The sequence below is a fragment of the Schistocerca piceifrons genome, chromosome 5 (genome assembly GCF_021461385.2).
Source record: "Schistocerca piceifrons isolate TAMUIC-IGC-003096 chromosome 5, iqSchPice1.1, whole genome shotgun sequence".
Classification (NCBI taxonomy): domain Eukaryota; kingdom Metazoa; phylum Arthropoda; class Insecta; order Orthoptera; family Acrididae; genus Schistocerca; species Schistocerca piceifrons.
The window spans coordinates 384,620,543-384,692,631 of NC_060142.1; the positions used below are offsets into that span (position 1 = coordinate 384,620,543).

Genomic DNA, 72,089 nt, shown 5'->3' on the forward strand with positions numbered 1-72,089 from the left:
GAGCGTAAAACATATTTTGTAATTCTACAAAAGTTTGATGCCAGTGAAACAGGCAATGTTCCTCTATCCTACGAAATAGAAATGACCTGCAGTTTTCTTCCAATCCTTTGGTATCCTTCATGGCTCCAGCAACCTACAGTAAACTGCTGCTATAAGGGGAGCAAGTTCTTTCACACATTCTCTGTAGAATCTCACACGTATCTCATCAAGTCCAGATGTGTTTTCGTTGTTTTGCTGATCATTACTGCTTTCACCTGCTATCACTTATCTCAATAGCTGCTATTTCATCTTTGTGCAGTGATTGAAACCAGAAACAGTATTACAATCATTCACCGTGAAACAATTTCAGAAGACTCAATTTATTTTTTCAGCTTTCTCACTGTTGTATTCTGTTTTCGTGCCACTGTGGTTACTGAGTGACTGCATAGAGGACTTAGATCTGCATAGTGATTTTACATACGACTAACAATTCTTAGGAGATTTGATCACATTGGTTAAAAAAATTTTATATTCAGTTTAATTGAAATTTTTTGTTCTGGTCTTTTTGAGTTCATTTTACCATCATTCGGATTTTGTTTGTCAAGATGGCTTTTAATTCGCTCGAATCTATGATGAAGCTCTTGTTGCTTTCATAACAAATTTTCTGAAATGTTCTGACATGACTACTGAACCATAATGCATCTTTCCCAACCCTCACAACCTTGCCCATATTTGTCCAAGGCATATTGAACAATCCATCTGAATGACATACATGAAGCCTCTAATTGAAAATTTGTTGTGATAGTCTCTCCACTGGAAAAAGATTCCAAATTAACCCCCAATTCCACGTATTCCTACATTTACATTCAGATTTACATTTACACCCTATTAACCACTGTAAAGTGTGTCTCAAAGATTCCTTCCCAATGTATCAATTATTAGGCCTCTTCCCCATTCCATTCAGGTATCCAGCACAGGAAGAATTGATTTTTAAGCGCCTCTCTGTGCGTTCTAATTAGTTTAATCTTATCCTCGCGGTTCCTATGGTAGTGATATACATGCTCTTGTAGCATATTCGTAGATTCATGAGGTCAATCTGATTCTTGGTAAGTTGTAAGTAGACTTTCTCAGGATATCTTCAAGTATCCGCCCATTCAGATTCTTCATCACCTCCACAGCATTCTTCATGGGCAACACAACCTGTCAGCAATTGTTCCAGCCTTATTTCAATATGTTCAGTATCATCTGTTGGTCCTATTTTTTACAGATCCTACACACTTGAACAATGTTCTAACATGATTCATATTAGTGTATATCTCTTCGTAAACAGAGTTGTGAAAACTTTTAAAAGAAGTTTATTTAATGAAAGTTGCTTCATCAACATTTATGTTTTTATTTATGCACAGAGCAGGCTTTTTCTCTGTCCAGGTAAAGTAAATCTTAAATGATTTTTCGCTTTTAAACGTCTGGCCTCTCTTGCTGAAGAATAGTTATGGCAAAATATGGAAATCAGTGGGGAAAATTTTCAATATGTTGAAGCAAAATAATTAAAAAAAAGTCTAGAAAGATGCAACAGAATAAAACCCACTGTTATAACACTGGTGAGTTAGCCGAAAGTAGATTATCTTTCAGTATTAGTAGACAATGGCATTGTCTCTCCCCAACATCAACATCAAAATTTTCTTTCAGTGAAACCTTTACATTGACATCCCATTCTGTTAACAGCATGTGTGAATGCCGCCATTTGAAAAATATTGTAGAATGTTTCAAGGTTGCATTCCATCCATTTCCGTTAAGTGTGAATCAACCTCACAATCGTTGATCTACATCAGTCATTTCTCAAATAGTCTGCTCTACCCAGAGAATGGAAATTATTAAAAAATTAATTTTTACCCTCCTGAAACTAACACATGTTCACTCTAAAAATTAAATTTATTAACTCTTTAATCTATGGTTAACTCTAAGGGCTGAGTCATGTAGCAATTAACAGAAGGGAATGAAGTGGCATGCAACATCACTGTCAAATAATGGTGTGTTCACACTTGATGGATCGTCAACACAATATCACTTTGATTAGCCCCGTAACGAATTGTGAAAGTGTGGTTATGAGTCACCTTCCATGATGCTAAAGTCGGAATATAATATCAGAATTGTGGAATGAGCAATAATAAAATTTGTTAATGACAGAGGCGAACTTCATAAGGGCAGTTCTTGATTAAGTTTTTGTGTTAAAGTGCTGAGAAGTGAAACAAGAAGAAAAATGTCGTCCAACATTTCCAAACATAGACATTTATTTGCTAACGAAAATATATACATTCAAACACATCACACTGTATTTTTAAGACTATACATTGTGTTTTTTTCTATGTACCGAATAATGACAAAAATAACCACATTTTTCCATCAATAACCTGAATTCTTCATTGCTGTAAAGAGGTTGTTCAATGAAAATTGCTATATCGATTTTTGTTCTCATTTAAACACAGTGTGTGCTTTTCTGCATCCAGTTATTATAAAACCTAAATCATTTTTCGCTTTCAGATATGTGGCCTCTGTTATGGAAGAAGACTCAATGGAAAAAAGTCCAAGTTGTTATGGAACATTTGCAGTGTGTCACGAAAACAAAGCAGAAAAGTAAAATAAAGACTTACAAGGCGCAATAGCGCAAAAGCCACTACTATTACATGTGCGAGTACGATGAAAACAGGTTAACTTCCGATGTTAACATGCGACGGCACCGCTCATTTCATCAACGTCATCATAAAACTCTCTCAGCAAGAACCATTACCGCTGATGACCCGTTCCATCCCGTTGACGGGCTGTGTGAATATAGCCATTTGAAATATATTTTGGAATTTTTTGAAGTTCCATTCCTTCCCTTTCGTCAAGTTTGAAACAACTTATATTATAAAGCATATTGAAATTGTATGTTGTATATTCGATGCATCTAGAAGCAAAGGTAAAAATTACTTTCAGCGGCAATACAATAAACAAAATAAATTGGAAACCCTCAGTAACACATCCGAGCTAATGCTCTACAGTGGGCTACCTTCTTTCCCCCGAGGGAGGTGGGATTTTGTAAGTGGTCGAATAAAGCTCATCAGCAAAAAAAATGACATTAAAAAAATCTGACACCTCAGTAGCTTCAGAACTCCTATTAATGGCGATGAGATACATCATCCAAATGTTGTGTTAGCACGTGGCTGCGTCCCCTTGAATTTATTTTGCAGACAGTATACTGGATGATCAATAAAGAAACGAAATTATTTTAAACACTTTATAAAGATTTTAACATTAATTCATAGCGGCCCAGCAACGCCACACAGTAGCAAATGGAACAGTGCCTCATTCTTGTTGGTATTGCTGTTATTGTGATCACATTTGAATTTTTTAAATTTTATTTCCTGATAATCTTTAGCGTAAAATTTAGCTTCATGAGTATGGGCTATAATAATGTCCTCTCATATGGAAGTAATACGAAAATACTTGAAAAATAAACACAATGCTGTGTAGTACCTGTTTGTTACCACGATAAGATCTTTGGTTTGCTGTCAACAACTGTAGTAGTGTCTTTGAGTTTGAGGTGAAAACAATTAGAAAGCATGTGTTGACAGATACGTGGTACAGGAGAAAGGTGTGGTTTTACGGTGGATGTGAGGATGGGGCAGGGGAAAAGCCAGTTCACAGAAGAAGAATTGCAAGATTATCAGGTAAAAAATTCAGTATGGGACAAAAAAAAAGTTCAGATACGCTGAGCGGTGTGGTGATAAATGTGCACAGTTTTAAGTAACTCATTCCTTTCTTTCATTCATCTACTATAAATCCCGTCGCGAAGAAGGGCTTACACGAATGTGGAACGAATAAAGTTATGCATTAACATGGGGAAACAATGATTGTTGAATTACATAAGACATGCTAACAACAAAATATGACGAGCGCTAATGTGTTCAGATTGGTGACTGTATGGTAATTCTAAATTACTTAGTAATTATATGTTAGGAAAAAAAACTACTTTGGAAAAAAAACACGACTACCACTCCTGTCCTACACGGCTGCTGTTTTTTTTCCATCAGCTATTAATTATCAGCTGTTTATATTGTGTAGGCCCTACTGGATATGCCAAGAGCTTTTGTCATGGCGTTAACGCGGAATGTACTTTTCCGAGTCAACGTACACTTAGAAATTGTGAAAGGAGTGCATAACGCAGTATTCTTTCATTTGAAAATTTTTATTGTGGATGTGAACACTGTGACTGTGACGACAGAAGGTTCCCGCAAATTACTGCAACCAGTCGCCTTTTGTTTCCTTCTTCAATTTTTTTATTTTCTATTGCCAGTTTCGAATCGGTTAGCAATGTATCATATAATGATAAATCGCCAGGTTATTCGAAATCGGCAGTGGAAAATAAATGTAAAAGAATAAAACAAACTAAACCAAATAATGGTACTTTTATAATTGTAACTGTGTGTAGGTCCCTATTGGGAAATATTCAGTTGTTTTTGAAAAGCTTGGATTCTTTGTTATACTAACTGTAGACAGATGGAAGCAGATTATAGTTTGCAGGGATTTCAATGTAGATTTTCTAGAACATTCCAATAGAAAGTATGATAAATATTACTAAGTTCTTTCAGTTTGATATCTGTACTTGGGTGGTACAGGAAAGCAGAACACGATTTAGATAATGTTTTTATAGTCCAGGATTAATTTAATCAAATAAAAGCTTTTCCTATTAAGAATGGTCTGTCTAATCATGATGCACAGGCTCTAGTTACAGTGTATGACATAACTCCATACAATAACACAAAGCAGTCCTCCAAAATAGTGTTAAATTAATGATTTAACAATTTCAAATTTTAGGGAAAACTTGCAACATTTAGACTGGGATGAGATGTACAAGGAACACAATGCCAATTTAAAATTTACCCTATTTCTTGATACCTTTGTAAGTATATTTGAAAAGGTTCCCTAAGAAAACAGTGAAACATAATTCTAAGAAAACATCTAAAATGCCATGACTTACTAAAGGGATAAAAAATATAGTAAACAGAAAGGGGAAATATAACTAGGAGTAATCATCCAGAAACAAACCTTATGGAAACTACTACACCGTATGAAGAAAAGTTATGCAAAAGTCCAGAAGTATGTGTATTATGTCTGTGATTAGCACCTCTGATCATAAAATTAAAACAATTTGAAATATTGTTAAAAGGGAAACTGGGTGACTGAGAGCGCAGGAAGACTGTATTTCTATCAGACTCAATGAAAAGTTAGTGAACAAAAAGTCAGAAGTAGAAATATATTTTTAATAATCATTTTTAAGTGTTGTAAAGGAAGTAGGATCCAGCTACTCATTATAAAATGCAAGACTGTATACGGAAGAGGCAGTGCCTATGCAATTTGATAAAATTGAAATTCAACCCACCTCTTCTACTGAAATTAGGAAAGTAATGCATTCACTCAAAAGTAAAAGTTTGCATGAAATTGATGGCATTTCCAACAGAGTACTGAAAGCTTGTTCTCAACCAGTAGGATTCTCAGCCATATGTGTACTAGCTCACTGAAACAGGGCATTTTTTCAGACAAACTAAAATATGCTATTGTTGAACTATTACTTAAAAAAGGGGATAGGTCTGATGCTAAAACTACCACCCACTATCATGTCTGAAAATTTTTTCCAAAATTCTTGAAAAAGTAATGTATTCAAGAATAGCTTCACATATTTGTAAAAATGAAGTACTGACAAAATGTCAGTTTGCTTTTCAAAATGGCTTTTCAACAGAAAATGCTATAGGACAAAAAACAAAGATGCTGTAACTTACCAAACGAGAAAGCACTGATATGTTGATAGACACAATAAAAAACACACACACAAATATTCAAGCTTTCGCAACCCAAGGTTGCTTCATTCGTCTTTCCCTCTCCTTCCCTCTTTCCTAATAAAGCAAGCTTGGGTTGATTGATATCAGTATATACAATTCTGTACAGTAAATGGCATAACACAATTGGCAAATGTACTTCGAACAGAAGTCTGTTGCTAATGCAAAATATTTCAACTTTCTGGGTTTGTGCACAGATGAGAAATTGAATTGGAAGAAACACATTGATGATCTGCTGAAACAATTAGGTTCAGATACATATGCTATTAGGGCTGTTGCAAATTTTGGTCTTAAATATAACAGTAAATTAGCCTGCTATGCCTATTTTCATACATTGTTTTCATATGCCGTCATATTTTGGGACGATTCATCATTAAGAGAAAAAGTATTCATTGCATGAAAGCATGTAATCTGAATAATAGCTGGAGCCTACCCAAGATTACCCTTTCTTCGGTAGCGCTACAGCCTTTGGTGAGCCTTGGCTTCTTCAACAATCTTCCTTCACACTTCTCAGTTATTTGCAGCTCTTTTCCACTCCCGGGCTCCCATACTGATGATATCCATTATTACCTCGTTGATCCATCTTCTTCTAGGTCTCCCTTTATGCCTAACTGAATGGATCACACCTTTCATCATCTTCTTTGGAATTCTATCCTCTGCCATTCTCTCAAAATGTCCTAGCCATCGTATTCGCTGTGCTTTCACAAATTTTACTATGTCCCTGCGTTGTATTAACTTGGCATTGTAGCATATTCCCCAGCCTTCTTCCTCCCTTATTGGCCCATAGATTTTCCATAGTATTTTCCGCTCAATGGTTCTTAGTGCATTTTTATCGTGTCCTGTCAATGTCCATACCTCTGACCTGTATGTGATAACTGGGCGGACTAGGGAATTATATATTAGCAGTTTAGTTTTTCTTTTAACAAGGCTATTTTTGAAAAGTTGCATATTTGCAAAGTAAGCTCTGTTTCCTGTTTGTATTCTTTCCCTTATAGCCTTTCCCATACTGTTATCATTTGTTATTTGGGCTCCCAAGTAGTTAAAAGAGGACACTCCTTTGAAGCATTTCCCATTGATGTTTAGGTTTTTAGGGGTTCTTCTGGCCTCAGGTTGTTACATTACCATATATTTTGTTTTGTTTTCATTTATTATGGGGCCAATTTTTAAGGCTTCTGTTTCCAGCGGCCAGTATGTTTCTAGGAGTGTATTGGTATTTCTTCGTACTATAGCAATGTCATCAGTGGATGCACATATCTGGCTAGTTTTCATAAATATGGTGCCTCTTTTGTTGATTTTATTTACTACACTATGGAGGGCTATATTTAATAGGACAGTGGAGACACTGTCACCTTGCTTCACTCCTTTATTAAAGTCAAAGCTTTCACTTGTTCTGCTAAAGACCTTTACTTTTGCTCTTGTCATTGTCATTCTGATTAGTCTTATTAGTTCAGTACATGTACCAACTTCTTTCAGTACTCTGTATAGTTCTTGCCGATTTATGCTGTCAAAGGCTTGTTTGAAGTTGATGAATATGAAATGCAGATCTATATCATATTCATAGAACTTTTCCATCATTTGTCTTATCACAGATATCTGATCAGTTGTTCATTCCTCTGTCTGGTCAAAAGCCACACTGATATTCCCCTAGTATGCCTTCTGCACACTTCTGTATCCTTTCATTTAATATACTTGTGAAGATCTTATAAGCTGTGCTAAGGAGTGTTATACCTCAATAGTTTTCACATGCTGTTCTGTCCCCTTTCTTATAAATGGGGATTATTATTCCAATTATCTGGCATAATTTCTGTTTCCCATATATCTGATATTAATGTGTGCAGTTCCTTTATTACAACCTCACCACCAGTTTTTATAAATTCAGCAATTATGCTGTCTTCCCCAGGGGCTCAATTGTTTTCTGACTTGTGCAGAGCCTGGGAGACCTCTTGTAGCATTGGCTTTCTTGCCTCATTGGTTTCATTGTCTACTTCCAGCTCCACTCTTTCCTCCTATGCATCTGTCTCTTCATCTTATAACTGGTGCTTAGTCTCTCTTTGAAATACTCTGCCCACTATCTGTTCTTCCTCCCTTATCATTTTCCCATCTTTACTGGAACAGGCCATTGTTTTTAGTTGGAATCTATTCTTCATTTTCCCTATGGCATGATAGAACTTTCTTATTTTGCTCTGCTCCTTTAATTCTTCTAGTTCTTGAAATTTCTTCTTATTCCACTCTCTTTTCTTTCTCTTGCACACTCTGTTAGCTCCTCTTAATTCTCTATATTGTCCCACACTCTCTGTAGCATGTTTGTTCTTGCCCTGTTCTTTTCCTCTATTGCTGACTTGCAATCTTCATCAAATCCTCAACTTTCTGCTTAGTGTTACTTTTTTTTCCATCCTCAGGGATGTTCAGTTTGTCTGTATTCCATTTTATCATCTTTCCTATTTTGTTGTCATTTGTTAATGGCTGTTTCTCTCTCAAGACTGATTTTATCACAAAGTGGTCTGAATCAGTTCGGTCCTCTGCAGCTCCGTACTTCTGTAACCGACATGGAGTGGTGTGCAATCACTAAAATATGGTCAGTCTGATTGACCACTCCATTGGCTGCAGACTTCCAAGTACCCAGATGGATCCTTTTGTGTGGAAAGCAGAGCAGGTACTTTTAATAATCATATTATTCCTCTCTTCCTCTCTGCAAATTGGTATAGTAAGTATCTGTTCTCATTGTTTTCTTCATGTAGTGAACATTTTTCATGAACTCCATATGGATGTTCATTCCTCCCAATTTTTGTATTAAAATCTCCTATTACTAGCACAGTTCATATTTAGGTACTGTGCAGAATACTTTTTCCAAGTCTTCGTAGAAATGTTCTTAAATTATATTATCTTTTTCCTCTGTTGGTGCATGTCCATTACCTATTGATATATTCCTAAATTTCCCTTGTAGTTTGAGTCTGCACATCCTTTCATTTATTGGTTCACATTCTAGAAGACTTTTCATAAATTCCCTAGTTGTTATAAACCCTGTTCCAAGTTGGCCTGTTCATTCTTCTGGTCCACTATATACCAATGAGTACTCAGGTTTATCTATCTGCCCATTCCCTTGCCATCTTATTTCCTGTAGCCCTACGATATCATATTTGAATTTTAAAATTTCATTGGCTATTTCTTTCATTTTTCCAGGCTGAAACATTGTCCTCACATTCCATGATGCTACTGTTAGATCCGTTTCCTTTGCCGAGGTCGTGGTACATGCTTTCCGTCCAGTTTCCGAGGCTTCTGTTGAATTTCCGTAATATTCTTTTTTTTTACAGTTTGGGGTTATTAACCCCATGCCCAACCCCCAACCTGGAGGACCAAGATTTGTATAAGTTGTATAAGGTTTACTCCTCTAGGGAAGCTGGCTTCACTACGCTTCTAGAGCCCTCCCTGCCCTATGTTGTGGGACACACTTTGTCTTGCTCCTCTGTCGAGACCAATCCAGCTTGGGTGACCCTGACAGTGGCTATGCTACTACTGGCATAGCTCTCGACTTCAACGAAGCATGCAGACCCTCCCACCTGGCACTGAAGATGCCTACTATAAGGTAGTGTCCCCTGGGAGGGCCCAAGATCACCTTGCCGACATTTACTTAAGGAACTTAGGATATTCGCAGTACCTTCGCAGTACGTATATTCGCCTATGAATTTTTTTTTTATTAATAACCCATCCCAATTCATAAATAATAGCAAAATACATAGTTACAACTCTAGAAGAAGATGATCTTCACTGTTGTGGATTAAATCTGACTTTGGCACAGAAAGGGGTGAATTATGCTGCCACAAAAATCTTTGGTCATTTTCCAAACAGCATTTAAAGTCCAACAGAGAGCCAACCAGCATTTAAAAACAAATTAAAAGAATTTCTGAATGAGAACTCCTTCTACTCAGTAGATGAAATTTTAGCTGCGAAGTAGTAACTGGGAAAAAAATGTGCAATGAAAACTTAGGTTAAACTGACGCATCTCACATCATTATGAAATGTTGTATTCATTATGCTCGGAACAAGTATTAATGTAATGTAACAAAAGGTGACTGGTTGCAGTAATTTGTGGGAACCTTCATTCTTATACTATTTTTTTTATATATTTGGAATTTTTTAATTTTCTGTCTAATGCCCACGACCAGCTTGCTGTGGACTTTTGCATCAAAATATAAAACTCAAGTGTGAACCCGAGATAAGGATGTATAGTCTATATGGAAATTATTTCTGCTTTTAGCATATTGTGTTTGTGAATTGCTGAGTTCATCCTAAATTCACTCTTGCTATTAACCATTAATGCCATTTAGTAGTACACATATTGGCATGTAATTGTCAAACATCCATAGTGCTTGAATTGACATCTGGGAAATGTTCAACAACTTTACATAATGTTATTGCTTTTTTTTCCTGCAATGCTTCAGAAGATTATGCCATAGGACAGAACTAAGTGTAATTTTGCTAGCAATCCTCGCAGAAGATCAATAAAGTAAGAAAAAGTGCCAAAACAAGCAAACTGAGCTTATTCGTCAACAACTGCACATACTCAAGCCACCTCAGTCTTTGACATGTAGCCTTATCCAGCTCCTTGATCTCTGCACAATACATGGCTCCTAACATCTACAGAGTTTTTTTAAGGACCAAACAGCTAGATATTTTGAATGAAGTACTAGAAATTTACAGATCAATGTAGAGAGCATAAGCAGATCTAACTGCCAATATGTATCAGAACTCTGCCTAGAAATTAATATTGGCGGGCTTGTATTCCAAGAAACACGTGCAAATGGTGTAGATCAACTCAAGACAAGGGATGGAATACTAGGATACAACCACCCAGCCTGTGGTATCGCCACCTATGTGTGTAAAAAGTTTAGAATGCTTTCCTAATCATGTCAGTGTTCTCTAATGATATGCATGAAATTGTAATAAAAATTCGAGATTGACAAACCTCCAGCAGTTCAGTGGCCATCGCAAGTCCTTCACACACATCTCCATTCAGCTAATTCACAGGTGATTTCAACAGCCATTATGAGCAGTGGAAGTATAACTCCAGTGGAGAAACTTTAATTTCCTGGGCAGATCATCACAATTTCCACCTAATTTTTAATTCTAAGGACTGATCTACCTTTAGATCAGCTGTATGGAGGCAAGAGGACAGTCTTAATTTATATTTCATACCATCAAACAATAGCCACCAGCTATTGACAACAGCATGTAGAATTCTGAATGACTTTCCACACAGTCAGCGCAACCCAGTAATACTGGAAGCAGGCTTATAAATTTCACTGGTAAATTCCATTCCCAACCACGCTGGAACTTTCTGAAAGCAAACTGGTCTGACTTCTCTAAAAAGATTGATAACCTCTTAAGATTTATTCCTTCCCTGGGCAATAACTGTGGAAGATTTGGGGGTACAGTGTTAAGCATACAAAGAAAGTTTATTCCCGGAGGCTACCAGGAGGAGTGGATTCCTGCGTGACCAGAGGGCGAGAAACTGCACAAGGTCTTCCTTTCAACTGGAGAGCAGGAAATAGCAGACAAACTGCTGCATAATCGTGTCGCAACACACGCCAGAAATTGCTGGGCACTGTTGAAAAACTTGATTTCAGTCTGTCAAGTAGAAAAGCCTGATCACTGTTACACAACTATGGAGGTGCAAATCAAGTAATAACCAACAACCACCTCATAAAACTGAGTGCTGTTGTTGCACATATCATCTCAAGATCTAAACCACCTACTTCCCAATCTCATGCCATACAGGTGAAGCAAGAACTGAGAATCACAATGGCAGAAGGTCCACATCATAGCCCATATTATCTCCCATTCATTCCTGAAGATATTTCAATTGCTTTATAAGGCATTGGATCAGATAAAGCTCCAGATTTTGATAATATGCATCCAGAACTACTCCTTCACTGTGATAAATACCTTATGCTAAAACAAGGCTAACACATTTTTTCTCCAACATTCTACAAACAGGACCCATTCAAAAACTTGTGAAACAGATTAGAATCATTGGCATCTTACAACAACATAAACCCAACAGTAAACCTCAAACTTACAGTGTTATTGTCCTGAGTGTGGCATAAAAATCACTGCTGTATAACAGAATACATAGCAGAATACTTACAAAGATTCCTATTGAACTGGCCAGATTTCGAAACTGTATGGACCAAGTGCTTTCACTACTAATTTAAATAGAATCTGACTCACAGAAATAATTAAAAACTTCTACTGTATTTATTGATCTGTCTGCAGCTTATGATACTGTGTGGATGTATGGTGTCATCTATTAGATGGGTTATGTAGTTACCCATCAGAAGAAAATCACAGCTGTTTAGCAATATTCTGACTGACAGACCATTTCAGTTAACACAACTGGTAACTAGGAGACCTTCAACAATGGCGTACCTCAAGGCACAGCTTTACCCCCATTACTAATGAGCTTATATATTGCAGATCTGTCAGCCACTTGGCCCAGGAAGTTTTGAAGTTTCATGCTTATGATTGGGTGATAGCAACACAGCACAAACAAATCAAGTTTACCACACACAAATTAAAAAAAAGATCTAAGTAGAGTAGGACAGTACTTTTGTAAATGAGGACGTTAACTGAAACCTAACAAAACTGAATGTCATTGCTTTCATCTGAGTAATATTGTAGCCCACCAAGAACTAGATTTACTTTTTGAAGGTAAATGTCTGGCCCATAACAAATATCCATGGTACTTTGGAGTTATGCTTAAACAGTGTCTAACAAAGACTGTTGCTAAATTGAGGTTGAGAAATGATCTGCAGAAGTTATGTGGTACAATACAGGGTTGAGCCGCTTCAGCCTTATGATCATCCATCCTTGGCCTTGTCTACTCAGCAGCAGAGTATCGCAGCATTGTCTGGGTAAACAGCAGCCACATGAAGCTGACAGATACAAGGATGTCCATGCCCAGGGGCAAGGTGGTGATGGGTCTTGCTGTGCCCCCTCTCCCCTTCAGCTCTTAGGCAAATGAAAAAATAAAAAATTGTAAATTGTGTAGTCAGGTGCTTTTCTTTCAAGAAATTGGTTTAAAAGTTGGTATTACGTAGGTTCCTAACGGGATCATAACTGGAAATTCTTTTTATAGATACTTACAGGTCACCATTCATCTTCCAAAACATTAAAAATGCTGCAAGTCTAATTCCCTCCCCCCCCCCCCCCCCCCCACACACACACACACACAATCATATGGGCACCTATGGGTAGGCACACAACTAAATCAAATAATGCATATTGTTACTGGCACAATCAAATCCACTCCAGTATTCTGGCTACCTGATCTGAGTCGCATTCCACCACCTAACCTAAGAAGAAAGGATAACCTTCTCAGAGAGCATAAGAAAATCTGCAACATGCTCCTCTGCAGGCATCCCAACTCAGAACAGCTAGCAACCTGGTTGACCATAACTTTGATCTCAACAATGGTTGGAGGAAAGAGTGCTATAATAATATTCCCCCACAGCTTCCTCCATGACAACAACAAATCACTGGAATCCTATCTGCCCCAGAGGACAGAATCTGGAACAACCACAGGAGATGCAGTTTACCTACTGTCCAGGTTGAGAAAGACTTCCACTGCAGAGTACACCTGTGGCTTTCTGAGATTGGTTGTAAGGCACAGTGTGGAAGAGTGCCCTCAAAATTGGTACCCAGGAAACCCCTCAGACTTCTTGGATACTAAAGCAGATATGATAAATTATATGAATAGTATGTCTGTAAATTTATTAATTATGTATATATTATATTGTATTTGTATTTCTAAAGTGATTTGTAGTTGCCACATGATTAATCTAAAAATCTATCTATGGTACTTGTCACTTTTATAAGTCTGGAACTGCACAAGATTTTAAAGATTAAGGATTATGCTGTTGGCTGTGGACCAGTTGTAAGCCTGTTACATTGTTCTCCTGGCTGCCTCGGTAGTGAATTTGATTTTTATTTATTTATTTATTTTTCTTTATTCGTGTTGGAAAATGTTACAGCTTTTGAACCTTCTCCGTACCAAGTACATAATTTTTGTAGACCAGTAACAGGAAGAAGCAGCACCAAAACTTGCAGCACACCATCTTTAAGGGTTTCCCACTTCAAAATCTAATCTTGTTTGTCATATCATTTGTTAATGTGACCCTCTGTTTTCTGTTAAGATACCACCTATACAAGGGAACGACCCATAATAGGATACCACATTTTATTATCCACACAGTCAAAGGACCTTAAGTTCACCCAAAATGCTAGCAGTGTAATTTTACTTGTTTAGCTCAACTAGGATGGAGTCAGTAAGTTCATGTATTGCCATCTCAGTGGAGAAGCCTTTATGGAAGCCAAAGTGAACTCCCTAAGATTGTGCCCAGAAATGTTACAGTATTTTGTTGTAAGCTAAATTTTTGGGGAAAAAAAGAGAGAGCACAACGAGGGGAGAGATCACATGGTTGTCTCCACTTCTGTACATTGGTGCTACTTCTGCATCTCCAGTCTTCCAGGAAATCATCTTGACTCATTGTTTGTGACTCAGGGGTCACACTTGTGAATCAGCATAAGATTTTACTAGGCCTACTTTGCCTAAGATACGATAATTGCTAGAAGAGTTTCTTCTTTTTAGTGATGTAAGGATTGTGGAGTATGCATTGCCTGCCTAAACACGTTTAATTGATCTGCTTTTGATGGACCAATCTTTTGTCGTCCTATTTTCAGCTACTGTTAGGAAAAGTTGACTTAATAGTCAATGATTTGAATTCTGTATCATCTCCCTTGCTATTCTGTCATCTGGTAGTTGAATGTCGCTTGCCTTATTGGGTATGTTTGTACCTAATTAGGCCCCAGATTGTCCTTATTCTGTTCTTAGACTTTTTTATGCATTATACATGGTTTGTACGTTTTTGCTGGCATGCTGAAAGAATTGAACTATTGCTTGTAATGAATTTTTAAATGGTGATTCTGTAATAAACTGAGCTCCCTCTCTACTACTTGTAAGAATTTTAATCCCAAAAGCTGTTCATCATTTTTCTTGGCTTCCACTGTAAATGTTCCTGTTGTAAATGAAAACTGTGTTCATTATGTTGGAAACATAGTTTTAGGAAATAATTAAATTTATCATCTACTGTGTGTCGTTGGTGCACTTCTTCCCACTTTTTCTCCTATAAATTTTCCCCAAATAATGTAATAGAGTAATCATTTACAATTTCTTGTAATTTGAAGTTTCCTTTCTTGGTTAGGCCTGTACTTGATTGATAGGGGTGCTTTATTGTTGCCATTTGACCATTGTGGTCATATAAGCCATTTATTATGGGGCTCACATTTATTTAATGGAAGACAGTTGACTTTTGAAATATATTATCAGTTGCTGTTGCACCATGCCCTTCTATTCTTGTTGGGAATCTTACTGTTGGGGTCAAAACATAATTGGATACAAGTAACAAAGTGCCCTCAATCAGAACTATTCCAGATGAAATTTGTATGTCTGTCATCTTACTATATGCTGTTTGGCATGAGAAATTAGTGTATGATTTGAAAGTTGAAACCATCCTAAATTATGTATATATTCATTTATGCTGCACTATAAACCAAATGTTGATTTTTAGCCCTCTTTCCTGTTCATATCCTTTTCAATAGTGCATTTAGTTTCACACATTTTTTTGTATTCCTAATATGGTATTTCAAACAATGGAAAGTCCATGGGGTGGAATAACAATAATATTATGAAAAGTATAGATGGATATGAATTTAGGCCTACCTATGACTACATTTCATAATTGCATCCTAATAAGGAAATCAGGTATTGGATTGTACAAAAATGCTCAGAAAATAATGAAAATACACCAGTATATGTCTTTAGGAATGATATAAATAAGAAGTGCATGAAGCAAAAGCAAAATGGCTGCAAGTAAAATATAAAGAATCCAAAAAAGAATTGGTTGTTAGGACAGATTCAGCATAGTCCTACAGAAATGTCAAAACAACCTCTGGTGAAATTAAAAGGAAAAATTGCAGTGTTAACAGTGCAATTCCATTTTTAAACATGGAGGAGAGAGCAGATAGGTGGAAACAGTATAGTGAAGGTCCATACCAGATGGAGGAATGATCTGATAACGTTTTAGAAAAAGAGATGGGAGTCTGTTCAAAAGACAAAGGGGATCCAGGAGTAGTCAAAGTATGACATCTGTTTGGAGGTCTCACAGTCAAATAAAGTAGAAGGCATAGATAATATTCCCTTGAAATATACAAGATCATTCTGTGCTGTGGAAATCAGATGACTGTTAAAGTTGGTGTACAGAATATATGAAACTTTATACACAACTTAAGACTTTCAAAAAAATATCATCTTTAATCCCAGAGATAGTGATGGCATCTAAATGTAGGGACTGTGGAAAAATTAGCTTAATAGCTCATACATCCATGTTGCCGACAAGAATAGTCTACAGAAGAATAGGAAAAAAAATCAAGAGTATGTTAGTTGACAACCAGCTTGGAGGGAAGGAATGGTGCCAGAAGTACAGTTTTCAAACTGTGTTTGATAATTTAAGACAAATCACTGCACATTCCATGGATTTTTCAACCTAAAAAAGCATTTAACAATGTGGAGTGGTGTAAAATGTTCAAAACTTTCAGGGAAATGAGTTAAAGTGTGGGGAAAGACAAATATTACACACCGAGCAAGCTGCCCTAGCACAGCGGACTCATATTCGGAAGGATAACGGTCCAAACCTGCGTCCGGCCATCCTGATTTAGGTTTTCCATGATTTCAGTAAATCACTTCAGGCAAATGCCGGGATGGTTCCTTTGAAAGAGCACAGCTGACTTCCTTCCCTAATGTGATGGGACCGGTGACTGCTGTTTGGTCCCCTTCCCCAAATTGACCAACAAATATTACACAGTATGTACAAGAACCAAGAGGGAATAGTAAGAATGAAAGACCAAGAAGAAAGTTGTCAGGTTAAAAAGGGTGTAAAACGGGGACGCTGTCATGAAACTTCCTGGCAGATTAAAACTGTGTACCGGACCGAGACTCGAACTCGGGACCTTTGCCTTTCGCGGGCAAGTTCTCAACCGACTGAGCTACCCAAGCACGACTCACGCCCCGTCCTCACAGCTTTAATTCCGCCAGTACCTCGTCTCCTACCTTCCAAACTCTCTCAGCAGCTCTCGGTCCAGCACACAGTTTAAATCTGCCAGGAAGTTTCATATCAGCGCACACTCTGCTGTAGAGTGAAAATTTCATTCTAGGGATGCTGCCTTCTGTCCCTGCTATTCAATCTATATATTGAAGAAGCAATGACAGAAATAAAAGAAATGTTTAGGTTTGGGTTTAAAATTTAGGGTGAAAGGGTATCAGTGACACGATTTGCTAATGACATTGCTATCCTCATTGAAAGTAAAGAGAAATTAAAATATCATTTGAATGGAACAGTCTCATCAGCACAGAATAAGGATTGAAAGTAAACTGAAGAAAGTCAAAAATGAGGAGTAGCAGAAATGAGATTAGGGATAAAATTAATATCAAAGTTGGAGACCACAAAGTAGATGAAGGAATTCTGTTGCATTAGAAGCAATAAAGCAGACAAGCACAGGCAAACAGGGCATTCCTGTCCAAAAGAAGTCTACTAGTACCAACCATCAGCCTTAATTTGTGGAAGAAGTTTCTTTGTACGTATGTTTGGACTACAGCAGTGTTTCAAAGTTAGTTGTGGGCAGCGGAGAATCTGTGGAAGAAGAGAACTGAAGCATTTGAGATGTGGTGCTATGAAGGATTGTAAAAAAAGGTGGATTGGTAAGATAAGAATGAGAAGGTTCTCTGCAGAATTGGCAAGGAAGGAAGTATATGGAGAACACGGACAAGAAAAATGGAAAAGATGATAGGACATGCTAAGACATCAGTTAATAACTTTGGTGATAGTAGATGAAGCTGAGGAGTATAAAAACAGTAGGGGGAAACAAGTAGTGGAATGCCTTCCACAAATTGAGGAGCTAAGAAATTGGCAGGGTAGAGGGAGTCGTGGTAGGACACCATCCTACCATTCAAAAGACTGATGACACAAAAAAGAGCCACATGGAATAGAAGTGGTATATGTTTGTTTATATCTGTTGAGTTTAGATGCCTGATATGCAAATAACAGTAAATTTTCTTATGTAAGCAACTATGTACCGTATGTGCACTGAGATACATTCAGCCACTATCATGATAACTTTGACTTATAGACCTCTCTGTTTGTCTTTTAATCTAATCTGCATTTGGAATCATTATTGGAAGGATAATTGACTCAATTCTCTTCATGAAGAGATAAAACAATTTACCAACTACAAATTTGTCATTGATAGATGTCTGAACTGTCTGTTAAGGATAATTTCCTCGAATATTTTTCTTTATTGTTGGGCAGAAATCTTAAGTCCCCATCTGCTTGCTATAAAATGTTGAACTTCGTTCCAGAAATTGTGAATGCAGAAAACTCTCTCTCTCTCTCTCTCTCTCTCTCTCTCTCTCTCTCTTTTCTCATGCAAATGCAGTCTCAGGCAACTGAAACCACAATGGTTTCAGTTGACAAAGACCCTAATGGCCAAAAGCTTATTTGTGACAGTCTCTTTGTTGTGTCTATCTGCGACTTCAGCATCTCTGCTTTATGGTTAGTAGCAACTTTTCTTTTCATAGTATTGTTACATTCCATCCTGGATTTTCCATTGTTTGAATGCAGAAAAATGTGTTTCTTATTAGCTTATCATTATGATTCTCATTGGGCATTGTCAATGGAAAATAATTTAATTTTTGTCATATTTTGCTGACAAAACACCTACAAATTGAATTATGTGATTCATTTGGGTGTTGTAAGCTGGTTCAGTCCTTGAAAACCAGTTGTTTGACTGTTCCTCGATAAAGTTTTTAAAATTGTACTGGGTAACAGATCCAACACAAAAGTACGTAATTTTCTGCAATGCAGTACTGTGTTGTTCCTTAGGCTGTCACTTATATTGCAGATACTTTTGCACTGTATTTGTTCATTTTCAAGAAAATAAATCGCCTTAGAATTGCACAGCAGTGTGCTTCTGTTTCCAACAGAAACAATACACACAATTCTAATATGTTAAATAATTTTCAGTGGAGTGTTAACAGAGCTATTTCTTTGCCAGGCTTCACATTTTCTATCAGAATCTTAAGATATCAAATCTAATTTTATTGAAATGAGATAATGAATTTTAAAGTCAATACATTTTTGTGGACAATTCCACTATGTAATCAGCTATTTATCCATGATGCACCGTCTCAATAAAATACTTCTCAGTGAAAAATACCCTCTTATGGTGTACAATCAGTTCGCACTTACTGACTGTACTCATTGTCTCTTCTTCTGTCTGATCAGGTCCATTAAAATGTGTAATCTCTTTGGAAAGTGCTACTAGTAAGCATTAATTTCACATTTTGATGGATGGCACAAACTCGCCTAGCGTGCATATTGGGTAATCCCACCACTGCACACCATGTAGATCTGAGGTCTCAGAATTTGTAAAATCTAATTTCAGGGCCAAACTAATTCCAATAAGCAATAAATGTCTCTTTTAAATTGTTTAGTATTCACTTTTAGTTTTATCCCATCAATTTTAACATTCATACATCAGTCTTTCACCCCTGGATAAAGCCTCTTAAATTCCCCATACTGAAGAGCTCACACAGTTTTTTGCAGTAGAGGCAAAACCTTGCTCAGACTTTTTTCCTAGCGTAGCCAAATACAGATCTCAATTTTTGATTTCTGACTTTTTCACAATTATCTGAGAAACCTCTAATATTGTAGCTGTCTTTCTGGAAGGCCAACTGTTGGATGCCAGTGTCAAAATATGAATTTTTTCATTATGACTTGAAGTGCAGTTTCGTTGTAAGTTTGGATAAGAGCTCAGAATGATATTATGGGATTATGCTGCCAGCAAAATGTATTTTACAATTAGTCAACAAACTGTTGTATTTACCCATTTATGAAATTTTGTGTGAATGTACATTACATAATTTTGGAAATACCTGAAACGTACCAGAATGAAATTAAGGCTCTTTGCTGATAAAGCTAATGTTGACTGAACTGCATTAGAAGTGGCCTCTCTAAGATATAAAGTGTTTAAAATTGCCTAAATATCAAGAAAAACCATTTCTGGAGAAAAATTTGCCTCCAGTTATCCCAAGAATCATCCACCCAGAAAGATAAATTTTACATATCTGACAAACTAATAGAGAACAAATTTCTAAAAGCATAACTTTCTATAACAGTTATGTCAAGAAATAATTCTACCGGAGCTTTGAACATGTTTTGTTACATGAAATTTCTTGACTTTACTCAAAGTAAATATCTCTATATCAAAACTCTAAACTTGTGTAGCTTGTACATGCAAACCATTGAACTAGTGTACCAACTTGCAGACATGTAGGTTATGCATTCAAAGAAATAACAAAAACATTTGCATCCTTATCACAAAATTTCAACAACCATGATTTAAGGGGCTGCTCGATTCCAAATATTTAATATTGTGAGTTGAGGATTTATGGAATTACCTGTAATGTGCATAGGTAACTACACACCAATTATGAATGGTATGTGAAGTGATAGATTGGGAACCACGGCATGGAATGAATGAAATACCTGTATGTCCTTTGCTGCTTTTCAGGAATGCTTAACACACACCTTTTTTTTTTTTAGTAAATGTTTTTACTGTTTGTCTTTGACACATTAAAATTCTCATGTGTTGGGGGCTGTTACTGGACAAACTTACTTTTTTTGCCTTTCTTCATCTCACACGAGCAGTTTATCATAGTCTAAATGACTCAAATGTTTGTTTCTTAGTTTGTACTAATTTATTAAACTGGCTTGCTAAATAAAATGTCTGTCAAGTCACCTTGTTCTCTATTAGGTTTTAATTAATTTTATAGTTGCTTGTTGGTTAAAAAAATCTTAGAAAAGGCACAATACACACAAAGCATTTTCTGTATCTTTTTTTTACCTTTAGAATTATTTTTGTTGCAGGATCTGACATACTTCACAAAGAAGGAGGTTTTGTAGTAAGTATAGCCATATTTTTAAATAATGTTTATGGTTAAACATCAGTTCCCTCTACCGATTGCTTCTCAGATCGGAAGCAGTGATGGAAAATAATATCTCTCTCTCTCTCTCTCTCTCTCTCTCTCTCTCTCTCTCTCTCGCACACATATCTACACACCTACCTTCTCAAGTTCCGTAATTCCTTGAACTGGTACCGTTATTGATATTCTCATTGCATTAAGCTAAAATTTTACTTCAGGTGAAAATAACATGCATCTTTGTCATTATTTGTTTTTTATTTGCAGTGCTCATCAGAAATTTAAATCCCTTGCTCCAGAGAAAGTTGGCCATAATAAGAATGCGAAGTTACCAATGAGTAAAATTTTGCAGTATCCAGAGTTGAGAGTTAATCCATTTGGTGATAGAATTTGTCGAATATTTAGTTCAAGTCATGATGGTGATTGTACTTTTGAGGATTTTCTTGATATGATGTCTGTATTTAGCGATGAAGCTCCAAAGGCTGTAAAGGCAGAGCATGCCTTTCGCATATTTGGTAAGTGATTTTTCTCTTAAGTGTAACTTGTCTCTAAAACATCATTTATAGAAATGTAGCATGTCAGATAGCAACACAGACTAGTATGCTTCAATTTATGCTTAAGACTACTGTTATTAATGTAGTAGTTCTGCAGAGAAATTCACATATGTGAAAACACGGATGTGGGACTTGTGACCATATGATTGAAACTGTGACCTGAATCATTGAATTAATGACAGTGACTGCATGCATCCATGTGAGGTTTTTACCATTTTGACAGAAGAAAGAATAAGTAACTTATGAAAAAGTGAGGCATCCTTCACATACATAAAAGTTTGCAAGGGATGACTTGAGTTTAGGAATCTCTGAAAAAACTCAGATCTGAAATTTGAAGTCCATTCATGAACAGTCAGTGGCATCAAAAGCTTATTGACATCAAACTCCAGTTGCTAATTACTTTGTAGTTTTATTCACATAACTGTTTTTCAAACATTTATGTCATTCTCAAGTGCTTATTATAATACTGTGGCTGTCCTTGGCATAAACACTTTCTACATGTGGGAATGACTTGTAACTGAACATGTGAATAAAACAAAAAGATGATTGGCAGTTGGGACATTTAATAACAGGAACGTGCAATCTACACTTACAGATCTCATGTGCATTGAGTAGTGGCAGCTCAACCCCTCTTATTCTGAACTTCAACTCAGCTGTTTTACCAGAGTGCATAAAACCTGAATTGTTTTGTCTTAAAGTATAACATTGTCTCCAGTTCCATGAGATGCTTTCCTACTATGATAAACTCCCATGTCAGGAAGGGACGTAATGAACATCAACATGGATAGAGCAGATAATGTAGAATGTGTAGATTTCTTTCTTTCTTTCGTTTTTTTTAAAAAAGTCATGATATTCTGTTTTCTACTCCAGTTTTTGTCAGTGTTGAGTTTTGGGACCAGAAACACATTCTCAAACAGTATTCATCTACATATAAACTAGCAAATGGTGATGATACGAATACCTGCAGCTGTAAATGCAACTGTAAATCAGTCAGTACAAAATATAATACTAATAATAATAATAATAATAATAATAATAATTTCTACACAGTCATCAAATATTGCTTACATAAGTTAAAAAAAAAGCCAACCAAGCAGTTGCTGTACAAAGAACAAAGCAAAAATTCAGCAGTAGCATGACTTCCCTACTCCAGTGATACCTAAATGGATTTAGGACTTATTTGGAAGAAGTCCTTGACACAGGTGAGTCTCAAGTGCTCTTCTTACTAAGAAACTCTTGTTAGGAGCTGTAGCTTCCACAGAAGACCTCATTGTGGTTCGGACTAAAGGTGCTCTAGGCATTTTTGTCAAGTATGAACACCATTCTTCTCCTCTTCCTGTCGGCACCAGTATGCAAACTTTAAGCATATCCATGCAATTGTTACATGAGATAACCATATGCTTCTTATACGTACCCACTAATGAGACCCAAGCAACATTCTCAGAAACCTTACCAGATCTCTCTTCCTCAACTCTTCCTGTTTGGGGGTTGTAATAACACGTGCCCCTGGATAGAGCTGCAGAGTGTCTTATGCAGGCAAAAGCTTTCTCTTGCAAACATGGCTTTACCAAGTACTTCAGCACCGCTGCTGGAATGTTCAACACTATTGGTCTCTTGATATGCTGTCCAGCCCTTGCAGACACTGCTCAGTGGGATGTAGTCATAAATTTACAATCTGGTAACAATTTTCCTATATAGCAGATCGAGCAGTGCCTCAAAAAAGCAATGGAGACGATTGCTTAGCCAGACTAACTATACAATGTACAGCCAGTGGACTATATGTGAATTAGCCAGACTAACTATACCGTGTACAGCCAGTGGACTATATGTGAACATTGTGATGGTGTCCATGAATGGATCATCACATTTTGATAAACATGTTCCACTAAACCATTATAGCATCCATTTCCAAAGTCTTCACACCACACATTAAGACTAACAGTCCACTGGTTGAGTGAGGAGTGTCCTTTACGAACAATACTTGACATGCAACTATGTGAAGGTCCAAATGCTGACCTACTGCAGAGTCTATCAGACACTGATATGCAGATACTGCCAAATTATAAGCAAGAGCAAGAATAGATAATGTCACAGATTCCTGAACATGGTAAATCATTTCACAGAGTGCATATTTGTATAGAAGGCAATCGAGAGTATTTTCAAAAGAAGTTTGCAGTTAGAGATGTAATTGATGACACATGCCCAGCAGACATTGCTCACGTAATGCAGAACATTTCACAAAAGTGACCACTATAGCCAGTCACGAAACAGCCTTCTGTCATCACAAAATTGCTGCACAAAAGGCAGGTGGAACTTTCGTTCCTGCAAAAAAACTTAGTTACCCCTTTGCAATGTGTGGGTTAGATACAGCATGGTAAATGGCTTATGGCACTGGTTCACAATAAGGTCTGTTACACCATGTTGCAGTACCTCAGGGAAATGCAATGTAAATCCGTTCTGTTGTGTTGAACCAAATTTGGAGGTCAGATGACTTCCCCAACTCTTGGAGATGTGCAATCCCAATATCGTCCTAAAAGCAGAAAACAACCATACTTGTGTGAGTGGTTGTTGTAGTGTTGCTGTAACAAGCTGCACGAAAATACCTTCATGTTTATGGTGACTAGCTGCCTTGTCTGGGTTCTTGAATCGAGACAACTCATTGGTTGCTTCCAGTGCAGATTCCAGGAAACTTCATTCAAACATTGATAATACAGAAGAAATTCTTACACAAAATAAGTCCGGACTTGTGGGGTTGTGAAGTGTTCTCTAAATTGTAGACTGTTGACAGTACAATATAACAGTGTTGATGCCCAAGCTGTCAACTATCCATGCCTGCTGTGGAGTAGATGCCTGCCCTTTTTGGGGCACCAGGACACTGGGGAATGGCCATCAAGCCAGATGGTTATTACTTACGGTGCAGCTTGAATATGGATAGTAGAGAAAAACTAGTAGAGATTCCTGATAAAATTAGACCACTGCCTAATAAATCAAGATAAAGATGCATTTTAGTGCCACCCACAGCACAATTCCTACTGTCACGAAAACTCCTAAACTATTTTGTGATCGTGTGAGTGATGAGCATGGGCCCCCAACTCATTTCTTCTTATCCATTAATTGTGCATGACCTTACCACCACATTAGGTTGCTGATAACAGCAGTGCTCTTGTTGTTAAAGCTGAGCCCACGAGCAGAGGTTTTGCTCTTGTTTACCACACAGATGGGCAATGATATTACGCTTGCTTCGTGGCCACACGTGCTAGAAGTGGACACACAAGTGTGAAATGTTCGGGCTGGATGTCTTACATGGGTGCAGAAACCTTAGAGAGTAACCAAGGCAAGTTCACTTCAGCATGCCATGAACATTTTCTTGAAAATGTAATCATCCCTGGACCTCAGCTTTGGTACCCTGAATGACGTCTCACTAACATGATAGTCACCTATCACACACGAGCATTAGGATTCAGAGCTAGTTTCAAAGGAGGGAAAATATTATTCAGCACCTTCCATGGCTTCCAAAGTCACCTGATCCGAATCCCACAAAGCATCTTTGGCCTCAACTCGAGAAGACTCTGCACGACAGTTACCCAAACCCTCCTCCAGGAACTGCGAATACCCTATGGGATTTTAGCTTTTCAGCTAAAAAGATACTGTGTGTGACACTTAATGTGAGCAGTGTCCCTCTGCTGGTGGCACGTGGAATGTCTACACAGGATGTGATGCCCCCCTGCGGGTTCGGGGGTAAGAATAGGCCCGCAGTATTCCTGCCTGTCGTAAGAGGTGACTAAAAGGAGTCTCAAACGTTTCGGCCTTAATGTGATGGTCCCCTCTTAGGTTTGACCTCCATTTTTCCAAATTTCCATTGTTAGTGCATGCCATTTGGGGAAGGACGCCTTACGTGGTGTTTTTCTATTGGTCCATCATGCACCACCATCTTGCATGCTACCTATTGTCGTGTGGCGGGATTTACACCCAACGTCTTCTGGGTTGCCTCCTTCTCGTCTTGTGCGCAATCCCCCTTCTTAGCGCCCCCGACAACTGTGGACCCTTTCACCACCTAAAATCCAGCACGGTAGCCAGTCCATTGTGGTGGGGTCGCCATGTACCCTCTTGGTGGTAGCCCCCTGACCACGCAGGGATCGCACTATGGATGCCAGAGCTGTTTCCTCCCCACGCATGTCAAGGAGTATGTGCCCATCTTGTCTGGGGCACGGGGACTCCGGGCAACAGGATATTGGTCAGGTACCCGTTGCTTTGGCTGGGTGGCGCCCTTGGGCTCCCGTGTCTCCCCCTCACTCATGTGGTCCCGGATTCGGCGGATTTATGGATACCAGACCCCTATGGGTGTCCCTGGGATCTCCCTGGATGGCGCTGTCTGCACGGACGCTGCCGCCATTGCTGAACACCTTGCCGCGCACTTTGCTACGAGCTCTCCGACTGCAACTTATCCCCCCCGCCTTTTGCTCTCTAAAGGAGCGAGCTGAGCAGACGCCATTATCTTTCCACACGCGTCATTCTGAAAAATACAATGCTCCTTTCAGCGAGAGGGAATTCCTCGCTGCCCTCGCCGATTGCCCTGATACACCACCTGGACCAGACTGCATCCACGCGCAGATGCTGAAGCATCTCTCCAGGGACTGCCACGGACACATCCTCACCATCTTTAACCGCATTTGGAGCGAGGGCGTGTTCCCGTCGCAATGGCGAGAGGGTGTTATTGCCCCCATCTTGAAGCCTGGTGCGGACCCACTGGCGGTGGACAGCTATCATCCCATTACCCTCACCAACGTTTTGTGCAAATTGCTCGAACGTATGGTGGGGTGGCGTTTGTGTTGGGTCCTTGAGTTGCGCGGTCTCCTCGCTCCATCCCAGGGTGGCTTCCATTGGGGCCGGTCTGCTGCGGACAATTTGGTGCGGCTGGAATCTGCTATCCGTACGGCCTTTGCCCGATGTCAGCATCTCGTTGCTGTATTTTTTGATCTGCGGAAGGCGTATGACACCACATGGAGGCATCACATCTTTGCTACGTTGCATGAGTGGGGTCTTCGTGGTCAGCTCCCGGCTTTTCTTCAAACCTTTTTATTGCGCCGCTCTTTCCGGGTGCAAGTCAGTGCCGCCTCTAGTTCATCTTATATAACGGAAAATGGGGTCCCGCAGGGCTCGGTGTTGAGCGTCTCCTTATTTCTAGTGGTCATTAATAGTGTGGCTGCAGCCGTGGGGTCGTCAGTGTCTCCTTCTTTGTATGCCGGCGACTTCTGCATCTCATTTAGCTCAACGACTATGGGAGTCGCCGAACGCAGGCTGCAAGTAGCCGTTCGCAAGGCAGCATCATGGGCTCTGACTCATGGTTTTCAGTTCTCTGCAGCCAAGACTCGAGTTATGCACTTCTGCAGGCGTCGGACGGTCCACCCTCATCCTGAACTTTACCTCGACGGCCATCTCCTTGAAGTGGTGGACACTAGCCGCTTCTTAGGACTCGTCTTTGATGCTTGGCTCACATGGGTTCCTCATATTACTCAGCTGAAACAAAAGTACTGACGGCACCTCAACACCCTCCGCTGTCTGAGCCACACGTCTTGGGGTGCAGATCGCTGCACGCTGTTGAGATTGTACAGAGCCCTTGTGCAGTCCAGGCTTGATTATGGGAGCCTGGCCTGTGGGTCTGCATCACCCTCAGTGTTGACGTTGCTGGACCCCATACACCACTGTGGGGTTCGGCTTGCAACTGGCACTTTCCGTACGAGCCCCGTGGATAGTCTCCTGGTGGAGGCCGGGGTTCCCCCGCTGCGGATTCGCCGCCATCGACTGCTCGCCAACTATGCTGTCCACGTGCATTGCTCACCGGGCCGTCCCAATCATTGCCTGCTCTTCCCTGCCATGCTCCTCCATCTGCCCAAATGGCGACCTAGGTCTGGGCTTTCCATTGCTGTCCGCGTCCAGTCCCTGCTGTCGGAACTGGTGTCATTCCCTCTTCTGCCTCCCTTCCGGGTCCGTGCACCTACGCCTCCCTGGTCTATGCCCCGGCCGTCCGTCCGTCTGGACTTGGCACGAGGACCCAAGGACTCGGTTCCGCATGTGGCCCTCCGTCGCCGTTTTCTTGCGCTCCTCGCCTCATTTTCGGGCTGTGAGACTATCTACACTGATGGTTCCCTGGTTGATGGTCGTACTGCTTACGCTTTTGCTCACGCTGCCCATGTTGAACAGCACTCCTTGCCGGCTGGCTGCAGTATTTTTACTGCAGAGCTGGTGGCCATATTGCGTGCTCTTGAGCATATGCGTTCCTGCTCAGGTCCGTCCATCGTCATCTGCAGTGACTCCCTGAGCAGCCTCCAGGCTATCGACCGCTGCTATACCTCTTCTCCTCTGGTATCATTTATTCAGGAGTCTGTTTCTGCCATTACCTGCTCTGGTCGTTCGGTGGTCTTTGTTTGGATGGTCGTTCGGTGGTCTTTGTTTGGACGCCAGGTCATGTTGGCATCTCGGGGAACGAACGTGTCGACAGGCTGGCCAAAGGGGAGATCGACGCCCCAGCTTTGGAGATCGGCCTCCCGGCTCGTGATCTGCAGTTGGTGTTGCACCGTAAGGTGCTTAGGACGTGGAATGATGAGTAGCGTGGCCTGACATCCCCGAATAAACTGCGGGCTGTTAAGGAGTCGACCGATGTGTGGCGGTCCTCCCTGCGGGCTTCTCGCAGGGACTCTGTCATCCTGTGTCGGCTCCGCATCGGCCGTACCTACCTGACCCACGGCCATCTTTTGCGTCAGGAGGATCCCCCCCGTGTCGGTGTGGGTCCCGGCTGACGGTCGCCCACATTTTGTTGGAGTGTCCCTGACTGCGCGCCCTCCGGCAGTCTTTTAATCTCCCGGGTACTTTGCCTTTGGTTTTAAGCGACTATGCATCCATGGCTGACGACGTTTTAAATTTTATCCGTGGTAGTCCTTTTTATGGTTCCATTTAGGGAGGTCCTGCACCTTTCCCTTTCTGTGTCTCTTGTCCTCGAGTCTCTCATAATTGGTTGCAGATTTTGGTGTGTAGTCGGATGGTTGACTCTTTCCCTTTTTATTGTTCTCGTGGTCAGTCAACCAGTCTCCGACCATCTTCTTTTCTTCAGTTTCTTTCTGTCTGGTGTTCATCTGTACTCTTCTTGTCTGTAGTGTTCGTTGCGACATTTGTGTTCTTTCAGTGCCTGGGGGGGGGAGTCTCCTTCCCCTTGGGGTTTTACATGCTCCGCCAATTTTCGTCTCGCCTGTTTTTGGAATGGGGGACTGATGACCTTAGCTGTTTAGTCCCCCTTAAACATCCCAACAACCACCACCACCACCACCAGGATGTAATGCCCTCACATGGGGACATAGCTTAGGACACTGCTGCACTTTTCAGAAGTCCATCAGAGTTGACATGAGTTCACATTCACCAAACACAGCATTATTTTTCGTGTTGGGGGAGTAGATTTGGTATGCCAGGTCATTCAAGCATCCTCTCAAATCACACAGTACACATTGTAACCATGTCTTTTCATAATGGTTTACTCCAACATCGCCTTATGCTAACTATGACTGTTTCCTCATCTCCCAAACTTCCAGTCACATGCAGTGTTGTTCAGATATGTTTACTGTTTCGTTCTGTTTCCCTATGACTCAAATAATGTGTGCTGAAAGACTGCAACACAGGTAAAACCATTATACCATTAATCTCCACCCCATTGACTGTATACACTAAATAGTCTTCTATTGGTGGACCAAGTATGTTACAATTTTCCACGTACTTCCACATTTGGTCCACAATTTTTTGTCAGATAAATTGTTCTTCCATGCATCTCAAAGGTTACTTAACAAATGAACTTGAGCTCAGCTGGTACTTCATATGTAATATTTCCTGCTGGACGAACTAATTAATATGGAATGAACACATTTATGAGCAAATCTGTACTTAACTTGACTAACAGACAAAATTGCTAGCATTCTCACTCTCTGCTATTGCCTGGGATAATCTTATGAGCGAATGTAGTTGAGGACAGTTAAATGTTTCGTTGTTAGAAAATAAGCAATAAAAATATTGTGTGAAATTGGTACACAAACATATTGCTATGAACTCCTTATAATGTCAAATTCAAACACATTACAGCCTATTAATTTACCTCATAATTTTGTTCATAGCAAGCAGTAAATTGGCTTCAGTTGAACTATGATAGGCATGCCCACAAAACAAGATAAAGAAATAATTTAAATAATTTGCTTATGGATATACCTCTGTCTAGGATACAAAATGGACGCAAAATTTTAAGGATGGGTAGTAGTCTGCAAGTGATTATTGATAATAACCCTTCTTTTGTGGTTCACTTGTGCTTAAGAGTTTAATACTACTGTGACACTAATGGTAGTTGTGTGTGTGTGTGTGTGTGTGTGTGTGTGTGTGTGTGTGTGTGTGTGTGTGTGTGTGCGTGTGTGTGTAATATTCAGTATTATACATTATTCTGTTATCCACCAGGCTTCACCGTTTGAGTGAACTTCAGATCATCATGTTGGGCCTGTGAATCCCGATTGCTTATGCAAGTAGTTCTGCCTCTAGTGGAGCTTTGTCTTAGATTTCTATGTCCACATGCTTGTCATAATTGTTATATTCTTTTACTTTTACTAGAAATTTGTCAGCTGTCCCCCTTCCCCTCCAGTTCATTGCATGTCATGAATTCTCATATAAAGCTGCATTCCGTTGATGGTCCATCAGTGAAAGTGGAACATTTTCAAGGACTACAGGTCTATACATTAATAATTACTTCACATTTAAAAGCTTCTGCAGGTGCAGCTATCCAGAAATATGGTTAGGTGCTGAAAGACAGTATCAATTTATGGAATGCATAGAGTCCCCATGCTGTGTTATTTTAAAATTAGGCCACCGTCAGGTTATAAGTATTTATTTTACAGCATCTGACTGAAGCAATTAGTCTGTAGAAAGTCTAGGATCAAGTATGAAGTATTGCCTAATTGTCCCTTCCTAATCAGGTAGCCATGTATGAGATGGTGAAGTTTTGAATATGCTTGACTTAATTATCAATTATTGCACAAATTATAAAGACAGTCTGTTTTGCTCCTAATCTTTGAATGGCTGTGTATGGTAACTGTTCTTTTAATGTGCAGAGATTTAGCATTCGTGAGTTTTAATCCTTTTTTTTCAGATTTTGATGGTGATGATATGTTGGGAGTATCAGATCTGAGAAAGGTTGTGGAACGTTTGACAGGGCCACAACGACTAAGTGAACAGGATATGCAGCACCTTATACAAAATATCCTAGAAGAAGCTGATTTAGATGATGATGGTGCATTGTCATTTGCAGAATTTGAGCACATCATATCAAAATCATCTGATTTTGCCAAGTAAGTTACATATTCACTTGCTTGCTTATTGGTTTCAGTGATGGGGATAGGAGGATCTGCGTCTTTTGGGGACGTGGAGGTGATGTTTTTCATTTGAGATATTGTAGACGTGGTCCATGCCATGTAGAATAATATTATTACAGCTTGTATCATTGTAATTTATTCATTGTATCCTTGGAGTAGGTATAATGTTTAGTAAACTTTGAAGTTCACACAGTGCTGACAATGGTTCCCAGAAAACATGTGAACAAAATTGTGCAGATATTCAGACTTTGTGTTAATACAGTTTCGTGTGAAGGGCAGGAAGTTTTGTTCAACTGTGGCACTCCAAGAGATATCAATATAATATTGAAATAACGATTTATATAAAACTTTTGTCATAATATATGACAAATGTAGGGGATGAATAACGCATAAACTTAAAACAGTTGCTTGAACAGTGATAATTGGAGCATTGCAAAATCCAATCCAGCTTTGGGAAATTTTAAAAATTTCTTTGCTAGTAAATATCAAAGGTAAAAAATTTGTAAAACAGGACGGATGGGGAATTTTGCAAGCATGTTGTTACCTAAAAAGGAAATGCATCCAAATCCATACTGAATACTCTGTCTGTTTGGTCTGGAAAAGGATCTCTTTGAAGTCCTTACAAAAATATTTGTCCAGTAATTAAAAGAAAGCAAAGTTAACAACTGTTCACAAGAAAGGTATCAGAAGTCGTCCACAAAACTAACTTTCAATATCTTTGCCATTAATCTCTTGTAGATTTTATCTCAAACAGAATTCCATGAACATCAGTCATACGAAACCCAACTTTTACTTTTCTCACTACATCCTGAAAGCCAGTAAGTTGCACAAAACCCAACTTTCCTTTTTCTCACGACATCCTGATAGCCAGGGGTAAGAGCCGTCAGGTAGATGCAGTATTTCTTGAGTTCCGAAAATCATTTGATTCAGTAACACGTAGGTGATTAGTAATTAAAAGACAATCATGCGTATCATCCAAAATTTGTGACTGGCTGAGAATTTCTTGGTAGGGAGGATGCAGCATGTTATCGGATGGAAGATCGTCAACTGAGGCAAAAGTGACTTCTGACATGCCTCAGGGAAGTCTGTTGGGACATGAGATGTTAATGTTGTATGCCCTCCCCCACCCCATATCCCCCCCCCCCTCTCTCTCTCTCTCTCTCTCTCTCTCTCTCTCTCTCTCTCTCACACACACACACACACACACACACACACACACACACACAGTTCTCTCTCTCTCTCTCTCTCTCTCACTCAAAAAAAAAAAACCCTGATCATACTACTTAAAGTGCCTCATTTCCTAATCCGATTCCCTCAGCATCGCCTGATTTAATTAGACAACTGCCCATTCCGGTAACCGCTTAACACTGGGGATAGACTACAACTCTGTTTCACTCCCTTCTCAACCGCTGCTTCCCTTCCATGCTCCTCAACTCTTACAAGTGCCATTTGGTTTAAGTTATAAATAGCCTTTTGATCCCTGTATTTTACTGTGGATACCTTCAGAATTTCAGTGTATATTCCATCGACATTGTCATAAGCTTTCTCGATATCTACAAATGCTATAGACACAGATTTACCTTTAACCTATCTTCAAAGATTTGCAACTGTGACTTACTAAACTTTTAGTTCGGTAATATTCACATCATTCAGCACCTGCTTTCTTTGGGATATGAATTATTACAAACTGGGATTTTAATTATTACATTCTTCTTGAAGTCTGAAGGTATTTTGCTTGCCTCATATATTTTGCACACCAGATGAAGAGTTTTCAAAAATGGTTCAGATGGCTCTGAGCACTATGGGACTTAACATCTGTGGTCATCAGTCCCCCAGAACGTAGAACTACTTAAACCTAACTAACCTAAGGACATCACACACATCCATGCCCGAGGCAGGATTCGAACCTGCGACCGTAGCAGTCGCGCGTTCCGGACTGCGCACCTAGAACCGCTAGACCACCGCGGCCGGCATGAAGAGTTTTGTTGTAACTGACTCTCTCAGTACTATTAGTAGTTCTGACAGAATGTCATCTACTCCAGGTGCCTTGTTTCAACTCAGGTTTTTCAGTGCTGTGTCAGATTTTCTCACAGTATCCTATCTCCTATCTCATCTTTGTTCTTTTCCATTTCTATTATATTGCCTTCAGGTTCATGTCGCTTGCATAGCCCTCCCCTCCTATATACTCCTTCCATCTTGCAGCTTTCCCTTCTTTGCATGGTACTAGTTTTCCATCTAAGCACGTGATACTCATTTAAGCCCTGTGATATCCAAGGATTTCTGCTAACCTTTTCTATCTGTTTGATCCTTTGCTGCCTTCATTATTCCAAGTCTTAGAACTATCCATTCATCTTCTTCTCTATTCCTTTCCTCTATTGTGTTCAACTATTGTTTAATGTGCCCTTTGAAACTCTCAACAACCCCATTTCTTTCAACTTGTCCGGGCCCTGTCTCTTTAATTTCCTCAGATTCTTCAGTTTTAACCTACTGTGGTCAGTCCATACCTGCCCCTGCAAATGTTGTACAGTTTAAAACCTGGTACCAGAATTGACCTGAAACCTTCTGGTATCCCCTGGTCTCTTTCATGTATACAACCTTCATTTGTGATTCTTAAATCAAGTATTAGTGATAATTAAATTATGACCCATGCAAAATTCTACCAGATGACTTCCTCTTTCATTCCTGTTCCCCAGTCCATATTCACCTACTACTTTTATTTGTCTTCCTTTTCCTACTATATAATTCCAGCTCCCCATCATAGTTAAATTTTCCTCTTCCTTAACTATCTGAATAACTTCTATTACCTCATCACACAGTTCTTCGATCTCTTCATTATCTGTGGATCTACTGGCATATTAACTTGCACTACGTTTGTGGGTGTTGACTGTATGTTCATCTTGGCTGTGACAATGCATTCACTATGCTGGTCGTAATGGCTTACCTGCATTCCTATTTTCTTATCCATTATTAGACATACTCCTGTGTTACCCCTATTTGAGTTTATATTGATAGCCCTGTACTTGCCTGACCTGAAGTGTTTTTCATCCTGCCCCCAAACTTTACTAATTTTCGCTATATCTAACTTCAGCTTATCCAGTCTGCTTTTTAAATTTGCTAACCCAAGCCTGAAAAAGTTGCACAAATATCTAATCAGATCTTGATAGGTTTTCATTGTGGTGCAAACATTGGTAACTTGGTTTAAATATTCAGAAACAAAAGATGTTGCACTTTGCAGAATGCAGAAAATTGTACTTTATGATTACAAGATCATTGAGCCACATAAGAACGGAATTGACTGTGAAAGAGTATGACGGTGTGTATGCTGATCTTCATGACCAGTGGTAATGAGATGAACAAATATATACTGCCTGATTAAAAAAAGTGAAGCATCCAGAAGGGGAGAAAAAAGTAAAATGAAACTTTAGTAATTGATAGGGTATGTGATGTTATTGCAATGATTATTCCAGTGATTGAAAAACCAACTCAGATGTACTGTAGTGTTTCGGGATGTTTATAAAAATATCCCAACACACCATTGGAAAGCTGTCACAAAGCGGTGCTTGTGAGTAAATTGAATAAGGATAAATGCAATGGGAAAGGAAATCTGTGTTTTCCTTTCTCATAAACAGTGAATGTGGAGCAGTGGTGGAGCTGGTGAGAAGGGGATCAGTAAAGATGGTATTACAACCACTAGTCATCCGGGAGTCATTTGTGCCATGGTGCAGCAAGTGCCTGAATCCAATAGCCATGGAGTAAATGATGCACCAACATGGGCATAATGAACAATTTAAGAGTGGTAGTTGATTTTCTTGTTTTTATCTCAGGTCCTACAGTATGCTTGTACAGACATTTGAATGTACTCAAGAGAGTGGTATTACCATAGCAATTGTTGTGTTGTGAAAAGTAATAATGAAAATGTTGGTCAAAATATACCCATTTACGAGAAATGTGGCTATTTATTTAGTAGCGCAATAGCGAGAACTTTCGGAAGCATTCCAGGGATCTTCACCATAGTTGAATCGACAGGGAGGTGGCAGGAAGGATCCGGACTCCGAGAAGATAGGATAAAGGTAATACTACTATCATCTGGAGTTGTATTGGGGTTGGCGAAATATTGCCATGTTATATCAGCCAGGGATGCAACTTCCCACTAGTGCTAGTATAAGACCCACCACAAATCTTACAAAATAAACAGCAGCAGAAAAGAAGGAAAAATTCACCCCAGTACAAAGAACTTGGCAGTATGAGCTCACTTATCAGAATGGCCTGGATGCAGGCACAGGCACAATGATAGTGTTGCGAGGGAAGTTACACATGAGGATGCAGGATGTCCATGATGTACTGTTGTCATCATCAGTTCCTTCAATCACAACCAGTCGTGGCATAAAGTCGTACCTCATCACTTTCCACACCATAACGCCAAAAGTAACGTGCCTGACCTCTCCCCAGGTTACCTCCGAGCTTGCTGATTGTCACCCATGATAGTGAGAACCACAATTTATCACTCAACACAGTGTGACACCATTCATCAGCAGTTGATGCTTCCCAGGCATGGCACAACAAAATGCAGCAGTTTGTTTTGTGTTGTTCACGAAAGCCTATGCGTGGGACAGTAATTCCTTAATCCAGGAGCTCCTTATCTCTGACTAATGGTGTGGGATGACACAAAATGTTGCAGGGAGTCTGTTACTTGCTGTAGAATGGCAGGCACAGATGAGATGGGGTTACGGCGTGCTAGGTACGATCCTCCTTTGTGATGGTCAAACATGATTGACCAGAAAGTTAACGAGTATGCCTGCCATCACATTCTCATGCATTACAACACTGGGCCACTGTTACATCTGAATGCCCCACAAATCTGGATGTTACATGATAGAACTAGTTGGTCAAATGGAGATCCACAGTAGCCTCTTTCAAACTCTTATCAGGTTCTGATACCACTGTCTCACATGAGTACAGTACCTCCGTGTCCTCCATGGTGATCATTCAACATCTAACACTGTTCATGTCCCTTAAATATTCTGCCAGGCCTGATAAGAACACTAAACACAGAAACACTAATGAATTCTGGTAGCTGTTCTACGTTTTACTGAGAACTGTAACTCTGATCACGTACATGCTCTCCAGTGGTGTATACTGTACAAAGTTACAATGACATCTGACCGTGTCTTCTGGGTGCTTTACTTTTTTGGTCAGGTAATGCAGAATTCGCGGTTTGCAACATCTATTTTACTATCACCATGAGAGGGACGTAGCATTACGTGAGCTCTTAAATTGTATCTTCCAGCTATATCCTGCCCTTTCTTCTACTCCCCCAGGGGGGCCACAGTCCTTTTGTGGGTACGTGTGTGGCACGCACGGGGCCCCGAGCTATTGTAGTCTCCTTTCCTTTCTTCTCCAGGCTGCATTACCATCCCTGTTCCTCTCCCTCCCTATCCTTGCTCCTTTGTCCCTGCTCCTCTGTTTCCTCTTAGTGGACTTCATGTCGACCTGGCTATCCTCTTGGCTTTGTTTTGGTCCTCTTGGGGTTTGACCTCCATTTCCAAAATTTTGCATTCAGTGTGAGCCATTTGGGGATGAACTCCCTACCTAGCTTCCATGGTGCAGGTTTCTCTCGCCCTCCCCCTCCCCTCCCCTTTCGCTTTGCACCTTGGCCTCCCTCCTGCTAGGTCACCAGCACGGTAGCCAGTCCGTGTGGTGGGGCTGTTAAGTACCCACTTGGCTGAGCCCCCTAACGCCACAGGGATCACACTACTAGTACGTGAGCTGTTAACGCCTCGTGTATGCCCATGAGTCGATGCTCGTCATTTTGGGGCACCAGAACTCCCGGCAATAGCTGCGGTGCCAGACGGCCCTTACTGTGGCTGGGTGGCGCCCACGGGGTGAGCCCCTGATTGGAGTGGGTGGTACTAGGGCGGACATCTTGCGCATGAAGCAACAATAACGTCACCATCCTGGCTATTCTGTGACCATCTCTAACAGTGGTAGCAGATGTGACACTCCTTCTTCTGATCCTTTGGCCTTCCCCTACCTGGCCACCCCCTGGGAGGAGGGTCAAGCTCGCCGACTTGGGTTGAAACCTTTCCTTCAGTACCTGGTTTGTACCAGGATGGATGGCGGTAGTTTTGCCATGACCAGGCCTTTGTTTTTTGTGGAGACGATTGAAGATAAGTATGGTGAAGTTGAATCGATGAGTAAAATGTGGTCCATTGCTTCGCTCATCAAGACATCTTCTGCTGCTCAATCTGACACCCTGTGTGCTTGTGACCGTCTCGGTGACGTCCCAGTCTTCGTCACGCCCCACCAATCTTTGAACTCAGTACAGGGCATTATTTTCCACTGAGCTCTTCTTTTGCAAACTGACGAGGAGCTCTGTGCTAACCTTAAGCGGCGAGGGGTTTGTTTTATCCGCCGTGTGCAGGCCCTCCAAACAATCGCATCGCTATGGGCGCCCTTATCCTGGCCTTCGAGGGGGTTGTCCTCCCAGAGAATATCAAGGTAATGGTGTATCGGTGTGATGTGAAACCTTATATTCCACCACTGATGAGGTGTTTAAATACTTACCGTTTGGACACATGTCTTCCAGCTGCACTACTGACCCCCTCTGTGGTGACTGTGGGGCCCCCGCCCATGAGGGGAGTGCCTGTGCTCACTCGCCAATGTGTGTAACTTGTAATGGACGGCATTCTCCACACTCACCTACATGCTCGGTGTTTGTGAAAGAAAGAAGGCTTCAAGAGTAAAAAACCTTGGATCAGCTCACCTACACTGAGGCTCATCAAAAATGACGGGCTCCATCCTGTGTCTGTGACTTCTACTTTTGCTTCAATTAGTCCATTCCCCCTCCTACCCCCTCCTCTTCCTAGCCCCACCCTCTTCGCCCAATGCCTTCAGCCTCCTCCTCCTCCCATCGCCCCCCCCCCCCCCCCTCAGTACCCATACCCACCTCTTCAGGTGCTGCTCCCCCTGCCCCACCGGAGAAGTGCTCCCCTCCTTCGGGGGCCGCCGGTACTGGAGCTCCCTCCTGGGACTCCTCTTCCCAGCACCCCACTGAAAGGCAATCTACTGCTCCACATCGGCAGCGTGATCCACGGCCGGTGGGCTCCAAGATTGCCCGGTGTAATTCCGTGCCTGCCCTCGCTGAAGTCTGCCCTTCTCTTCCTTCCTAAGAGAAGAAGCAGAAACCCAGGAACAAGGGCAAGGCCCCTCCGATACCCCTAAGATGCAGCCATCCCCTCCTACAGTCAATGAACCAACAGAGTCTGACCCCACCTATATGGATATTACCCAATCCTTATCGGTGACGGGTAGCGACTTGGTGATGTGACCGACTCTGGTCCATTCGCTTCCACTTTGGACTCTGACTTGAGAATCCTCCAGTGAAATTGTAATGGATGTTTGCATCACCTTCCAGAGTTGCAGCCTCTTTTTTTCACCGCTTATATTGCACTCCAGGAGACCCATTTTGCCAATTTTTACTCACCCACCCTTTGTGGGTTCCATGCTTTCTGTCCTAACCGAATTGTCCCCTTGCGGGCTTCTGGTGGTGTTTGCACCTTGGCCCGCAAGCACATTGTTAGTAAATGGGTTCCCCTCCATACCACTGGAAGCCATTGCTATCAGGGTCCATCTGGCCACTCCAGTCACAATCTGTAATCTCTACCTCCCGCCTGACAGGCCGCCCACATCCCATGCCCTCACCACCCTTCTTCAACAACTCCCTTCTCCCTTCCTGTTATTAGGAGACTTTAATGCCCACAACCCTCTTTGGAGTAGTCATACGACTACTGCCCTGGGCAGGTCAGTTGAAGCTGTTCTGGCAGGGCTTGACCTCTGTTTACTAAACACAGGCGCTCTCACACACTTCAGTGTGGTGCACGGCACTTTCTCCACCATTGACCTCTCCATCTGCAGCCCCGGCCTTCTTCCCTCCATTCAGTGGGGCATCCACGATGACTTAAGTGACATCGACCATTACTCGATTGTTTTGACCTTCCTTCAGTGTCTCTCGCTCCATCACCCTCCCAGGTGGGCCATATCTAAGGCTGATTGGGGTGCCTTCTCCTCTGCTCCCATCTCCCCTGTATTGCCACACGACAGTGTTGATGAATCTACTCGGACTTCGACTGCCACCATCCTTTCAGCAGGTGTTTCAGCAATCCCTTCTTCAGGTTCCCCCTGCCGGAAGATGGTCCCTTGGTGGACTTCGGAAATTGCTGCAGCCATAAAAGACCGCTGCCGTGCTCTACAACACTTCAAGTGGCACCCTTCTACTGCTCTTCTTCTGGTCTTTAAACAACTCCACGCCTGGGCCCACTACCTAATCAAATTTCACAAACGGATTTCCTGGGAACGATACGTAGCTGCCATTGGACCCAATACCCCATCTTCACAAGTCTGGGCGAAACTCAGGCAAATTTTTGGTCACCATCCTCCCACCGGAGTTGCAGGAATTTTTGTGCATGGTGTTGTCCTTACCAATCCGGATTTTGTAGCAGAAAATTTCACTCAACACTTTGCTCAAGCTCCGGCATCGGCTCAGTACCTGCCCACGTTTCTTCTCCTGAAAGAGCATTCAGAACGACTGCCTTTGTCTATTGTTTCTCACTGCTCGGAGCCATATAATGCCCCATTCAGTGAGTGGGAATTTGCCAGTGCCCTCGCCCTTTGTCCTGACATGGCTCCTGGACTGGCTCGGATACATAACCAAAATGCTCCAACAGTTATCAGTGGCTGGCCACCATCATATGCTGACCCTCTTCAACTGTCTGTGGAGTGAGGGAGTCTTTCATACCCAGTGGCAGGAAAGCATTCTTGTTCTGGTGTTGAAGCCAAGGAAACCGCCTCTTCATTTGAATAGATACTGTCCAATTAGCCTTACTAACACCCTCTGCAAGCTCCTTGAACACATGGTGAGTTGGTGGCTGTATTGGATCCTTGAATCCCATGACTTTTTGTCATTGACTCAAAGTGGTTTTCGTTGTGGCCGCTCTACGGTGGATAACTTGGTCCACCTGGAGTCTGCTATCCAGTCGGCTTTTTCCCTCTGGCAACACCTTGCAGTCTTCTTTGATCTGCATAAAGCCTATGACACCACCTGGCACCATCACATCTACACCACCCTTCATGAATGGGGCCTCCGTGGCGCTCTGCCCGTTTTTATCCATAACTTCCTTTCTTGTCGCTCTTTTCAGGTCCAAGTTGGCTCCTCCGACAGCTCTCCCCATTGGCAAGAAAATGGGGTTCCACAGGGTTCCGTGCTGAGTGTCCCTCTCTTTCTCATAGCCATTAATGGTCTGGTGACAGCTGTTGGGCCGACAGTGTCCCCTCTTTGTATGTTGACAATTTTTGTATATACTTCACCTCCTCCGTAATGGGCACTGCAGAACGACATCTACAGGGGGGCAATCTGTCGGGCGCACACATGGGCTCTCTCCCATGGCTTTCAGTTTTCGGCGGCCAAGGCATGTGTCATGCATTTCTGCAGTCACCATACAGCCCATTCCCATCCGGAACTGTTCCTTGATGGCCAGCCCCTCAAGATGGTGGACACCCATCGCTTCTTGGGTATGGTCTTCGATTCGATGCCCAGTTGACATGGCTCCTTCATCTTCGCCAGCTGAAGAGGACGTTCTGGTCCCATCTCAATGTTCTTAGGTGTCTGTACAATACCTCCTGGGTTGCAAACTGTCTGTTCTCCTGCGATTATATCAATAGTTGGTCCAGTCTCGTTTAGACTATGGAAGTCCTGTCTATGTCTGCGTCGCCTTCGACACTGCAGATACTAGAACCGATCCACCACTGTGGGGTCCGACTTGCGACTGGTGCCTTCCGGACTAGCCCCGTACTTAGCCTTCTCATAGATGTGGGGATTCCACTACTGTGAGTTTTGCATCAGCAACAGCTGATATTTTATGCACTCTGCATTCGCTGCACCCCAGAACACCCTTATTACGGTCTCCTTTATCCAGGCACGGAGGTCACCCTGCCGCAGCGGCAGCCACGATGTGGGCTTACCATATCTGTCCGCATTCAGTCACTCTTTTCTGAGTTCCACAATTGCCTTTAATGCCTCTCTTCTCAAGTCAAGCACGTACCCCTCCGTGGTGCATCTCTCGGCCACAGCTCTGTCTTGATCTCTTCAGTCAATTCAAAGGACTCTGTCCCTCCGATGGCTCTTCGCCACCGGTTCTCCTGTCTCCTCAGTTCTTTTCAGGGTTCAGAAGTGATCTATATTGATGGCTCCACGGTTGCTGGCTGCACTGGTTTTGCTTACACCTATGAGCAACGCAAGGAACTTCGTTCCTTGTCAGATGGCTGCAGTGTTTTTACTGCAGAATTGGTAGCCATGTTGCGCGCACTGGACCATATCCGCCCCTGCTCAGGGTTATCTTTCACTATCTGTAGTGACTCATTGAGCGGTTTGCACGCTATCAGCCAGTGCTTCCCTCGCCACCCGTTTGTCATCGCTATCCAGGACTCCCTTTCTCTCCTCACTCAACATGGATGCTCGGTGGTTTTCATTTGGACCCCAGGCCATGTTGGGATTCCTGGCAATGAACTTGCCGATTGACTGGCTAAATTAGCTACTACCAGGCCATTACTTGATATTGGCATTCCGGAAATAGACCTTCGCTCAGAATTACATTGTAAGGTTTTGGGCCTTTGGGATGCAGAATGGATCACTCTTTCTTCACCGAACAAGCTCAGGGTAATTAAGGATTCTACAACTCCATGGCGGTCCTCCTTACATGCCTCTCGTAAGGCCTCTTGTCGTCCTATGCCGGCTCCACATCGGCCATACTTTTTTGACTCACGGTTATCTCCTCCATCATGAGGACCCCCCCCCCCCCCCCTTTCTGTCACTCTTATTGGACTGCCCCAACTTAGCCACCCTACAACAGACTTTTAACGTTCCAGACTCGCTACCCTTGGTGTTGCCTGACAGTGCCTCTGCGGTGGATCTCGTTTTATGTTTTATTCGTGATGGGAGTTTTTTATCGCTTTATTTATGGGATTTTTATCGGTTTCAGCTAATCTAAGGTCGGAGGGACTGATGACCGTGTAGTTTGGTCCCTTCTCCAACCAACAAACCTTTCTTTTACTGGGAGATTTTAATGCACATACACCTTTGTGGGATAGCCATAAGATCACTAACTGTGGCAGTTTATTAGAGCAGATGTGGATCTGTGGTCTTGCCCAAAATTGTACCCTTTTATTCAGTGGAAGATTTACAGTGACCTCAGTAATAATGATTACAACCTGATTATTTTCTCTCTCCCACACTGATACTGCACTAGACTCCCCTCATTGGATTCTTAAGAATGCTGACTCTTTTTAGCACTTCTGACATTTGATACAACTTCCCATGGGCCTCAAGGTATCCCTTCAGAGTCCAGTCCCTTGGTGGATGGAGGAAGTCTCTGTAGCAATTAAAATGCCGCAGAAGAGCACTTCAATAATATAAGTGCCATCTGCCGAAATATTCCATATTACCTTTAAATGCCACTGAGCCTGAACCCACTACATAATAATAATTATTTTCTTTTTCTAGTGCTTGTCCCCCCCCCCCCCCCTACCCACCCTCCTTCCTAGGCACCTGTCATGGTTGCGTAGTGAAATCAGACCTTACAGTCAGTTCTCGTAACTACTCTCCACCATTCATCACACTGTCTTTCAACAGCCAATATATGGAACCCTATCTCTGAGTGGGAACTTCTCACAACATTTTCAATGTTCTGGGCCCTCATCGAATATAAAATCAAATGTTGCATCACCCAGCTATAAAATGTAAGCATCACATCCTTGCTCTTCAGAAACACTTCATGAAGGTGTTAACTGATGGTGCTGTTGTACAGTAGAGCACCAGAAAAATGTATTGAAATGGAGGAAGACCTGCAGAGGATTTATTCTGGTACAGTGACTAACAGTTTGCCAACTTGCACAATGTACTGCATATAAATAGACAGAAAGGCCCATTTCTTACATACTCCTTTCTGTATTATTCATAATCACAATTATGACAACAGTCACCACCAGTTTTTACACTACATTGAGCATCTTCAGATTCTACTGCATACCACGTAGATGGCATTTCATGAAATAATTTTTGTCATATGCCTTTTCCACCAAATGCCACCTATGTTGAATAAACTCTGAAGATGGCCAATTTGTGGCTGAAGCTAGTAGTGATTATAATTATATTATTTATGTTCTAATGTCTAAATCCTGCATGGTCAATGTGTACTTTTTCCCAAAAGAACCATTAGTGTTTGGTTGAAGACGACTGTTTACAGCCACAAGCCATTGAATATCTAGGAGTATGCATCTTGATATTTATTAGAAATGACATTCATGTGACCCCACTAATACAGTAGACTCTCAGATCGAAAACTACTAACTTATCTTGTGTTTGTCTAGGGTTGCAGATCCACAAATAGATTTTGTTATTTATAAAGTTAAGATCACATTAAACATATAAAGTCTTCAGTGGGATGCACTAAAATATCTCATTGCATCAGTGTTCCCACTTTTACACAGAGCAAAACAGTACAGTGCTATCTAGAAAAATCTGTGCATCTGTAACTGTCCAGGTGTCATTTTGCTACATCTGTCAATACTGTCCCAAGACTCGCTGCAACTACTCCCCTTCAGCTGAGGCTGCACCTTTTATGCTGATGACTTCTGACCCCATTCCCATGACATCAGACAAGTTCAGCATCAGAATTAAGACTTGGATTTTGAAAAAAAAAATTAAATTTCATGTAATTTTAAGTTTTTACTGGTGGCCAATTATACAGTAATTCAGTACACCTAAATTATATTTTGGACTCCCTCAGAAATTGTTGGTTCTGTTTGCAGGCAAATAGTGTTTGTAATATATTGATTGAAATGAGTCTGAAGGAAGTGCTAAGAAAATGCAAACACACAAAACACTAGAAAAATTCTAAAATAAAAATCAAACAATGGAAACTCCAGGTAGGAATATCAACAGTGCAGGAAAAGATAGATCGCTACTCGCTGTAAAGAAGACACGCCAAGTTGCAGACAGGCACAATTAAGACAGTCACTTATAGCCCACAGCCTTCATCACACACACACACACACACACACACACACACACACACACACACACACACACGTGGAGTTGACAATCATGTGTGCACGAGGTGGGATTCCTTGTGTGTGTGTGTGTGTGTGTGTGTGTGTGTGTGTGTGTTTACTGATGAAGGCTGTGGCTGAAAGCCATATTTGAGTTTATAATTGTGCCTGTTTGCAACTTGACATGTCTTCTTTACATAAATCAAACAATATTATTGTGATGTGTATCAAACAAATTAATTTGATCAGAGGAATACGAAACTGAGATCAGATTTTGTCAAGCCAATAGTTAAAAGAGTTACTGGCATTTTGATTAATTAATAATGATAACAACACTATCTTTTAAGTAAAACTAGTTATCAATGTATTTTGATATTGGGCTACGACTGAACTACATCAAGGGGCTTCCCTTAAAAAAAAAAGTGTCAGTATTAAGATAAGCAGTGCTCTCATATCAGGATCTGCAGGATTAGTTCATGGAACATGTCCCCACAGAATCTAATACATCACTGCAAATAAGAGGCATATGTTAGTAGAGTTTGGGATAATTTCTAAAGAGGAACCATGTATGAAAGAGAATGCTCTTGCAGTAAACACTAGTTAAAATCTATATGGAAATGGACACAGAATATAAAATAGTGCTCAAAAGCCTCTGGTATGTTACATCAGAACAAAACCGGTCTTAATTTTTTTGTCACACTTGACACAGAGTTATCATCTGAAGCAGTTGATTAGGACAGATAGAGTATTTGTAATTGACCTCAGATTTGTGGAAAACAGTGGTAAATTCTATAGAATGATACCACAACCTAAAGTGATGAAAAGTTAAATAACCACATAAAATTAGTTGCAGGAGAAGTAGGTGCAAGACTAAAATTTATTGGAAGGATCTTAAGGAAATCTAATCTATTAACAAAGGAGGTCACTTAAAAAATCATTGTCCAGCCACTTCTTGAGTATTAAGTCACAGATTACTTTTTCTAAATAGCAAAAAAAAGGTGGGAGGGGGGGATTCAATCAGCCATCGGGAGCCATAACGTTCCTACACTCAGTAGGCATCCAGTGGTGGTAGTATGAAGTCTGTATCTGTACTACTTCGCTTTCTGTGATATGTTAAAATGTACTCGACAATAGAAAATCCCACCAGTTGTGAGATGCATTCTGTAATTGGGTTTTTGTTGGCAAAAAATAAATAAAATAAAATAAAACTACAAAATAATTTATATTTATCATGACCTTTTGTGATGTGTATGGAAAAAGGCATAATGAGTTAAACCTGAGTGAGGCAGTGTTGCATTGATTTTCGAAACAGCTGTACCAGTGTTTTTGATGAGGACCGCAGTGGTAGGCCTAGCCTTGTTGTAGTAACCAAAACCAACCGCGGGAACGCCTAGGGCTGTGGATCAGAGCCGCCAGGCGGGGAAGCCGCCGGTGGTGGGGCACGCACCACCGGGTAAACATAAGGGCGAGTCGGACGACAGACCAACGACAACTGACAACAACCGACAACGACCGACCATGACCAACACAACAAGGAAGAGATAAACAACGGAGGCTTGTAGAAACCACAACACCAAACACCAACAGTAAATCCACTCGGAACCAGAGCCAGGCAAATGTCAACAACGAGCAATGACCAGAACGCAGTACCGCCGAGATAGAGACGCAATCCAGAGCGAGTACCAGACTGACTGGACTAGGGCAGAGCAGGTCCCTATATACGAGTGGCTGTTGGCCGCGGTCTGCACGTGGTGTAGCGGTGACACCCTCTCTGCGCAAGAGCCGCTGCGCAGAAAAGCCGCCGCGGACACGGAGCCCTCTATGGGCTGGCCGCGTCAATTTGTTCTGGCGCGTGTTCGACTTCCGGCGGGAGGTACTAGACTTGTGACTGAACTGGTGATGAAAATGGACAAAATTCATGACAGTCATCACACTGTGAAATTTGGGGAGAATGTTCTGTAATCGCAAAGTTTGGTGCATGAAATTGTGGCGGAGAAGCTTGGTTACAACAAATTTTGTGCTAGTTGGGTTCCCAAAATCCTAAAAGAAGACCACGAAAAACAGAGACTCACTGCAGCACTGACCTTCCTCGAAGATAATGAGAAAATGGTAACAAAGTTAAAGATAGTATCATAACTGGGGACAAGACACAGGTGAAGCATGTCAGTTGTGAAACAAAAAGGCAGTCGATGGAATGGGGACCCATAAATCCTCCCAAGAAACAATGGAAGTGTTTGCAAAAGCTATCAGCAAGAAAGATCAAGGCCACTGGAGTGATTCTAGTTGATTTCGTTGAATATGGCACACAATTAACTCAGTTATTTTGAACGCTGACGAAGTTAAAGCAGTTGATACAAACCAAGCATTAGGGAAAACTGAGTGTAAAAGTTTTGTTTCTTCAAGACAACACACAACTAATCATACCTGAGAACTCTGGTGGGGTTTTTAGTGGGAGGTGTTTGATCATCCACCACACAGCCATTATTTGGCACTGAGCGACTACCACCTCTTCCCACAATGTTTGATGTTGATGCTGAACTGTGTGTCAATATAAACCAGTGGTTGCAATCGCAGGAGGCAGATTTCTGTAGGGAGGGTATTGAAAAACTTGTCATGGTATGATAGTGCCTCAATTTGAATGCCAATTATGGAAAAATAGCTTAGGAGCTTATCTTTAAAATGTATATAATAAAATTTGGTTTTTCCATAGTGTTAATTTTTTATTTCAAAACGTATGTTACTTTCTGGTTAGCCCTCTCAATTACTTCCTTCCTCATATATCTTACTAAAGTCAAATAAATTGAAGCTCATATGGAAGATTATAAATAGGTAGTCTTCCCCATGCACCATTCACACGAGGAACAGAACAGGGGAAAATGATCATGGTACATGAAATTTCCTCCGACAACCACAGTAAAGTAGCTTGCTAGTGAATAGATATACATAAAAATTACTTTTTATGGGCTTCTGGTCTCTTTTTTTGTGACTTTGCACAATAAAATAACTTAGTGAGACCAGTATGAAGTTGATTGCATAATTTTTTTGGGGCCGTTAGACAAAACTAATTCGAGGAACCAGACTGAATCTTTCACATTGAAGTTGAGTGTGCACGGTTTTGAAACTTCCCAGCAGACTAAAATTGTGAAACGGACCAGTACTGGAGTACAAAACCTTGATTTTCATGAGCACAACTCACAACACACTTGCACAGTTTCAGTTCTACTAGTACCTCTCTTTTACTTTCCAAACCACACAGAAATTCTCTTGCACAATTCTTAGGTCATTCCAGGTAACTGTCAATAAAGATCAGTTTTATTCTTTCACAGTCTGAACTGGGAAGTTCAGTATCTTGTGATGTGATGTCAGATAGCATTAATAGATTAACTGTGACTCGTAAAGTCCAACATTATTCTTACATAACATGCTGTTAACAAGTTGTTCTTTTTTCTTTTATTCCAGTGCTTTCAGAATTCGCCTGTGAACAGACCCTGCAGATTGGTGTGTGGTGTTCTATGTATTGCTCAACAGTTGTTGCCAAAGTTCAGTCAGTTGATACTGACTGTAAAACTCTGGGTGCTAGCAGGAATCTTACCATGGCTAGTCATAGTTCATTATTTAAACAAAACAAAAAAACTTCTGAGACACAATTTGTTTTTATGAACATTGCATAAATAATTATGGTGCCAAGCCTTTTCATGCACAAGATTTTTTCAGTGTGATACATAAATATTGGTAATCTCAAGACACAAATGATCTGACATCTGGGGTTCATACACAGCCCCAGTTCTTTCAAAGCACAAATTATTTATAAAACATCTGAACATCTGGAGCAAGAAAGAGTCTCCATTATCACAAAATTCGTTAGAGGGAAGAATCTTTTAACTGTTATTGATCAGTGAGACTTCTTTTTTTATAGAAAGAAAATATATGCAAGAGAATACAATTTATAGCATGTCAGTCTTCACCACGAGTATTGAAGTGGCATGTTGATGAAAGTAAACTCTGATTTTCTCATTACAAGTCAAAACATTAGAGTATGTAATGGTAATTTGTAATGAAAGTTTAAAAAAAAATTTTCTATTTTGGGAGTAAATGGCACTAAATTGACTGCAGAACTCCTGTATTTATGATTGAAGGGTATTTAAAGCACACAACTTTATTCTTGTAACTACTGTGCTAACATGTGAAATTTCAGATTGCATAACCAATATATGCATTTGTTGTAGCCAGGAACAGTATTTTAAAGGTACAAATATTTACTACTAAATACTCAGGAGTATTCCTACTCACTGTTTCTCACTGCAGTTGTTTTACAATAATAGTCTTATTCCTGACAATTATGCATTTATCTTTGTAGAAGGTTTACTCTAGTCTTGATCTTTTTTGTGTAAATGTTGAACATTGAAATATAAAAATTAAGTAGAAATTATAATGCATCAGTGTTCTGACAAATATGATTTTTATGCTGTGATAAAAATAATTTGTGATTGACATTTCAGTGTGTTGGTTAGCCACATGCTTGTTGTGTTGCCCGTGCTAAACATTGTCAAGTGCAGTTGGCTGCATCTCAACAACACAGCCCCTTCTTCCCCATCTCCAAACTCCAATCACAAAGTTATTTTATTTGAACAACAGTGTGTGAAATCCTACCCTTTGAGAGTAACTACACAGCAACAAAGGAAAGTGCACAGTTTCAAACATATGTTGCTGTATTTGAAATTTTTCATAGAGATGCAAGATACTTACATTCGGTGTAATAATTAAACATTCAGTGTATGCTATAATTAATGATCAAATAGAAGTTGAAAAATGGCATTACAACAAACAGTGAAAAGGTGGCATCTAATATATTGGAAACTTTGTAACGTGCAGGTGTTAGAAGTAGAAGAATGGTTCCATATATCACATTCAATACATCTGTTAGCAGTGGAGTTGAAAAGGATTCAGTTCCACACAGTAATTGTCAGTCAGAATGTGGCTTTGGAAGAGAATAATGTCTTGAGTTCTTGCATTTGGCATAGGGGTGCTTTCTCCTTCCATATCCATATACTGAACAAGTTACATGTATAGGAATGATGGTACTTGCCATGAAATCTGGATGTGGCTCAGAGGATCCAAAGGTCTGGGGTTCAATCTAAATCAGTTCGACGATTTGGATCTGTCACTTATCATTTTTTTCACATCTAGCAATGTTTGTTAGTGTGAAAACTGCTGAGTTGCACTGCAGATCCCCCTATAACCAGCTGGGTCAGTCAGTTCAAAGGCAGAGGAGGCCAAGTGAACACCACCCTCCCACAGGACCTTGCTTAGTAAAGCACCGTGGTCTTCAAACCAACCTTTGGGTTGATTAAAGCTATCTTTACCTTTATGGAATTTGATGTATTTCTCAAATGAGGTTGTTGGCCATCGTATCGTATTCATAAGGTTACTTAGCATAAGTGGTTGGATGTACAACACTAATAATACCAAATTTTGACAGAAGTTGCAATATACAGTAATAGTCTGTTCACTTCTAAGAGTTCACTGAAGGACGTTCCCTGTCTAAATTAGCCCTGGACAATTATTTATAACAAAGTGGACAAGAGCTGCTGTTTTATCTTTTGAGTAGGCTTCTGCCCATTGTCATCCAGTCATTGGCAAATTGTACTCGGCCGTCAATTGGCTGAGGCGAAGTCAACATCTTCATCATCAGCACTGCCCATGGCACTGGTGGAACCCGCACAAGTGGTGAATCTCCATGGCACTGTCACCAACTCGCATCTTTGTGCCAGTGGTGTTTTTACCCGCGCTGTGTCTTGTCTGGACGACACAGCAGTTACCATTTTTGAGAATTCTGTAAGCAATGCCCTGTGTTGAGATATTCTTCCGCCAGACACACCTGCAAGTACTTCTTGAGGATTTTCGAATCCTGTCACTTGGTCATCCATTTGTAGCCAACAAGGTAATGGTGTGGGCACTTTCTGTACCAAATAGAGAAAGAAGTCATCTTTAGCCACTTTCAAGCCCCAGGCATAATTTCGTATCACTAGGAAGTGTTACACAACATCCCTAGATGGCATGCTGCATAAATATGAGTGAGACCTAGTGCAGGCCTGTTGATGATGCATCTAGGCGAACAAGAGCACTCGTGCTCACTCGCCACCCATGAATGGAGCAGCCATGTGTCATTACGTAGTGCAAGGGAAATAAATGAAATGTGGGTGTGGCTAGCCTCCCGTTGGGTTGACAGGTTGCCTAGTGCAAGTCATCATAGTTGATACCATGTTAGCAACTTATGTGTCAGCAAGGCTGATCATGGAGCTCTTTCTATATATATGAATGAATGTTTTTTTAAAAAAAAATCGAGTGGGGCATTACTTATTGAACGACCCTCGTATTAATTTCAAAGATGTATGACTCAGGCCATTAAGATGAAACTCTATTTGTGGAATAGGCAGCAAGGCAATGAGATCATAGCTCGTTTTTTCCAAGTTGCCATGTTTAACTATGGGAAAAGGAGTAAAATTTTAAACAATATCAAAATATATTCATTGGTCATCTCCACAAATTTGAGATTCATTTTCATGATTTTGAAATATTAAATGAAAAGTTCAGTGTCTTCTCACTTGATAGTAAAGATATGGAAACTGAGCTATAGCTATAACTTATGGACCTACATTGCGTTGTAAGTTCCCTAATGAAATTAGTCTCAAAAAATGTTTATAAGAATTTTTCTCAACGTAAATTTCTATGACTTTAGAAGTTTGTAGCTGCGATTATGTCAATGTTTTGATTTACATTCTTTGACAAGCAACTTACTTCCACAGTGAAGAGAACAGAATCTGCCCACAGAAGCGTACTGACAGGTTTCAACTTAATAATGTCCAAAAAGTGATACAAGACATTGATGCTTTAGTGAATAGAAGAAAAGCAATATTCATTGACATCCTGTGTTTCTATGTTTAATGTTTAAATATAATGCCCACTAAATACAGGTTTGTCAATTTAAATTTCATCCTAAAATGACATTAATCATAAGGCTGCACCAATTGTAAGAAATACCATGTTTCCTACTTAGCTGCCCCATGTTCTTCACTTCATTGAAATATCAAGGGTTGCTTCATTTTGTTGTTATTTCTAATTAATACAACAGTTTTAGAAAATACATTTGCTATAAAACGCACTAAGGAGCCACCATGAAGTGATACACCTCCGTGGAACATGGAGATTATTGGTTGCAGAATTGAAGACTCATTGCAGAGCTATCATGTTGCAATTCCTCCCTCTCCTCGCCACTCCTTTCTGCACCATATGTTGCCTTGAGCCAGCTCACATGAGCAGAACTGCTCTGCTGCATACAATTTGGAGAGTAATTTAAGATGTGAAGTGATTGTTCTAAATACTGAATGTATTGTGCATTTATTGGTTTGCTTTTACAGAAGAGAATAATCACAAAGGACAATAGCATCTCATGATTCATCGAGAAAAGAAAAAATGAGAGATATGCAGTCTGTGGCTGACCAAAACTGCACAAATCCTAAGCTAAACTCTAGGTCCAAGCGGTTACATTACTTCCACCTGTATTTCAGTTTGGGTGATTACAGGAATCCTGGATCTGTCCAGATTAGTGCACTCAATAATCTGAAGAAAGAAACCATAAAAAAGACTTGACTAAGCACACACAGCTTACCTTCCAGTTTTTATTCATGACCTATGTCTCAACTTCATCTAGAAAGGTTACTGATGATGATTAAAAGCAATGACAAGTACTGCATTGAAATTTTCAATAAAGAAAAAGGATTCAAACAAAATTCTGCTCTTAAAAATGATTCAGGTTTTTATCAAATCATTTGCAATAAATATTGTGAAACAGTTTTTCTCATGTGTCTGTCTTGTTTGGGCTTCTGGAGTCTTCAAAATCCTCAGACTAGGTCAAATTCCTGTTGCCTTCCCTGAAACTTGTACAGGCTAAATGTCACTAAGCAAACACTGGTAAGAGACCAAGCCCTAGGCAATATTTATTATGTGACAGATAATATTTTGAAAAGGTGTCGTTTTACAAATAAGGCACTCCATTAAATCTCTAGCTCAGTCAGAACAGGGCAACAATCACTAATATAAATTTTTGTCTTTGTTGTACTCACAGATATCTGAGGTAAAATATTATAAGAAGTGAAACCAAAAATGTAGTGTAGTGTAACTACCACTGGATTAATTGTGACAAAAGTCGTGGCATGGCTATATGCACATATACAGATGGTGTGCTGAGAATACCAGATTTCAGGCATTGGCTCTCACCACAAACAACATAGTGGCCAATGGCCATCACTTATCAACTGAGAGTAGTGGCATTTGTGTAAAGTTGTCAGTGCTAACACACAAGCAACACTGCATGAAATAACTGTGGGATGTACGACAAGCCTGTACATTAGGACAGTGTGGCGAAAATTTGTCATTAATGGGCTACATAAACAGATGACTGATGTGAGTGCCTTTGCTAATACCACATTGCCTGCAGAACCTCTCCTAGGCTCTTGACCTTTGGGGATCCTACACAACTGGAAAACTGTGGCCTGGTCAGATGAGCCCCGATTTTCATTGGTAAGAATTGATGGTAGTGTCCAAGTGTGGCACAGACCCCATGAAGCCAGGGACCCAAGTTGTCACAAAGGCATTATGCAGGTGGTGATTCCATAATGGTGTGGGCTATGTTTACGTGGAATGGACTTGGTCCTCTGGTTCAATTGAACTGATCATTGACTGGAAATAGTTAATTGCCTACTTGGGAGACCATTTTCAGCCTTTCATGTTCCCAAATAACGATGGAATTTTTATGGATGACATGCACCATGTTACCAGGCCACAATTGTTCGTGATGGGTTTGAACAACATTCTGGACAATTCGACAGAGTGATTTGACCACCCAGATGGCCCAACATGAATCCCATTAAATATATTTATGGGATATAATTGAGAGGTTAATTCATGCACAAAATCCTGCACCAGCAACACTTTTGCAGTTATGGATGGTTATAGAGGCAACATAGCTCAATACTTCTGCAGGGAATTTCCGACTTGAGTCCATGTCACGTCGAGCTACTGCCCAATGCAGAGCAAAAGAAAAAATGCTGTGTACAAGACCTGATGAGGGGAGAAAATAAATGTGCTACAAAATTATTTGCCAAACACATGCAGTACTGGTGGTAATGGTTGTTTTCAGGATCCATTTGAGCCCACATACTTCTGCAATCATTTCTTCCACTGCTGAAAATATTTCTGTGACACTGCACAGGATATCCACAATGATTGCTTTCTGGTGCAGTGCAAGAACTCATCTATAGTAAACTTATGATCCAGTGCAGCTACCAAGATTGCACACAATAGTTTCTCAGAGATGTAAGCAGTCTCGTGTGTTTTTTTGTAAGAACTCAAGATTAAACTCACCTCAAGGTGCAGAATTGTGGTTCTGGAGGAGAGTTACAAGAAGCAGATTGGGCTGACAAAAACAAAGGAGATGGTTCTACAAGAAATAGCAGAGAAGAAAGAACTACTGAAATTTTTCTACAAAACATTTTGAGAGCAAAACATAGGTAAGGAAGTGAGGGGACAACTGAGAACATTGCATCTAAAAACACGATCAGTGAGATAGAGATGTTCATACATGGAGATAAAAGGACTGCTCAAGAGAAGCAGCAGCTCTGGTTCACTGCACACTACACGCAGAAAAGCACGGCAGAGCAGCAGGCCCTCTGCAGTTCAGCACATAGTGCTTGCACAGTACAGCACTCCGAGTTTGAAAGGAAGCTGCAATTTTACAGTTGTCTTCAAGAATTTTACAGTTGTCTTGGAGATGTTGACGAGAAAAATGTTCAGTGAGGGAACCACTGTTATAAATAGCATCACTCAGTGTTGATAATGGCTATATTATACATTTACTAAATAGAATTGGGTTCAATGGGCAGATTTAGTGATGCAAAAAAATTTTCAAATTCTACTAGGAAAACAGATGACTTATAGGACCCGGACCCTGCGTACCTCACATGGTAAACCACTTTCTGAGCAACAAAATATAACTCTCCTTAAATTTTTGTAGGTGATGAGGGGTTTTGATTCTTAAAGCTTTGTGACCCTACCTTGAATGTAAAATCACTGATAATTGGAAAAATAAAGTTTTTAATACAGGCTTTCTCATGCTTGTCAGTGGAATGTGCATTTGGTATACTGAGCTCCAGATTTCGTGTGTTAAGAAGACCCTTTGAGTGTGAGCCGGGGACTGAAGATAGAATAGTGACAGTTACACGTGTACTACGTCATTATTTGAGGACTTAAAACAATGCATAATGTGATTTCGCTGAGGAGGAAATGAGACCACTGAGTTCTGAGCATCATCTCACACACGCTCAACATAGGTACAGTGCACTGAAGCTTTTCTCAAGAGATAAAAATTCTAGAAGTGTTAGTCCAAAGGCAGCTAACAGTTTTTTTTTTTAAAAAAAAGGAAAAAAGCCCAATGATACTGAAGTGATGAACAAGTTGTCTTGTTTATGTTCATAGTTTGAAAAGTTCCAAATAAAATAAGTAAACAACAATTAATACAATTCCTTTGCTATCTTCTAACATATTTCTTCCTTTAACTTAAGTCTTATGTAGTACAGATGACTGCTATCATATAAAGTGTTAGGTTACCTTAACTGAATGAATCACATATTCCATCATTAAATGCTTTTTATATTAACAATGAAAGTGAACTGTGGTTACAGACGCACACATTGCTTCTCAAAGCTCAGCACACTCAGACAGTACAACTGACGCACACCGAGAATCCAGACAACGGGTGTGACAGAGAGAGAGAGAGAGAGAGAGAGAGAGAGAGAGAGAGAGAGAGAGAGAGGGTGGGGGGGGGGGGGGTAAACTATGCTTCTTGGACAATGTCAGAGGCCTGCCCAGCTTGACTCCCTGCTGTGCACCTCTGCTGGCTTCTTCGCAGTGCTTCATTGGAGTGTGTGCTTTACGACATACACCGGCAACCCTCTGCTCTGCCTCTGCTGCTTCTTTTGGAAAAGATGAGAAAGAAAGAGGAGGCTCTAGCCAAGGTTCAGAAACTGAGGGGTGCAAGTGTTTAGAAGAAAACAATTATCTTGCTGGATCAAAATTTGGTACAAATCTCAAAGAGCTTGATCTCATGGTGGGTTAATCACTAATGGGTTGGATAGATGTTTAAGGCAAGGCAGTCAACAGAATACAGCTTCTTGGGCACCAAATGCTGTGAAGCAATACTGCACTCGGTCAAATATACAACATGCTGTCCAAGAGGAATTACATTTACTGAACTTCACATGGTACACCCATGGATCCTACTTATTCTCCAAAATCCACTCTATTATTCAGATAGGCTGTTAGCTCTCTCTCTCTCCCCCCCCCCCCCTCCCCTGCCCCCCCTTCCAATATACATAAATATCTTTTGGTGTCAAATTTCACTTTGTCGGCATTGATGCTGGTGAGATTCCCCCCCTCCCACTTGTGACTATTCAGAACGCATTATGCACATGACGTGTGTCTTTAACTACCATCGTTAACATACACAATTGCTTGCTAATCAAAGGAAAAGAAGTATATCACTCACAATCATACAAAACTGTTAAGGCTTTCGTGGCCACGTCTTGACGAACTGCCTATTGGCTTCTGTCTCAGATTCTTTGGCAGACATTCGTCTTATGATTTTTCTTGGTGTTTTGCTAGCACGAGTGGCTGACATTGTCAAAGTTTCACCCTCCATTTCTGGTGGTGGACTGGTGCCAAGCTCGCGACCGCAGACTCTATGTACCTGGCAAACCAACGTCCAAGGGCTTCTCCACGGTTATTTCTGGTGTGGTTGCTACCTGTAGTGGTCGTTCACTGCAGCATGGGGAGCCAGGTTCTGTTTATCTTGAGCCTTTCTTCTTTCTTGTTGAAGCTATTTTCGTGTTTGCGTATTTCTATAGCTTCTCTGAACAAGCGGGAGTGATCGCTCCTTTCTACAACCAGAACTTCCATGTTGGCGAATTTTGTTACGTGATCGGTCTCCGCAGCAAGTGATCTGCTATGGCCGATTTCTCCACCTGTCCCAACCTGCAACAACACTTATGTTCTGTGATCCTGGTGTTGATTGATTGTCCATTCATTCCAAAATAAACTTTTCCACATGTGTATGGTATGCGGCATATTCCCGACATTGTAAGTGGTTCCCTTTTATCCTTCGCTGATCTAAGACACTCTTTGATCTTCTTTGTTGGTTTATAAACAGTCTTTATGGCGTGTTTGTGCAATATATGGCTGATTCTGTCTTTCACTGTGGGAATGTAGGGCAGAAAGGGTGCACCTGACATTTCTTTTTCTGATGTGTCACTTCACCGAGTCTTTGACTCTGTTATACTTTTAATATAACTTGTGGAGTACCCATTGCTCCTCAGAACACTTTCCAGGTGTTGCATCTCGCGGCTGCGGTTCACATATTTGTCTTGTTCATGTTACAAGCGTATCATGCCTCTTTTCTGGCTCAGGTGGTGATTTGATAGTTTGTGCAGGTATTGGTCCATGAGTGTCAGTTTCCAAGGAACACCTAAGTGACTTCCTACGACACTTGAACAGCTTCCATGCTAAAACTTACCATTGAAGTAGGAAAGCACAAAAACTACCATTTCTAGATGTGCTGGTCACAACGCATGGTGAAAACATGGGACACAGCATTTATCGGAAACCGTCACACACAAACTGTCAAATCACCACCTGAGCCAGAAAAGAAAGTTCGTAATGCGAGCAAGACGAATATGTGAGTCGCAGAACGTCAGATGCGAAATGCAACACCTGGAAAGTATTCTGAGGTGCAATGGATACTCCACAAGTTATATAACAGAGTCAAACACTCGGCGAAGTGACACATCAAAAAAAGAAATGTTGGGTACAGTCTTTCTGCCATACATTCCCAGAGTGACAGACAGAATTGGCCGTATATTGCACAAACACGGCATAAAGACTACTTAAAAACCAACAAAGAAGATCAAAGAGAGTGTCGGATCAGCAGAGGATAGAAGGAATCCACTTGCAATGTCAGGAATATACTGCATACCATGCACATGCAAGAAAGATTGTGATGGAATCACAGGATCACAGAACATAAGTGTCATTGCAAGTTGGGGCAGGTGGAGAAATCGGCTGTGGCAGAGCATGCACTGTGACAGACTAACCACCTAGTAAAATTCGCCGACATGAAAGTTCTGTCTGTAGAGAAGAGCCATCACACCCACCTGTTCGGACAGCTATAGAAATACACAAACATGAGAAAAGCTTCAACAAGAAAGAATAAAACCTCAAGATAAACAGATCCTAGCTTCCCGTGCTGCAGTGAACGACCACTGGACGTTTGCATGCCAGGTACATATAGTTGGCAGCCGCGAGGTCGGCTCCAATCCACCAACTGCAATGGAGGGTGAAATTTGCTGGTGAAACGTCAGAAAAATCATCAATGAACATCGGCCAAAGAAACTGAAACAGAAGCCAACAGGCAGTATATTATTCACAATCATGCATTATTGTGGTTTCTGCTAGGTATGATTTAACAAACCATGCATCACTGTCTTACGACCAACTGAATGAGGCAGCACAGTGGTTGGCACACTGGACTCACATTTGGGAGGATGATGGTTCAAACCTGCATCTGACCATCCTGATTTAGCTTTTCTGCGATTTCCATAAATCACTTAAGGCAAATGACGGGATGAATCCTTCAAAACGGCAAGGCTAATTTCCGTCTGTACCCTTCTCCAATCTGAGCCTATGCCAGTCTCTAATGATCTCACTGTCGACAAGAGGTTAAACACGGATCTCTCTTCCCCCCCCCCCCCCCCCACACCCCCCTCCCTCCACCACCTTCCCCAATAATATTTTTCATAAATCTACACAAAAACAAACTTCTTGTAAAATACTTCAACCTTTTGTGGCTCTTCAGATTTTGTACATAACTTTGTCAAATTATTTGCCTCTTCTTACCACTCCTGAATAATAAATTTTCATCTTCAGTTGAAACTTCCGGGTGAGAGGCCGTATATATGTATAAAATTTCCACCTAACGTTTCGTCTCCATCTGTGGGAGACATCTTCTGAGGTCGTCCGGCTACTGCCACTGAGGCTCCAGGTACTCTCGCATTTATGGAGCGCACCACCATTCATCGCATGATGCCGACGGTATGCCTATCTTTGGAAGGTGTCATCATTCTCGATTAAGAGTAATCGATTGTCATTCTGCTGGCGCAACATCGACATCCACATTTTGTCCAACTTCAAAACTTCCTCTTTTCTATTAAAATTATTATGGTGTTTGTGAATCTCTATACATGCGTGCATGATAATGGATGTTTGTGCTAAAATGCATGTCTCATTAAATTTAATTTCGTGGTTCCCATCTCGAAAAACATTCTCAGCTACGGCTGATTTTTCGATGTGTCTTAAGCAAGTTTCTTTTATGTTCAGGCTAAGTGGGTGTTTACACTTCCTTTTCATTGTTCCAATATATAATTGTCCACAACTGCATGGAATTTTGTATGCCCCAGGTGTTGCTAGGGGGGGTCGGGCCTCTTTTGCAGTTCTTAAATATTACTTAATCTTCTTGGTGGGTCTGAAGATTGTTTCGGTCCCATACTTGGCCAGAACTTTCCCGATACGGTCCGTGACTTTATTAATGAATGGTAGGAGAAGTTTTCCAGTAGGTGACCATTGTTGCTCTGGACATCTGGCTTCTTTTCTTCTTTGATGGAGGGCTCGATCAAATTCCTTGCTGGTATATTCGTTTTTCATGAAGGCTGACCATAAGTGTTTTAGTTCATCTTGTAAGCAAGCCGGCTCGCAGATTTTGTTCTCTCTGTCCACCAAGGTTTTCATGACACCTCTTTTTTGCCTAGGATGATGGTTTGATTCTTTGTGGAGGTATCAATCTGTGTGAGTGTTCTTTCTACATACCTTGTGGCCCAGCATCCCATCCACCCGTTTAATTACCGACACATCCAGGAAATTGAGTTGACCGTTGCTCTCCTTCTCCATCATAAACTGTATCTTCGAGTTAATGCTGTTCAGGTGCACCAAGTAGACAATCCAGCTCTTCTTCACCACGAGTCACATTACAAATGTCATCAACATAGCGGTACTATTTAGCTGGCTTTTGACGGCAGTCTGCAGCGCTCGCTGTTCGAAGATCTCCATAAATAAATTGGCAACAGCTGGACTGAGAGGGCTTCCCATCGCCACCCCGTCGATCTGTTAGTAAAACTCGTTGTTGTACTGGAAATAAGTTGTTGTCAGGCAGTGTTTAAATAAAGCCACTACGTCAGTCGGAAAAATATCTGCTATATATGAAATAGCTTCGTTCACAGGCAACATGGTAAACAATGACACTACATCGAAACTCACAAGAATATCACTTGGGCTGACGTTAATCTCCTTCAGTTGTTCAATAAAATTTGCTGAAAGTGTAACTCTCCGTCCTGCCAGTGTATGGTTGCAGCAAGCAGGCATATATCTGGCCACCTCTTGTGTTGGAGATTCTATAGCACTCACAATTGGTCTCAACGGGACCTGTGGTTTATGTACTTTGGGGGTCCGTATTGTCTGGATGGATAAGCTACCATTTTGCAGAGTTGTTTTCAATCATCCGAAGAAAGAGAAGATTGTTTTACCAGTTGACTGGTATTTCTCAAAATTTTGGTTGTAGGATCCTTCTGAAGCTTTTTACATGTAGTGGTATCCAAAAGGTCACTAATCTTCTTATGATAATATTTGGTGTTCAGCAAAACCATAGCATTTCCTTTATTAGCTGCAAGTACAATAATGCTCTTATCTGCATTGATCTCCCTCAATACCTTCCTTTCCGCTTGAGACAAATTGTTGGTAGGTGGTTTCGCTTGGCATAATATTCTGGCTGTTTCAGTCCTGATTTCATCCGTAGAATGTGATGATAACAAACGGATTCCTGCCTCCACATTCGCTATAATGTCCTCCGTAGGCTTTCATGGCTGGTGTTGTCTTCAGTTGAAACTTCCGGGCTGAGAGGCTGTGGTCGATGTATAACATTTTCACCTAACGTTTTGTCTCTCATTTATGGAGCGCATAGAGGGCACCACCATTCGTCATGTGATGCCGATGGTATGCCTATCTTAGGAAGTGTCATCATTCTTGATTAAGTACGACGACGAGTTTTTGGGATGGCAATGAGAAGCCCTCTCAGCTTAGCTATTGCCAATTTATTTATGGAGATCTTCAAACAGCGAGCGCTGCAGACTGCCAGTAAAAAGCCCACTAAATGGTACTGCTATGTTGATGACACGTGTGTAGTGTGGACTCATGGTGAAGATGAGCTTGGATGTCTTCTTGGTGCAGCTGAACAGTATTAACCCGAAGATACAGTTTACGATGGAGAAAGAGAGCAACGGTCAACTCAGTTTCCTGGATGTGTCGGTAATAAAACATTTGGATGAGACGCTGGGCGACAAGGTATATAGAAAGAACACTCACATGGATTGATACCTCCATACAAAGAATCAAACCATCATCCTAGGCAAAAAAGAGGTGTCATGAAAACCTTGGTGGACAGAGAGAACAAAATCTGCAAGCCGGCTTGCTTGCAAGATGAACTAAATCACCTATGGTCAGCCTTCATGAAAAACGAATATCAGCAAGGAATTTGTTCGAGCCCTCCATCAAAGAAGAGAAGAAGCCAGAAGTCAGAGCAACAATGGTCACCTACTGGAATCATTAATAAAGTCACAACCCGTATTGGGAATGTTCTGGCCAAGTATGGGATCAAAACAATCTTCAGACCCACCAAGAAGATTAAGAAATACTTAAGAACTGCGAAAGACGCCCAACACTCCCTAGCAACACCTGGGGTATACAAAATTCCATGCAGTTGTGGACAAGTATATATTGGAACAACGAAAAGAAGTGTAAACACCCGTTTAGCTGAACATAAAAGAAACTGTTGCTTAGGGCACATCGAAAAATCGGCCGTAGCTGAGAATGTTTTTCAAGATGGGAATTTAATTAGCCAAGCGTTCTAGCACTAACATTCCATTATCATGCGCACATATATAGAGAAGCAATACAGATTCACAAACACCATAATAATTTTAATAGAAAAGAGGAAGTTTTAAAGTTATGGATGTCCACATTGCACCAGCAGAATGACAATCAATTACTCTTAATCGAGAATGATGACGCCTTCCAAAGACAGGCATACAGTCGGCATCAAGTGACGAATGGTGGTGCCCTCTAAGCGTTCCATAAATGCGAGAGTACCTGGAGCCTCAGTGGCAGTAGCCAGACGGCCTCAGAAGATGTCTCCCACAGACGGAGATGAAACATTAGGTGGTAATTTTATACGTCGACCACGGCCTCTCAGCCCGGAAGTTTCAACCAGCCGTGAAAGCCGACATTGCATGAAGAAATGTTAATGTTGGAAAAACTAGATTTTACAATTATAGCAACGAAAATATATTGTAACTGGATGGATAAAATACGTACTCACAAAGTAGCAGCAGCAGCAGCAGCAGCAAAAACAGAAGAAGAAACACATACAAAAGATTTGGAAATACACAAGCTTTTGGAGCCAGGGCCAGAAGTATTCAAGCAAAAGTATGAAGGAAATGAGCTGGCAAGGTTTACAAAATGCAGAGTGTTATGGAAAAGTCACCCAGAGCCCTGGATCTGGGGAGACTTACCGTATGGGATGAAAAGGAAAGACTTATTGTTGGTACCTGCACTGAACGAGGCTTAAAAACCTGACAACTTAAAAGTGAAAGACCGGGTAGTAAGCAACCGGTGCTGGATCACTTGGTATGGATTGACCCTATGGAAAGAGACTGAGCAGAAAAAACCACCCACTGTGTAGTGGAGGTGCTGAGTAGTGGATAGGCAGATCAATTGTGTTAGCATTGCTGTAAGTGTAGAACAGATTAACACAACTGCCAATAGTTGCCTTTTCATTTATGTTGTGCTACAGCCAATAAGGGCATGAACTTGTTATATGACTTCCCATTCCAAGCAATTTTCCGTATCTTATTTTAATTTCTGTAATCTTATATGCACTTTCATCAAAAATATGTATGTACTTTATAAGATAAGATAGTCCTGAATGGAATAGCAACTCATGTTTTTTTACACAATGAGTAGTAAATGATCTGCTACACTGTGGCACATACATCTGGTGCTTAAGTCTAATTCTCCCATTGGTAACTCATGTCATTAACATGTTCTTGCCCATGGAAGTTGACAATAACAGATTTTTACATGTAAGGTACTCACAGTAATCAGTTGACCCATGTCCAGCACCAACAGACCTGAACTACTGTGAAGTAGTTTGAAGAACACTCAAAACATTAGGATACTAGGCTCACTCAAATGTCACTTGAACAGAATTATATTTTCCACGTCTGAGACAATAGAAGAAAGAGTATGGTTTGGACCCAGGTGAACCAAACTCCTGACAAAGAGCCAAAGTCATGACAATTAACCACTTTCGGTATCCCAAAAGTGGTCTTTTACATGCTACTATGGAGATCTCTTTGGTGTCAATTCCTTCACTCTGCAAGTGGGATGTGATCCTTTCCTTTCTGCAGGCTAAACACCAGAATTTATTCTGCAAACTGTTTTGCCCGATCTCTCATCCCCTTTTCAAAACTTTACATTGAACTATCCCATCATGGTCTCTTCTTTCTACATACAGTATATTTGTGAAACTGCAAAATTAGATTGATAGATGTTTCAATGCTGCATCAATCCACAGTATAGTGCAATCTTAACATATTACGGTATACAAAAATCTGATCTCACTATGATTTCTTGCAATGTGAACCACCATGATGCATACAAACAAGAGTAGCACAAATTCTCACTGGTTTATTGAACTCTCAGGAGTCACAGAAATACTGAAAAAACCTGAATAGGTAGATACTAGAAGTTAGTATTCAATATCCCTCAAAATCCCACTTACAAAGTTTGACGAACTAGTGTTAAGTGAAGAATCAACAAATACATTATGTAAGTGAAAGGAATGAATGAAGCTAATACACTGTAGATTTGGGAGTACCCTCTCCCTCGCACTTCAGTGGTCAGCAGAGTATGCATGAACATGCTACACACATTTTTGTACACTGGTCTTGGTTTCACTTCTCAGGACCAATAAGTGTTTGTTTATATGTATATAGACTGAAGCAGTGACAAATTTTGTGCCAAGGCAGGGTATCTAACCTGGGACTACTGCTTAACACTTTCGCTGCGGCTGACGCTTATAAGCGTCGCAACAAGCCATGAGCCAGTGCAGCTGACGCTTATAAGCGTCCGCGCTCACTATCGGATTACTCAGTCTAGTTGCAGTGTCTAAGCTAGCATCATAGCGTGTAAACTTTTGTTTTCTGTGATCAGTTATCGAATGTATATTGTTCGTAATGGCGGCTAATGAACGTTTGAATGACGCCTGTGTGACCCGTATAGGTGTCAGACAGCAAACAGACTTTAAAACAAGACCACAATACAGTCGAAGCTTATTTGAAGTAATGCATCTAAGGTGTCATCATTAAGTCGGTGTATAACATGACCCTACAGATCTTACAAGGTCTTTACGTCAGCCTGTAACTCAGGTGTGCTTAGGAGCGTCGGTTACGAGCGGTACCTGCACTTTCGGAGTGTTACCGGCCCGCACTCGCAGGTTGCCGGGCCGCACTGGAGAGTTGCGCGCCTGCACCGATGCCGCAGCGAAAGTGTTAATAGGCAGGTGCATTAGCCACTGTGGTTCACACAACTGTGTGGATTACCCCGGCATGCCTCCCTCCTCAATCCAAATCCTCACTGTCGCCCCAATCTACTTTAAACTCCCCTTACATAGGAACAGAATTCGCGAGGCTCTCCACAGTCTGGAATAGCTGGAGCCCCCATTTACGTTCGATGCTGAGGTACTATTCCAGAACATGGAGAGCCTCAGCAATTCTGTTTGTGTGTAAGGGGGAATTCTAAGTAGGCTGGGGCAGCAGTGAGAGTTTGGATCAAAGAGGGAGGCGTGCCAGGATAACCCGTGTAGTTCTGTGAACTGTTGTGCCAAAGTGGCTTAGTAGCTAATGCACCTGCCTAGTAAGCAGGAGACTCGGGTTTGATTCCCAGCCTTGGTACAAAGTTTCAATCTATATTCATCAATTCATATCCATGAGACTGGTCAAGCCTCTGAAATTGTGTCATTTTAATAAGTATTTGCTTACAGTGATGACAGCTTCCTATCAGGGCTTTGGTATTAAACTGTAACTGTATGACAATCATATAACAATCTTTTTTTACAATCAATCAATTTAATTATTTTATTGCCCTTTTTTCAGGAACACACAGCTTGTCTAACACCTAAAATTTGTGTATTCTCAAAGACAAATACAGGATATGTTTTGATTGTGGTCATAACTCTGTAGGAACAATTACAAATAAAAACCATTTTGTATATCTTGATGTCTTTTACTTAAAAATATTATAGGAATAAACTAATGTATTTTGCTCCTGAAAGGAATTCCTTATTACTGTAAAACATTTACAGCAAGAAACTCCATTAAGGCCATTTCAAAGCAGCTGCCACATGAACTTTTTAAATTCTTTGGAATCCTGTTATAAAATAAGATCTTAATGTCCATGGGGCTGTTGTCTGCACATTGTGTTTTATACGAGGGGTGTCCAGAAAGTAAGTTCCGATCGGTCGCGAAATGGAAACCACAGTGAAAACCAGAAACATTTTATTTGCAACAGTTAGGTACACCTTCCACCTACTTCTCTACATAGTCGCCGCTCCAACTTCGAGTTTTGTCATAGTGTTGTATCAACTTTCCAGTATCCTCGTCATAGAAGGCAGCCGCCTCTGCTTTCGGCCAGTTATCTGCACTGGTCTGCAGCTCGTTGTCCGTGGAAAAATTTTGTCTTCATAGCCAGCGGTTCTTGTGAGCAGAAATGAGACTCAGGAGGAGCCAACTACGGACTGTATTGTGGGTGATCAAACACTTCTCATCAGAAACGCTGCAGGAGCGTCTTTATTGCCCCTGCAGTGTGCGGCCGAGAATTGGCATGAAAAAGGAACTGCTCGACAGTTGTGTTATGTGGGCTGCATGACACAGGCGAAATCTCTAACCAGGCCCTCATACTTGATGGGAGACGCTATTCCTTACGCAACTTTACGTGCTCACTGTTCACTCAGAATTGAAAAGAGTGGCGTGACACGATAGACAGGCACACTACAGACACTGCTCAACACATCTGTGCAAAGCTTTACCGGATTTTCCCAGTGGTTTCCATTTCGTGCCCGATCGGAACTTACTTTCTGGACAACCCTCGTACCTTTTCGGATGATAATCACATTCTCTCGCAGCATTATAAATATGATATGTACATCTCACTCTATTGTGCTGTTTGCCTTTTAAAACTAGTTGAACAGTTTTATAAACATCCTGACTCTGCATCAGTGAATTCTTAGTTTTGAACATCAGATGTCTACAATAATCATGACATGAATGAAAAATATAGCACATTACTATGCATTCTTTACTTTATTTGAAAACTGTTTTCCCATTAAAGTAACTCATATTACCCAAGGAATAAAGCTATCTTGTAGGACAAAAAAAAAACTTCTGATGTTGATGCTGTAGCTTGTTAAAAATAGTATAGCAAAACACTGAGGAAATTAGTGCCTAATTGGTGCAACTGTACTATGAGAAAAAGACAGTCACATTTGGTAACACCTCAAGACAATATGGGATTGATAGAACCAAAGGTTAGGAGCAGATAGCTTTAAAAACAAATGATACATTGGTAACAGATGCATACAGTGTAGTAAAACCTTTGAACAAGCATTTCATAACTGTTGCTGAAAAAATTGGTTTGTCAGGCTCCTGTGACAAAATATCTAGACTAGTCATTACAGGTAACGTCAGTAATACCAATACGCTCCTCACTACTCCAGAAGTATTGTCAACCACAAAATCGTAGTGGTTATAATAAAACATCAACAAAATTAATCGGTCATATCACTGGAGCCTTTCCTGACTGACATATGCTGAAGTTGTATTAAAAAGGGTCTAATGAAATACCATCTAACTTCAGTCCAATATCAGTAGCCAACACCCTTGATTTAAAAAAAAAAAAAAAAAAAAAAAACACCCACCTCACAAAAGTGACTTCTTAATATATTGTTCGAGTTTGGATTACTAAAGGGTGATGTACATAGTTTGATTAGGCTATAATTATGGACTACTGGTGTATTGTGTCGTCTGTCAAAGGTGTTTGCTTAAATCACACTGTTTTAAGTAAATTACAATATTACGGTGTAATAGGACATATGTCAAAATGGTTCACATTGTATCTCTTGAGATGAAAGAGTCCCATATTAAGCTGTCAGTAATCACCCAACTGGAACATAATTACATGTGGTGACCCGCAATGTTTAATCTTATTTTTTCTTCAGATGTTTCATCTGTAACATTACCAAATGCCAAGTCTTTTTGTTTGCTGATGATATAAGCATCATAACAACAAAATATATAGTTTTAAAAGTAGCTATTTGTGAAATTTTCTTGGTCAATAATACATGGTTCCTAGCCAATGTCATTAAACTTAGAATGTATACAGTTCAGAACTTGAATGTTTCCTTTCAATACATGTCTTAAATAATTCTCAGGATTACAACTTGAAAAATTCAGCTGGGAGGAACACACCACAGAACTGCTGATGCACCTACACAAATCTTTATTAGCTCTTTTTCTACAAACCAACAACTCATTTCATGGAATCATACAAGAGATAAGAATAACCTACACAAATATGTAATGTCAATTACTTTTATCCAGAAAGGGGTCAATAACTCATAGACATAAACTGTCAGCAGTGAGAAAAAGTTTATATATTAATAACGTTCAGTTTAAGAGAAGAGTAAAGGAATGATTGATATCAAACTACTTCTATCGTATTGATACTGAAAACACAGTACAGTTTCCTTACTGGAACTTTCAGTAAAATCTGACTTTTGCACATCTTCAGTGCATTAATGTGATGAATGTAAATATGTGTTGTCAACTGTTTTATGTTTGATGACATGTGGTTGCAATATCCTAAGAAATATAAACCTCATTGTATATACCGCGAATTTACACATTTGTGAAAAGGCTGGTATTATCTCCGAAATAGGAATGTTTCAGGTTGTTTTATTTTTTTCACATCCATGAAGTCTGTTAAGATCTGTGAAAGGAACGTTTGCCTAGTCCCTTAAATTTTGGGCATGCAGCCACGCAAATAAAATTTCTTCCACTGACATTTTGGCCGCATATCATCTGGCCATTCTCACAGTAATTTATTTTATTTGCGCGGATGCATGCCCGAAATTCAATGGACTATTCATTACGCTGCGAAAAGTTGAAAATGAACATTTGCCTCTCTCTTTCTTCCTTCAGTGAATTATGTATTCTTGATTTGTGTCATGTTCTACATCCTTTAGGATCAATCTCACTATGGATCTGTGGAAGAAAAACTATATTTAATATAATCTATGCAGTCACTGGACTTCTGTAAATCAAGTAGTGGTCCATGGACGTTCTCGACGGGTTGTACACTCTGGACTTTAATATGGTACATTTCTGCTTGTGGCATGATACTAGACGGCTGCCAACAAAGCAGGCAAACATGTCATATGTTTGAAATATGCAACACATCACATACTGATTACTACAAACCGGACTAAATATATGAAGAAAGTGCCTTTCATGTAGGAGAACTGAAGTTGCTGCTGTCATGAAAATAGGAAAGGGATTTTTTTTATCGTAGTTCAAGAGAAGATCAGGAAAAACCTTTTGTGAACTCAATAAAGAATCTACAGAGAAGCACCCTTTAGTGTCCGAGTCAACACCAATTGCACAATAGGAACATACACATTTGGTGCAGCTACACTGCATGAAACCCTGTAATCTCGAGATACAATAAGTGGACTAATAATCTGTGAAAAAACCAACACAAGAGACTTAATTTTTGTTATCATAGATATCAACAATTTTTAGATGAATGCAAGCAGCAACCTAGCCCATAGCACAATTGTAACTACACTTAATTAATGATATCAGACAGCATCACGTAAACAGAATACTGGCTATCAGTGTGAAAGCATCCCATTTTATTGGGCAAATTGGCCAGAGGCTAAGCTCATGTTGCACACTAGTGGTGGCCTCATACTGCCTCCGGACAGTGCCACCTGAATAGCATCTACGACCCCCCTTTCATATAACTGGAACAGTTACGAAACATAGTAAATTTACCTAATTTTTGTTCTGTGGCCTTACAGGTAAAATGTAAATGAAAACTTGGAAATGCGGAACATGCTCAGTTAATAATGGCAAAAAGCACACTGTGTGACTCTGCAGTTCGTTTCTGTGAATACAGGAATCAGTTACCAATGAATTAGGTGCAACAGTAAAGACAAACATCAGCTAAAACAAAACAACTCCTTTTTAGTATCAGAAAAATATTTCACCCGTATTGCACCCAGTAGAAATTCATTATTTTCTGTTTTATACGCTGCCTGAATGTGTAAGAAACAAGAATTATTCTATAAACAGTGGGCGAGTTCAAACAATTAACAATATTGTATCGTTTCAGCCTGGTGACAATCTCTTGGAATCTATATAACTCACTCCTTCTGTTACATGATACACCAAGTAAAAACTGACAAACTATTTAACAAATGTTATTCCTAAGCTGCCTTAATTTTCATACACTCGTATTACATCTTATCAGTACTACAGCATGATGGGCACAACTTTAAATGTTCATTTATTTATAGAATTATTCTCTTCAAAATATGTAATAATGAAGATCACCTAAAACAGAATTACAGCCATTTTCCAAGCATCATTATGAAAGGATAACAATTTGCATTATGATTAAGGTTATAAAAGGGACTTAGGCAGGATTTTAGCACTCCAAAAACCATTTCAGACACAATTAGTCTAATTTTTAATATCTCAAATACACCACTCATTTGTGAAATGTGTTCTTGCCACACTTAAACTCATTATTTTCAAGCCAGACTGATATGATTCACCCTATACTTCAATGTCTATGTACATTATTCATGATCACTGTTATGCCATTTGTATACCTTAGCAACTTAACAGGTATTTTCCTTCCCAGGTAAGTGATAATATAATCAGTTAAATGGCACAGGCTGAAAAATCCATGCCAATAATAATTCATACAAGTTCTTTCATTTAGTTTACTATTAAACGTTTTAATGTGTTCTCTTTATAAATCCACATAGAAAATGATTGCCATACAAAATCACCAGTTTTGTAAAATGCACAATTCACTTATCTTCAAAAATATTTTTTATGTTCATTATGATTGCAGGTATCCCCTGTAAAGAAAAATATATCATGAGATGTTTATTACCATCATCAGTTGGCACAGTCCAAACATATCCAGATTTTTACAATGAGTTTTACACAAATTGTCACGAGCTCAAACTCACATGGTGACTAAAAGTATTTAATTTGTGTGATTCTGAGTTCTCAGACAATGATGAAGGAATTAGATTATTAAACGAGACATTAAAAGTAGTAGACGGATTTTGTTACCTGGTTGGTAAAATAATTGATGATGGCTGAGGTACAGAGGATATAAAATGCAGACTGGCAATAACGAGAACTTTCAGAAAAAGAGAACTTTACCAATATGAAATATAAATTTCAAGGTTTGGATGTCTTTCCATAAAGTATTCATCTGCAGTGTAGCATTACACTGGAGTGAATTACAGACAATACACACAAGACCAGAATAAGAGATTTGGTATGTGGTGTTACAGAAGAATGGTGGATATTGGACGGATAGATCAAGTAAATTATAAAAGGTGCTGAATAAAATCGGACAGAAAATAGCTTTGTGGCACAACTTGATTAAAAGATTGGGTGGGTTGATAGGAAATATCACGAGGCAGCATGAAAAATTGATAACAAAGGTGAGGGGGAGGGGGGGGGGGGGGGGGGGGGAGAGAGAGAGAGAGAGAGAGAGAGAGAGAGAGAGAGAGAGAGGTGGTGCAGGGCGATTTTAGGAGGAGATCAAGGTTCAAAAGAGTGTATGTTCCAGTAATCATTCAGAGATGTAGAGACTTCTTCAGGGTAGATTAGCAGAGAGAGCTGTATCAGGCCAGTCACTTGACACTTAATGAGAAATACAATTAGGGTGAAGTGGGGTAAGTGTAACCATGGGGTTAGTGTAACCACGGCTTATGGTGCCTTAAAGAAGCTGTGTTTTTACCTCAGACCTATCACACATGTTAATTTACTCCGTTCTTTGTTATATTTAACCATAAGTTGTCAAATCTGACATAAATTGGTAATTAATTTTTGGACTTGAATTGACGTCTACATTTTCACTCTGCGAGAGAGTGACATGCTCACAAGGGAACCTCCCCATCGCACCCCTCTCAGATTTACTTATAAGTTGGCACTGTGGATAGGCCTTCAAAAACTGAACACAGATCAATCGAGAAAACAGGAAGAAGTTGTGTGGAACTATGAAAAAAAAAGCAAATAGACAAAACTGAGTAGACCATGTGCAAGATATGCAACATCAAGGTTGATACGAACCCAGGAGCACCGTGGTCCTGTGGTTAGCGTGAGCAACTGCTGAACGAGAGGTCCTTGGTTCAAGTCTGCCCTCGAGTGAATATTTTAATTTTTTATTTTCAGACAAATATCAATGTTCAGGCACTCACACATAATCAACTTCGCTCTCCAAAACTCCAGGACATGTTCAGATTTGCTTGGACATATGCAGGATTTGACGGTCTACACATGGAAAAATTTGAAAAAGTTAAAAACATATGTTTTGACAGAGCACAGGGAAAACTGTGCGACTGTGAAACTGTTACATTCATTTGTTGCAGTTTATGTGACAAACTCTTATGTTTTCATCACTTTTTTGGGAGTGATTATCACATCCACAAGAAAACCTAAATCGGGCAAAGTAGAAGAATCTTTTTACCCATTCGCCAAGTGTACAAGTTAGGTGGGCCGACAACATATTCCTGTCATGTGACGCACATGCCGTCACCAGTGTCGTATAGAATATATCAGACGTGTTTTCCTGTGGAGGAATCGGTTGACCTATGACCTAGCGATCAAATGTTTTCGGTTCCCATTGGAGAGGCACGTCCTTTCGTCAACTAATCGCACCCTTTTGTGGTGCAGTCGCAAAACACAGACACTAAACTTATTACAGTGAACAGAGACGCCAACGAGCGAACGGACAGATCATAACTTTGCGAAAATAAACTTTTCACTCGAGGGATGACTTGAACCAAGGACCTCTTGCACCGCAGCTGCTCATGCTAACCACGGGACCACGGCGCTCCTGACCTCATACTAACCTTGATGTTGCCTATGTTACACATGGACTACTCATACTCAGTTTGTATGTTTTGCTTATTTTTTTCATAGTTCCACACAACTTCTTCCTGTTTTCTCGATTGATCTGTGTTCAGTTTTTCAAGGCGTATCCACAGTGCCAACTTATAACTAAATCTGAGAGGGGTGCGATGGGGAGGTTCCCTTGTCAAAATTTGGTGGTCTGTCATTTTTGCAGTTTTAAAGATAACTGCACAATTCTTTGGTTACAAACTAACTTTTGCATGATAATTTCAAATATGAGATTTGTTTTACTCTACTGATAAAGCTCTTGATATGCCAGTCATGGTTACACTTACCCCAACTTTTTCCCATGTGGGGCAAGTGTAACCAATTGGCTGGGGCAAGTGTAACCAGGGGGGGGGGGGGGGGGGGGGGGGTGTTTACACTTGCCCCAAACAAACTTACCGGAACATAGATCAACTAAACTGGCCTTCCTGTGTGTGAAATCTACTTGGGACCAAAAGTTAAATCATCACCAGAGACATCAGCAAGGGGTAAAAATTAGCAAACGTGACTTTTCCAATCTCCTCACTGCTGTATGGAATGAAACACCACCTGAATTGTTGAAAAGTGATTTTCAAAAAGCAGGAATATTCCCTTAAAGTAGAGAAGTAATTGATAAA

The 72,089-nt window shown here is 40.5% G+C and overlaps 2 protein-coding genes across 2 annotated transcripts in view; one reads left to right on the forward strand and one right to left on the reverse strand.

Moving 5' to 3' along the window:
* The first annotated feature begins 3,556 nt into the window (after nucleotides 1–3,556).
* LOC124798226 (calcium and integrin-binding protein 1-like) lies at nucleotides 3,557–47,693 on the forward strand. The gene is made up of 5 exons (XM_047261537.1): nucleotides 3,557–3,689; nucleotides 20,894–20,928; nucleotides 21,214–21,461; nucleotides 30,670–30,868; nucleotides 47,453–47,693. Exons 1-5 carry the CDS (start codon nucleotides 3,639–3,641, stop codon nucleotides 47,472–47,474), a joined length of 555 nt encoding a protein of 184 aa, XP_047117493.1. The 5' UTR covers nucleotides 3,557–3,638; the 3' UTR covers nucleotides 47,475–47,693.
* Nucleotides 47,694–68,989: 21,296 nt separating this feature from the next.
* Nucleotides 68,990–72,089, reverse strand: part of LOC124798073 (oligosaccharyltransferase complex subunit ostc-B) — a 9,598-nt gene continuing 6,498 nt past the window's right edge. The window contains exon 4 of the mRNA XM_047261312.1: nucleotides 68,990–69,413. Within this exon, the coding sequence (XP_047117268.1) occupies nucleotides 69,395–69,413 (19 nt within the window). The 3' untranslated portion in view covers nucleotides 68,990–69,394. The remainder of the gene's footprint in view (nucleotides 69,414–72,089) is intronic.

Bases quoted from the DNA above. Each gene is read 5' to 3' on its own strand.
- LOC124798226 (XM_047261537.1), top strand. From the start codon at position 3,639: ATGGGGCAGGGGAAAAGCCAGTTCACAGAAGAAGAATTGCAAGATTAT. The intron at 3,690-20,893 runs GTAAAAAATTCA...TTTTTGTTGCAG, and splicing joins AAGAATTGCAAGATTATCAG to GATCTGACATACTTCACAAA. The intron at 21,462-30,669 runs GTAAGTGATTTT...CTTTTTTTTCAG, and splicing joins GCATGCCTTTCGCATATTTG to ATTTTGATGGTGATGATATG.